The sequence below is a fragment of the Rhinopithecus bieti genome, unplaced genomic scaffold, assembly GCF_001698545.2.
Source record: "Rhinopithecus bieti isolate Rb0 unplaced genomic scaffold, ASM169854v2 scaffold_34313, whole genome shotgun sequence".
Taxonomy (NCBI): Eukaryota; Metazoa; Chordata; class Mammalia; order Primates; family Cercopithecidae; genus Rhinopithecus; species Rhinopithecus bieti.
The window spans coordinates 1,182,197-1,254,285 of record NW_016814509.1 but is presented as its reverse complement, the minus strand read 5'-3'; the positions used below and the strand labels follow the sequence as shown (position 1 = coordinate 1,254,285).

The 72,089-nt window shown below is 39.7% G+C and overlaps 1 long non-coding RNA gene and 1 pseudogene across 1 annotated transcript; both read right to left on the bottom strand.

The window, feature by feature from the left end:
* Positions 1 to 36,196: 36,196 nt before the first annotated feature.
* LOC108514806 (zinc finger protein 131 pseudogene) lies at positions 36,197 to 39,493 on the bottom strand (annotated as a pseudogene).
* A 9,325-nt stretch (positions 39,494 to 48,818) lies between these two features.
* LOC108514815 (uncharacterized) lies at positions 48,819 to 65,625 on the bottom strand. The gene is made up of 3 exons (XR_001881352.1): positions 65,584 to 65,625; positions 63,202 to 63,390; positions 48,819 to 49,401 (listed from the first exon to the last, which is right to left on the bottom strand). It is a non-coding gene; the product is annotated as an uncharacterized LOC108514815 (long non-coding RNA).
* Positions 65,626 to 72,089: the final 6,464 nt, after the last annotated feature.

Here is a 72,089-nt window from a genome sequence, read left to right as displayed (position 1 = left end):
GGTTGTTCAGTTTCCGTGTAATTGTGCGATTTTGAGTGAGTTTCTCAATCCTGAGTTCTAATTTGATTGCACTGTGATCTGAGAGACTGTTACGATTTCCATTCTTTTGCATTTGCTGAGGAGTGTTTTACTTCCAATTATGTGGTTACTTTTGGAATAAATGCGATGTGGTGCTAAGAAGAATGTACATTCTGTTGATTTGAGGTGTAGAGTTCTGTAGATGTCTATTAGGTCCACTTGGTCCAGAGCTGAGTTCAAGTCCTGAATATCCTTGTTAATTTTCTGTCTCATTGCTCTGTTTAATATTGGCAGTGGGGTGTTAAATTATCCCACTATTATTGTGTGGGAGTCTAAGTCTGTTTGTAGGTCTCTAAGAACTTTATGAGTCTGGGTGCTCCTGTATTGGGTGCATATATATTTAGGATAGTTAGCTCTTCCTGTTGAATTGATCCCTTTACCATTATGTAATGCCCTTCTTTGTCTCTTTTGATCTTTGTTGGTTTAAAGTCTGTTTTATCAGAGACCAGGATTGCAACCCCTGCTTTTTGCTTTCCATTTGCTTGGTAAATACTCCTCCATCCCTTTATTTTGAGCCTATGTGCGTCTTTGCACATGAGATGCATCTCCTGAATACAGCACGCTGATGGGTCTTGACTCTATCCAATTTATCACTGTGTCTTTTAATTGGGGTATTTAGCCTTTTTACACTTAAGGTTAATATTGTTGTGTGTGAATTTGATTGTGTCATTATGATGCTAGCTGGCTATTTTGCCTGTTAGTTGATGCAGTTTCTTCATAGTGTCGATGGTCTTTACCATTTGGTATGTTTTTGCAGTTGCTGGTACAGGTTGTTCCTTTCCAGGTTTAGTGCTTCCTTCACGAGCTCTTGGAAGGCAGGCCTGGTGCTGACAAAATCTCTCAGCATTTGCTTGTCTGTAAAGGATTTTATTTCTCCTTCGCTTGTGAAGGTTAATTTGTCTGGATATGAAATTCTGGGTTGAAAATTGTTTTCTTTGGCTGGGCGCGGTGGCTCATGCCTGTAATCCTAGCACTTTGGGAGGCTGAGGCAGGCGGATCACTTGACGTCATGAGTTCGAGACCAACCTGGCCAACATGGCAAAACCCCGTCTCTATAAAAATACAAAAAAAATTAGCTGGGCATGATGGTGTGTGCCTGTAATCCCAGCTACTTGGGAGACTGAGGCATCTCAAAAAAGAAAAAAAAGAAAATAAAATTGTTTTCTTTAAGAATGTTGAATATTGGTTCCCACTCTCTTCTGGCTTGTAGGATTTCTGCAGAGAGATCCGCTGTTAGTCTGATGGGCTTCCCTTTGTGGGTTACCTGACCTTTCTCTCTGGCTGCCCTTAACATTTTTCCCTTCATTTCAACCTTGGTGAATCTGACGATTGCGTGTCTTGGGGTTGCTCTTCTGGAGGAGAATCTTTGTGGTGTCCTCTCTATTTCCTGAATTTGAATGTTGGCCTGTCTTGCTAGGTTGGGGAAGTTCTCCTGGATAATACCCTGAAGAATGTTTTCCAACTTGGTTCCATTCTCCCTGCCACTTGCAGGTACACCAATCAAACATAGATTTGGTCTTTTCACATAGTCTCATATTTCTTCGAGACTTAGTTCGTTCCTTTTTCATTCTTTCTTCTCTAATCTCGTCTTCTCGCTTTATTTCATTAAGTTGATCTTCAATCTCTGATATCTTGATATCAGATATCAGATATCTTCAATCTCTGATATCTTCAATATCTGATATCCTTTCTTCCACTTGATTGATTCGGCTATTGATACTTGTATATGCTTCACAAAGTTCTTGTGCTGTGTTTTTCAGCTCCATCAGGTCATTTATGTTCTCTAAACTGGTTATGCTAGTTAGCAATTCCTCTAACCATTTTTCAAGATTGTTAGCTTCCTTGCATTGAGTTAGAACATGTTCCTTTAGCTCGGAGGAGTTTGTTATTATCCACCCTCTGAAGCCTACTTCTGTTAATTCGTCAAACTCTTTGTCCATCCACTTTGGTTCCCTTGCTGGCGAGGAGTTGTGATCCTTTGGAAGAGAAGAGGCATTCTGGCTTTTGGAATTTTCAGCCTTTTTGCACTGGTTTCTCCCCATCTTCGTGGATTTATCTACCTTTGGTCTTTGACGTTGGTGACCTTCAGATGGGGTTTCTGTGTGGACATCCTTTTTGCTGATGTTGACGCTATTCCTTTCTGTTTGTTAGTTTTCCTTCTAACAGTCAGGCCCCTCTGCTGCAGGTCTGCTGGAGTTTGCTGGAGGTCCACTCCAGACCCTGTTTGCCTGGGTATCACCAGCAGAGGCTGCAGAACAGCAAAGATTGCTGCCTGTTCCTTCCTCTGGAAGCTTCGTCCCAGAGGGGCACCCATCAGATGCCAGCCAGAGCTTTCTTGTATGAGGTGTCTATCGGCCCCTACTGGGAGGAGTCTCCCGGTCAGGAGACATGGGGATCAGACACCCACTTGAGGAGGCAGTCTGACCCTTAGCAGAGCTCAAACTCTGTGCTGGGAGATCCGCTGCTCTCTTCAGAGCCGTCAGGCAGGGATGTTTAAGTCTGCTGAAGCTGTGCCCACCGCTGCCTCTTCCACCGGCTGCTCTGTCCCAGGGAGATGGGGGTTGTATCTGTAAGTCCCTGACTGGGGCTACTGCCTTTTTTTCAGAGATGCCTGCCCAGAGAGGAGGAATCTAGAAAGGCAGTCTGGCCACAGTGGCCTTGCTGAGCTGCAGTGCACTCTGCCCTTTTCAAACTTCCTGTGGCTTTGTTTACACTGTGAGGGTAAAACCACCTACTCAAGCCTCAGCAATGGCGGATGCCCCTCCCCCTACCAAGTTCGAGCATCCCAGGTCAACCTCAGACTGCTGTGCTGGCAGTGAGAATTTCAAGCCAGTGGATCTTAGCTTACTGGGCTCCGTGGGGGTGGGACCCACCAAGCCAGACCTCTTGGCTCCCTGGCTTCAGCACCCCCTTCCAGGGGAGTGAATGGTTCTGTCTTGCTGGCATTCCAGGCGCCACTGGGGTATGAAAAAAAAAAAACAACTCCTGCAGCTAGCTTGGCATCTGCCCAAATGGCCGCCCAGTTTTGTGCTTGAAACCCAGAGCCCTGGTGGTGTAGGCACTGGAGGGAGTCTCCTGTTCTGCGGGTTGTGAAGACCATGGGAAAAGCACAGTATCTTGTCTGCAGTGCACTGTTCCTCATAGCACAGTCCCTCACGGCTTTCCTTGGCTAGGGGAGAGAGTTCCCTGACCCCTTGCACTTCCCAGGTGAGGTGACGCCCCACCCTGCTTCAGCTCGTCCTCAGTGGGCTGCACCTACTGTCTAATTAGTCCCAATAAGATGAGCCGGGTACCTGAGTTGGAAATTCAGAAATCACCCACCTTCTGTGTCAGTCTCACTGGGAGCTGCAAACCAGAGCTGTTCCTATTTGGCCATCTTGCCAGCAATCAGAAAGTAATTTCTTATTTAAACTTCTGTCTATCTGCTCTCTGAACCTGGTAATTCAGTATAATATATGGGCTAAATAGGAGAAGGAAAATGTTAAATGGAAACTTCATCATTATCAGGTGGCTCCAGAGCTCACACAGACACTAAATTTTTTTAATAGCATAAATAAAATGTCACTAAAGAGTTAAAAGAATTTTTGGTTTCAGGCTCAATTTTATTTAGGAAATAATGGCCTTTGTAACCTGGGGCAAAAACATCTGGCATTCTACTAAGACCTTGTCATGATTTCAAGTATCAGGGGAAAACTGTGGTTAGGCTAATGTAGGGCATTGGCTTGTGGCCACAGTTCATGTGCCTTCTGAACAGAGAAAGTGGTGGAGAGGGGCTGAATTGTTCTTCCTCTCCTTCCTTGAGTGTAAGTGGGGTGTGAGGTAAAGGGATGGTATTAAAGAAAAAGTACATATTATTAAAATGTGTGAGAATCTGGACGTTAGACAGCAGGACCTGGGAGAGACCTTGCCAAGCAGCAAGGAGCACTTGCAGAGACCAGAGAAATAAGACAAACTCTGGCAAAACAGAAGGTGGGCCTGAGAACAGCAGAAGGAGGAGGATGCTGGCTCAGGGGGAAATGTCTAAGGATTGGCGAAGCTGCTACCCTTGGATAGGCTGGAGGTGAGGCAGTGTCTTTGAAGAGACCACCTCTTCCTGAGATGGACAGTTGGAAGGCTTGGGCCACAGTGACACTAATGGCCCCAGGTAGAGGTGTCTTCCCCTACCTCAATGCAGGTACTAACTGCACATGCAACATGGAAACTTCCAGTGTTATCAGCCCCAGAAAAAGAGTTGATTTCAGTAGTAAAGTCCACAGGAATCATAGAGACAAGGGCTATCCCCAGCAAATCCTAGACAGCCAAAAAATATGTTACAGGTCCCAGGGAGAAGCCTGCATGCCTAGTGGGCCTCTGTATTTTCACAGATAATAAACTCCTATTTGTAGCTTTTGTCAGTTTCCATGGTGTCAATACTCCCATTGTGGCAGATTTCAAACTATCCATGTGAAGCCACTAAACATGGAGTGGGGAAGAGATGCACAGAATCTACTCTCAAGGCCAGTGTAAGCCAGCAGCAGCAAGCCACTGGTCTGCCCTGCACGTAGAGGTCTTCTTGTTGGTGTCTCTCTATGAAGCAGAGACAGTTTTAGAAAGGCGACTTTGTGTTCCTCCTGTGTACTGATTATACATGCACCACAGAAGCCCAAATCAGAGCTTTAGAAATTTGGATGGTTACACAAAACTTTTTATAAATGTTGCTAAATTATTTGGTTGTTTTATGTTAATAAAACCCTCTGGGCAGGGATTCAAATGTGTCTGAAAATTACTTGTAAAGCTATTAGGAGGATAACAAAATGTCATTTAAATATAATTTTGCTACTAAAACATGTTAATTAAAATATGCTAATATCTTTTATGAGTTGTTCTTGTGGGATATAAACAATATTTTAAAAGCTATTTAACTACATAAATTGTCCCGATGCCATTTCTGAATCAAAAGTTCTAGAAGTCTCTGATAATTATGGTTATTGATTTGGTCGTAGTTGCTGACATCACTAGGGTTAATACAACATTGAAATAGTAAATATTTATTTAAAGACCTTTTAAAAATTGGAGTTCAACATTAAAGCTGCCTATCATAAAAGAGAAATGATGCATGTACCTGTTCCCAAAAAAGTAGAGTTAAGTGAGAGTCAAAGCCTCTAAGTCCTATTTGTCGGTAATCCTTGTTACTCTCTAGTACTCCACCCCTCCCAGTTAGTCTCATTCTTCTCTGCTTGGCTCCATACCCTGGGAGTTAGGCCAGTGTGGGTTGTATCACCCGGGCTCCCTTGCCGTTAGCTCCTGGTTTTGTTTGGCAGGTGGAAGGCAGGAGATTGGAGGGCAGGAGAGGTAAGTCACAATATATCTAACATCCTAGCTTCATGCTTTGGAGTTCTATCTTGGGCAGTAACTGGATCCTTCCATGAAGACAGCTCCCACTGGGCCACCTTCTTTGCCAATGACACTATTTTCTCTCCTTGTCGCTTCCATCCAAGGAATGTTGGTGACTGCACTGTCACCAGTCTCTGGGTCTCTGAGCCTACTTTGTTTGCTTCCTCAATCCTGCCCACACCTCTAAAATCTTCCCTTCGCTAAGGTCTCTTTATTTGAATCATCTCGAGTGAATTCTTTCTACTGGGTCCTTCCCTGATACCTTCATATTATATATTTCATTTGTATTCTTTATTAACCATAATTAAATTCTAAGACAGTAGTTGCTCCATGTGTTTGTATTCTCTACCATCCCCTGTTGGGGAGATACATTTAAAGCTTTATATGGCATGGGTACCAGCCAGTCATATGAGATGCTGGCTTGTGAGTTCTAGTGCATTGTGGGTGACTGTTTGCCCTTTCAGATACAATAAAGCCTAATTCTAAGATATTGGGATTGAAAGAAAAGAAATAAATAACTGATGAGGTCTAAAAATAAAATGCATTAGCTGCTTCTGCAGTCAAGGCATTGGCCTTCAGTCCTTTATTTTTTCTGTTTCCTCTGTTTGAAATGTTTTTTAGTTGAAAATGACTTTCCAACTCCTTTCTTTTTAAGTATGGCAGATTAACAATAGCAGGCCTCAGATTCAGAACAAAAAATCACAGAGCAGTGGTACCAAGCTTGAGTGTGCATCAGGGTCACCTGGAGAACTTGTTAGGACAGGGACTGCTGGGCCCCATCCTCAGTTTCTGACGTAGTTGGTCTGAAGAAGGACGTGAGAATTTGCATCTCTAACCAGTTTGCTGGTGATGCTGAGGCTGCTGGCCCACGGGCCACATTTCAGAACCACTGCAGTGCATAATCTAGATCCTGTGCCATATGGTTGCATGGTGGCCCTTCAGACCATTCTTCTCCATTTTACATTTTATAATGGTGCTTTTTGCTGCTTTTGAGAAAAGAAGAGATTATAAATCAGCTGGGAAACATCTGTTTGCCCTAAATATGAAATACATTTCTCAAGACTTATGATCTCTCATGTCTTATTTTGTATTCAACTGTGAAGAATCCTGGGAAGACAGTTGTGAAAATGTCTTGGATCCTTTCCTCAAATTTCTAGTGGATTTTATTCAATTTCCTAAAGTAATGACTATATGTATTTTCTAAATACATAGCTTCAAATTCTTATAAAAGAGTGAATTAATTTCTAGCTACAAAGACATATTTGAATGATTTAATTTCTTATTGGATATGGCCTGTTTCTATTGTCAGAGAAAGCGGATCAGGCAGTAAATCAAATATGTATTTTAATGTTTATACTTCCTTACCACCCTCAAAATGCAGGAGGAACCAAGGAAAGGCAAAGAAAACAGTGGCTAAGCTCTGTTGCAACATGGATGGATGTAAGTCAAAGCAAGACATCCGTAAATCCGGAGGGTTCTTTTTGTGGGGAAAAGAATTTACCATTCTGATATAATTGGGTTAACTCTACATTGTAGTTATACTTAAACATACAAGGAAATCTTAAGAAAGAAAGCTGAGGCAAATAAATAATTCATAAATTTTAGTTAAAATAATACGTTTTCAATTCTAAGTCAGTTCACAGCCAAAGGAATTAGGAAGGGAAACAAGTTCTTAACTTGACGCAGATTGCTGCCGTCTTGGAAAATGGATCGAGTTGCTAGATCTGGACCCATGACCCAGCCTAGCTGGATCAGGACATGTTTCTTCGTGGTGTTCTAGGCATAATACCTGAGACTAGATGTATTTCAGTTACTTAGAAAATTTTGCTTTAAATTGTCATCTCCTCCTAAACAACTCATGGTGGCTGTTGTCAGGAGGAAATGAAGTCCAAGAGTTGAAGTCTCATATTATTAATATAAGCACAACAGTGGTACACATGACAGCCGGGTATGGGAAGCAGCCTTGGTTTCAGTGGATCTTGGATTACTCCAGAGCAGATAACTAGGATACTGTTAACTGGAAACAGTGTTCTTCCAAATGTTATCATCCATAACTGGAGATAATGAGATTTTATCCTTAGCTAGCAAGAGCCCTTATAAGTTCAGTGCAGTCACTGTGCTCACACTCTGTCAGGACCTATATACCCCATTTTCCTCCTTGATGTAGTTATTAGTTCCCTTTCTGTACATACAAAAACATCTCCTTGCATGTTTAAAATAAAACTCACTCTGGTAGTGTTAACTTTCCATGCAGAGCAGAACATTTATAAATGTGTGTCTGCAGAAACAAACAAACAGCTTCTCACTGTAAATGGAACAAAAAGAGGAAAAATGTTGTGGAAATTTTACTGCTACCCACTGTTCTGTTTATATTCAGGCAAGGCAATTTTATGAAATGCGTAGAGTCAGATTCAGGGTTGAATTTGAATTGACGTGATCTAAATGCTGGCATGGTATCCAAAAGCCAAATCTAATATCATCTAGTTTTGATATCCAGAAATGTTTGCATGATGTTTTTGACACTTAAAGGACATTAGTATTACATTGCTGATGTCAATATTCAGAAAAAGTAGGATTACATAGGCCTTTGGAATCTTCTCACTAAAGGAAGGTATTTTCCAGCTCTTTTAAGTAAATTCTAAATAATATATCTGCAGATCTGAGGACAGTCTGCCTTCTGTTACAGTGTCAGGCTAAGTCTTCTACAATCTTAAAGTCTGTGGGTAAGGAGAAATTCTCTCCATGACACATTTCAGTTGGCAATATCAAGATACAAAGAAGCCATTTTGCCGGGCGCGGGTGGCTCAAGCCTGTAATCCCAGCACTTTGGGAGGCCGAGGCGGGCGGATCACAAGGTCAGGAGAAATCAGACGCTCCTGGCCTAACACGGTGAAACCCACGTCTCTACTAAAAATACAAAAACTAGCCGAGCGCGGTGGCGGGTGCCTGTACGTCCCAGCACTCGGAGGCTGAAGGCGCGGGAGAATGGCGGGAACCCGAGGCGGAGCTTGCAGTGAGCCGAGTCCGCACTGCACTACAGCTGGGCGACCACAGCGAGACTCGTCTCAAAAAAAAAAAAAAAAAAAGAGCCATTTTTGTGTACATGGGCCTGTCTGGTAGAAGACTTCAGCTGCAAGGTTTATTTGAACACAAGATGCTTTTTTTTTTTTTTTTTTTTTTTAACGTCTGTACAGTCATGTACTTGTTTTGTTTTGTCTGAGATGGAATTTTGCTCTTGTCACCTAGGCTGGAGTGCAGTGGGTGCGATCTCAGCTCACTGCAACCTCTGCCTCCCAGGTTCAAGTGATTCTTCTGCCTCAGGCTCCCAGGTAGCTGGGGTTACAGGTGCTGGCCATCATGCCTGGCTAATATTTGTATTTTTAGTAGAGATGGGGTTTCACCATGTTGGCCAGGCTGGTCTTGAGCTTCTGACCTCAGGTGATCCACCTGCCTCGTCTTCCCAAAGTGTTAGGATTACAGGCATGAGCTACCACGCCTGACCATGTATTTCAAGTAGATTGGTACTTGAACTTCAAGTGGATTGGTAGATTCTGGTACCTTCTAGAAAGCATGCTTATTTTATCTGAGTGCCTGATAAGGAACTTATTAAAATGGTACACTACAAGTGCCACATAAGTATTAGAAATTATTTTTATTTATTTCCAGAAACTACTTTGTGCCACTTTAATATGTAGCTATGGCTTTGAGAGATCACTCTTAAGGAGTTATTTAATAATTACCACACAATGTACTCTTAACATAGTTTTAAAAGTGACCCATCTAAGGACTGGGATTAGAGACAGAAATGTGGGGTCTTTTTCATATTTGATGTCCTCAGCATCTTGCACAATGACAAATACTTTTCTGGGATTGGATATATATTTGCTGATCAAAGAGGTGAAAAAATGAGCCAATAAGAACTTTCTGTTTAAGAAGACTGCTTTCTCTCCGAAATAAAATACATCTTTAATTAATCTTGAAAACACCTATTACTTTAAACCGTAATGTGTGGGGAAAGTAGCTGAGTGCTGAGCAAATTAAAGTGGGGGGGCTGCTGAGTGAGGTCGTTCTCTGTGATGGCCTCCCACAGAGCCAGTGGGGCATTGAGTCGTGTAAGTAACTGACACACAGAACAAACTCTATGACAGTTTTTTGAAATCACAAAATAGAGGTGTGTTGTCTAGCTTCAGGGACTTCCTGATTACTACTTAGCACCAAGTGGCTAAGGAGGTCAGGATGAAAAAGGAAATAAGTGGGCCTGTCACATCAGCAAGAATCAGTATGTCAGGGTAGAGGAGACCTGTAGATTGAAGTGTCAACCCTGTCTGTCTGTCTGTCTGTCTGTCTCTGTCTCTGTCTCTCTCTCTCTACCCCACCCCCTGCCCTCTGTCATTCTCTCTCATATCAATATGTGTGTGATGGATATCCCAGAAAAGAGATAGGAGAATAAAATGGTAAATAAATATTTGAAGAAATAGTGACAACATTTTCCCAGATTTGGGAAGCTAAACAAACTCCAGGTAGGATGAACACAAGATATTAACAACTAAACATGCCATAGTCAAACCAAGACAATGAGAAAATCATGAAAACAGCAAGAGAAAAATAACTGTACAAATGTACAGAGGAAGCAATAATGTGATTAGCAGCTGACACCTCATCATGAACAATGGAAATTCGCAGGCAGTGGAATGACATATTCAAAGTGCTAACAGAAGAATGTGGCAAGCAAGGGTTCCAAAAACTATCCTTTAACAATGAAAATAAAATAAAGTGATAAACAGATAAACAGAGCCTGAGAGAATTGATATCTAACATGCTTTACAAGAACAGACAGGAATGCAATTGATATCAAACCTGTTTTACAAGAACAGACTGGAATGCAAATCCACAGGAAGGATTAAAGAACATCGAAAATGGTAAATTTGTGGACAAATGTGTGCATTTTTCTTTTCTTCTCTTATTTAAAAGATATAGATTGTTTAAAGCAATAATTATAACACTTTATTGTTGGTTTTATAACATACATAGATGTAATGGCACATATATATGCCATATCTGTATATGTAATAACTTATATCAATATATAAAATATAAATATATTCAATATAAGTATATAAATAGCATCAAAAAATATGGAGAAGAAAATAGAGCTGTAGTGCAGTAAAGTTTCTGTGTTTTACCAGAATTATGAGCATTAGCATAAAGTAGATTGTGATAAATTAAGATGCCTATTGTAATCCCTAGAGAACCCACTAAGAAGACAATTCAAAAAGTGCTATTAAATATTTTCTTTGTTTGTTTTGATGGTTTATTTGGGGTGTAAGTGGTCATGACTGCTGAGTCGTCAATGTGGAATGGCATGTTTGCCTCATTTAATGTCCTTTGTCTTCCATTTCCCATTGCCTGATATTAAAGTCTCTGCATTCTCTTTTTTTAATTTGCCATGTATGAATCATCCTGTCCTCTTATTTTTCAACTTTATGAGTAACTTTGTTTTAGGTGTGTTCTTTATCAGTGATTTTACTTTCTGATCCAATGTGAATATTGTTTTCTTATAATGGCAAAATTATTTCACATATTTTGGTTATTGACACAATATACTAAATCATTTTTTACCTTATAATTGGGTTTATATTGAATTCCCACTTTGAAAAATGAGGAAATAAGTATAATTCTACACCTCACCTCCCTATCCTTCCTTCACCCCAGGTTTGGCTACCTGATATTATTGTCATATCTTTAAATAATAGACTAATATTTCTCATATTGATCTATGAACTATGTCACTTTTGAACTATGTCAACTCTTTATTATAGAAGATATGGAAATTGGCATATTTACACTCACTACTACCTACCTTTGCTAAGGTAATTAATACATATATATGTATATCTAATAGAGATATATAAAATTCCACACCTGAAAGCCAAGCATACATCTTGTTTTTAAGTGCCCATGATTAGTTTCCAAAATTGATTAGGTACTAAGCTACAAATAAAATACCAATCCAAAGTAAAAAAAAAAATGCAGTATCACAGCTTCTGATCATAATACAATAAAGCTGGAGAGTATCAGATCTAGAAAATCCATAATCCTAATACTAACGTAGATGAACAACAAAGAATAAAAATAAGTTCATGGCAGCACTATTCATAACAGTCAAAAGGTATAAAAAACCCGTATGTCCATTAACTAATGAATGGTTAAACAAAATGTAGTATAATCATAAAGTGGAATATTATTCAGCCATAAAGGGGAATGAAGTATTTATACACACTACAACATGGATTACACTAAATGAAAAAAGCCAGATATATAAGGCTACTTATTGTATGATTTCATTTATATGAAAGGTCCTCAATTAACTAGTTATGACTTTTCCATAAATCTACAATCCATAAATCCATAGAGATGGAAAGTAGATTAGTGGTTGCCAGTGTGTGGGAGAGAGGGATAAATGGGAAGTTACTATTAATGGGTACAGTGTTTCTTTTGGGATGATGAAAATATTTTGGAACTAGATTGTGGTGATGATTGCACAATTTGGTGAACATACTAAAAATCAGCAAATTATACATTTTAAAATTCACAGACTTTGTGAATTATCAGTCAGTATACAAAGTGATATACTTCTTCCATATTCTCTTGGCCCACTCTTGATACAGTTACCCAAAGGTAAATACCAGGAGGCAAGAAGCATTTGGGGACTGTTTTGGAGGCTGGTTACCACATATATCTTTAAAAAATGTATATCCTATTGGCCATCTTTAAAAAATGTATATCCTATTGGCCGGGCACCATGGCTCACACCTGTAATCCCAGCACTTTGGGACGCTGAGGTGGGTGGATCACAAGGTCAGGAGTTCGAGACCAGCCTGGCCAATATGGTAAATCCCCGTCTCTACTAAAAATACAAAAATTAGCCAGGTGTGGTGATGGGAGCCTGTAGTCCCAGCTACTCAGGAGGCTGAGGCAGGAGAATCTCTTGATCCCAGGAGGCGGAGCTTGCAGCGAGCCTAGATCATGCCATGCACTCCAACCTGGGAGACAGCGAGACTCTGTCTCAAAAAAAAAAAAAAAAAAAAGTATGTCCTCTTATACCCTACACTTCTCAAATGTCAAGCAGCTTCAACTGGATGCAGCCACTAACATCTGTATACTTAGCTCCATTCGTTGGACAGTCCAAGGCCACATTTCATAGCTAATTTTCTTTTTTTTTTTTCTTTCCCAAGTCTCATGTTTACATAACTTGTGGTTTTCTTTTGTTGGCTAACCTAGGCATTATATATAATATTATATAATATATATTTATATATAATATATATATAATGATATATACTGATTAAAGTTCGGGATACATGTGGGCAGAAAATGGCCGGTTTGTTACATAGTTATACATGTGCCATGGTGGTTGTGCTGTACCCATCAACCCCGTCGTCTACATTAGGTATTTCTCCTAATGCTATCGCCTCCCCCCTAAAGCCGACCGCCACTCCAAAACAGGCCCCCAGTGTGTGATGTTCCCCTCCCCTGTATCTATGTGTTCTCCATTGTTTCAACTCCCACTTATGAGTGAGAAACATGTGGTGTTTGGTTTCTGTTCCTTGTGTTAATTTGCTGCAAATGATTGGTTTCCTGCCCTTCATCCACATGCCCTGCCAAAGGACATGAATCCATCCTTTTTATGGCTGGGGGCGAGTTTCTATGGTGTATATGTGCCACATTATTTCTTAATCTAGTCTATCATTGATGGCCCAATTTTGGTTTGGTTCGTTTTCCAAGTCTTTCCAATTGTGAAACAGTGCTGCAATAAACATACGTGTGCATGTGTGCTTTATAGCGAGAATGATTTATAAATCCTTTGGGTATATACCCAGTAATGGGAATTTGCAGGGTCAAAATGGTATTTCTGGTTCTAGATCCTTGAGGAATTGCCACACTGTCTTCCACAATGGTTGAATTAATTTACACTTCCACCAACGGTGTAAAAGCATTCCTATTTCTCCACATCCTCTCCAGCATCTGTTGTTTCCTGACTTTTAATGATCGCCATTCTAACTGGTGTGAGATGGTACCTCACTGTGATTTTGATTTGCATTTCTCTAATGACCAGTGATGATGAGCTTTTTTTCGTAAGTTTGTTGGCTGCATAAATGTCTTCTTTTGAGAAGTGTCTGTTCATATCCTTTGCCCACTTTTTGATGGGGTTTTATTTTCTTGTACATTTGTTTAAGTCATTTGTAGCTTCTGGATATTAGCCCTCTGTCAGATGGATAGATTGCAAAATTTTTCTCCCCTTCTGTAGGTTGCCTGTTTACTCTGATGATAGTTTCTTTTGCTTCACAGCTAATTTTCTATCCTAAATGATGTCCTATTTAATCAAGGTCAGTGTGATTGGGAAATTATTTTCTAACACATCATTATTTCTTACTGAACTTTCCACTTGCAAGTAGAAATTTCCATTTCTAAATGTCTCAAATACATTAAACATAGATGTATTATCTCCAATCGTAACAGAAATCCTGTAAGATAGAGGTGCATATTATTGGTGAGGAAAATGAGGCTTGGAAAAGTTATATAATCTTCCTAAGGTTTCCTGGCTAGTAAGCTGCAGAGCAAGGATTCTAAGCCGTATAATAACAACCACCACAATAGTTCACATATACTGAATATTCACTGTGTGACACATTATTCTACACGATATCCACATATTATCTCATTTAATCATCACAACAGCCTGATGAAGTAGGTACCATTAATGTTTTACAAATGAGAAACTGAGGCTTAGAAAGGTTAACTAACATACTGAAGGTCACAAAGGTAGTGAGTGGCAGAGCAGAGACCAGAACCCAGGTCTACTGAGTCTTGTTTGTGCACTTAGCATTGTATCACACTGCCTCCAGAGTAGCATTGAGTGGAACTGAGGGAGGCTTTCAGATTGTTATATGTGTATGAATTTATTAATTTATGCACATATCATATATATATATATTTGAGATGGTGTCTTACTCTGTCACCTAGGCTGGAGTACAGTGTTGCGATCTTGGCTTACTGCAACCTCCACCACCTGGGTTCAAGCAGTTCTCCCATCTCAGCCTCCCGAGTAGCTGGGATTACAGGTGCATGTCACCACGTCTGGCTAGTTTTTGTATTTTTAGTAGAGACGGGGTTTTGCCATGTTGACTAGGCTGGTCTTGAACTCCTGGCCTCAAGTGATACGCCCACATCAGCCTCCCAAAGGGCTGGGATTACAGGCGTGAGCCACTGCGCCTGGCCATATCCCTTATATCTTGCTCCAGAAAGGATTTGACGTGGCCAGAGGGCCTAAATTCTCTTTCCATGAGGATATAAATCAACTTATTCTCGCAGAAATAACTGACTCCAGTGTTCCATACAGGTATTTTGCAGAAAGACTGAATTTTTCTAGATTTTATCCTTATATCCCTCTCTATATGCCCTTGAAGTTTCCGTTTAGTTGTTTCTCCTTTTTAATTTTCGTCGTAGTGGGAGATATTGAACAAAATCTTTGAGATCCAACTCCTCCAAAATTCTGTTTTGGATAAATGAAAGCCTATTTTGGATATTGGATAAATGGAAACCTGATATCAAGAAAGGTTTTCATTTCCCAAAGAGGGCGCTGTGGTTCAAGTTAGTGCATTTGCTAGCATTGAGTTCCTGTTTGGGCTTCCTTCCTTTTGCATCCTCTGAATGAAGAACTGCAGTATAATTTAGGATTTGGAAAGTGTTTGAAGGTCTGCTCATTCATCTTTTGTAGGAACTGGACAACTCCCTCATCAAACACAAATCAAACACAAAAGCCTGATTTTTTTTGGAAGAAAAGGAAACAGCTGAGGTTTCTGCATAATTAGAACAAGAGTAGCAGGCTCTCAAGAAGTGTCCACACAAAAGAATTAGAGACAGAAACAGATTTAATGAAAACTAATCTTCAGGACCACACACTTGCACAGGCCCTTTCCAAGTTCCCAGGAAGAGTTCCAGCAGCGTGTTCAAATGGCCATGTGTTTCTGTAAAATTTGCAAAAGTACAATATTTATTTTATTTTATTTTTATTTATTTACTTATTTATTTCTGAGACAGAGTTTCACTCTTGTTGCCCAGGCATGAGTGCAATGGTGTGATCTCAGCTCACTGCAACCTCTGCCTCCTGGGTTCAAGCAATTTTCCTGCCTCAGCCTCTTGAGTAGCTAGGATTACAGGCATGCACCACCACGCCTGGCTAATTTTGTATTTTGAGTAGAGACAGGGTTTCTCCATGTTGGTCAGGCTCATCTTGAACCCCCGACCTCAGGTGATCTGGCCACCTCGGTCTCCCAAAGTGCTGGGATTACAGGCGTGAGCCACCGCGCCTGGCCCAAAAGTACAATCTTTATTTTAACTACAGTCAGTTAGGGTTGCTATTCCTTCTTCAACTTTTCCTTGGTCACATGCGTCCTCAGGTTGACTGCTACTGGATGGCCTTGGGCATTAATTACTTAGATCTGACTAAGGTGAAATCAGGCTGGGGATACATTTATTTTAGGGTTTACAGAATATGTTTATGTGATTTGCTGTCATTTCCATAGAGTTATGTTACTGCTAGGTGTCCTGGGGCAGAGAGGGCTTCCAAGAGTACTGCTATTACCCAAGGAGCCAATTCCTGCAGCACCATGACATGAAAGCGTGGGCTAATCATCTTGTTGTGATAAGGGTGTGTGTCCAGCACCAGAATTATGTGGTGGTGGTAGAAGAACAAGGTTTGGAATGTATGGAAATAGATGCTAATCCACAGAGAATTCTTGCAGCTGTTAGACATGTAAAATTACAAGCTCAGGATTTGGTTCTCATATATGCCTAGCCAGAATAAAAGGACTCTTTTATGAGGAATATGTTCAATGAGGCAGTATATCCAGCTACAAATATACCATACGTTTTTTATGGGAATCACATGAAAGACTATTTCCAGGGCATGAAACTGTAGCACAACCACAAACAACAGTTTCTGCAGATGAAGTTGCACCTTTCACACATCCCAGTACCAACCATAAAAAAATTACATCAACCATGCTAGAAGAGTAAATTATCTTTCGCTTATCTCTGTGAAAGTGATATTGCAAAATAATTGTCATATAAACAGATGATCAAATCGTATGCAGCCAAAAATATAGGGGAAAATATTACAGAGGATGGTCAAGCAATAAATGAATAAAAACACTGGATTTGTGATGTTTGTGGTATTGTCAGATTCTAAAAATTTTGTTATTTCCTTTGGTTACATTATCATTTTAAATAAATATTCTCATTCATACCTAATTTGTATTTGTAAATTTGTGTTTTCTTAATCCCAATGGGCCTTCAAAATTACAGACATTTCAGACCCCACAAAACCTGAATCTTTTCCTGGTTAGAGATACTTTCTCTGATAACTACAAGCAGAATGGTAGAAGTAAAATATACTTAAAAATTTAGCTTATTTAATAATTGGGAATTTTATTTCTGAATGTCAAGTTTAGTTCCATGAATTTCCTTTTTAATTCAGTTTTAGTGAGATATACTTTGCATACAGTAATATGCGGAGATTTTAAGTATACATTTCAATGACTTTTGACAAATGTGTAAACGTATGAAACTAACATCCAAATAAAGATACAAAACCTTTTCATCATCCTCCCAAATTCCCTTGTCCTACTTTCCAGTAACTCCACCCCCAGCTCCCCAGGCAACTGATATTCTGATTCCTTTTTTTTTTTTTTTTTTTTGAGACGGAGTCTCGCTCTGTTGCCCAGGGTGGAGTGCAGTGGCACAATCTCGGCTCACTGCAACCTCTGCGTCCTGGGTTCAAGCGATTCTTCTGTCTCAGCCTCCTGAGTAGCTGGGACTACTCTGTTTCTCTGGAAAACTCTAATACAATATGTTTTTGTTTTGTTATTCAATTTTATGAGTGTATAGTAGGTGTATATATTTATGAGGTACATGAGATATTTTTATACAGGCATACAATGCATTATAATCACATCGGTAAATGGAATGTCCGTCTTCCCAATGTACAACTTTTTTTGAGATTTGCCCATGCTGTTGTGTAGATCAGTAATCTGTTCCTTTTTGGTGATAAGCACTAAATCACAATTTCTCCATTCACCTGTTAAACATTTGGGTTATTTTCAGGTTTGGCTATTAAGAATAAATCTGCTATAATTATTTTTTATACGGGTCATTTTGTGAAGATTGATTTTCATTTCTCTTGGAGGTATACTTAGAAACGGGATTGCTAGGTCCTATGATAGGTGGGCGTTTACCTTTATAAGGAACTGCCAAAACTTTTTCCAGTGAGGTTGTACCATAAATCACTTCCATCAGTGATTAATGAGAATTGCACTTGTTTCATATGCTCGTCAGTACGCTAAGAGTTGTGAAGTGGTGTCTCATTGTAGCTTTAGTTTACATTTCCCTGTTAATAATAAAGTTGAGTACCTTTTTATATGTTTATTGGCCATTCCTGTATCTTCTTTTATTAAGTGTTCTAAATAATCTACTCATTTTTATTTGGATGGTTTGACTTATTATTGAGTTGTAGTAGTTCCTTATAAACTCTGGATGTAAGTTCTTTATAAAGTTTGGAGATAGCTAACACATTACATTTCTATCTATCTACTCTATCTAGTCTATCTATCTACTTATCTACCTCTATCTATCTAGTCTATCTGCCTATCTATCTCGCCTGCTCTACTACCTACCTACCTGCCTACCTACCTGTCTACCTACCTGTCTACCTATCTATCTACCTATCCATCAATCTATGAATCATCCGTCTATCTGAAGAGAATATTTCCTCCCAGTCTGTGGTCTGTCTGCAGTGTCTGTGTTTTTTTTTTTTTTAATTTTTTTCCTAAAAAATCCAGCCTTTTATTTTGGAATACTTTTGGAGTTCCAAAAGAGTTGCAAAAATAACAGAGAGAGTTCCTGTAAACCCTCCACGTGGCTTCCTCTAAAATTAATATTTTATTTTTTCCACAGATTTGGTGAGTATCTGCTCATCTTATTACTGATTTCTAATTTGATTCTGTTGTGGTCAGAGAGCATATTCTGTACAATTTCAGTCTTTTGAAATTTATTATGATATGCTTTATAATCCAGCACATAATTTATCTTGTTTTCATGCATACATGAACAGAAATGTATTTTTTTTACAGTTGTTAGTTGTAGTATTTAATAAACATAAGTTAGGTCAAGTTGGTTAATAGTATTACTCAAATCTTTTATATCTTAATGGATTTTTGTCTACTTGTTAAATAGAGTGTTGAAATCACTATAACTGTGGAATTGTCTAATTCTTCTTTTAACTCTTGGTTTTGCTACATATTTTGAAGTTCTGTTTCTAGATGCATACACATTTAGAATTGTTATATCTTCTTGATGAAATGACTATTTTTTTCATTAATAAATGTCCCTCTTTATCACTGGTAATACTCCTCGTTTTGTTTTGTTTTGTTGGGACAGAGTTTTGCTCTTGGCACCCAGGCTGGAGTGCAGTGGCGTGATACTGGCTCACTGCAACCTCCTCTTCCTGGGTTCAAGTGATTCTCCTGCCTCAGCCGGCTGAGTAGCTGGAGTTACAGGTGGGTGCCACCATGCCTGGCTACTTTTGTTTTTTTTTTTTTTTTTTTTTTAGTAGAGACAGGGTTTCACCATGTTGGCCAGTCTGGTCTCAAATTCCTGACATTAGGTGATCCACCTGCCTCAGCCTCCCAAAGTTCTGGGATTACAAGTGTGAGGCACCGTGCCTGGCCTTATTCCTGGTTTTGAGTTTATTTTGTCTGATATTAATATAATCACTCTAGCTTTTTTATGATTAGTATTTACATATTTTTGTACCTCTTACTTTCAGTGTATCTGTGTCTTTATATTCAAAGTTCATCTTTGTGAGCAGAATATAGTTGGGTCTTATTTTCTATCCAGTCTGACAATCTTTGCTTTTAGTCAGAAAGCTTCTTATTGACATGGTTGAGTTTCAGCCTATCATCTTACTGTCTTCTTTTGTCTGTCCTAGCTGCTCTTTGTCCCTTTGTTCTTTCTTCCTGCTTTATTTCAGATTAATCAGTTTTTTTAGTATTCTACTTTATCCCTCTTTTTGATTTTTTAGCTACGCCCCTTCTTTTAAGTGGTTACTCTAGGGTTATGGTACAGATACCCAACTCATCATAGTCTCCTGTGAGTTAATATAGTACCTCTTAACCTATAATTCAAGAACATTAGAATGTTATATTTTTTTTCTTTTTTTTTTTTTTGAGATGGAGTCTCGCTGTGTCACCCAGGCCGGAGTCCAGTGGCGTGATCTCGGCTTGCTGCAACCTCCGCCTCCTGGGTTCAAGCAATTCCCCCATCTCAGCCTCCTGAGTAACTAGGACTACAGGTGCGCATGCCACCATGCCTGGCTAATTTTTGTATTTTTAGTAGAGATGAGGTTTCACCATATTGGTCAGGCTGGTCTCGAACTCCTCACTTCAGGTGATCCAACCACCTCAACCTCCCAAAGTCCTAGGATTATAGGCGTGAGCCACCACACCCAGCCATAATGTTATATTTCTAACAACCTCCATCCGGTTTTTTGTGTTTTTTTTGCTATTACTAAGTACAACATATCTGTATATAAACTTTCACATTTCTTGTAAGCCACACAATGTATTGTTATTTTTACTTCAGTCAGTTTTCCTTTAAAGAAGTTAAGAAAACAAGTACATTTTAAACAACATATTTACTATTTTTGGTACTCTTAATTTCTTCCTATAGATCTGTTACTAATTGGTATTGCATTTCCTTTATCCTGAAGTACTTCCTTTTACATTTCTTGTAGTGCAGGTCTACTGGCAACAAATTCTGTCAAATTTTACTTATTTGTAAATATTTTTATTTTTATTTTCTTCTTGAAGGGATATGTTTTCTAAAATTCTAGTTGACTTTTTTTTCTTCAGCATTTTAAAGATTTCCCATTGCTTTTTGGCTTCCATTCTTTTCTTTTCTTTTCTTTCTGTTTTTATTATTTTTTTTTTTTTCCAGCTCTGTCACCCATGCTGGAGTGCAGTGGCACAGTCTTGGCTCACTGCAAACTCCACCTCCCAGGTTTAAGTGATTCTCATGCCTCAGCCTCCTGAGTAGCTGGGATTACAGGCACATGCCATCATGGCCAGCTAAATTTTTTATATTTAGCAGAGACAGGGTTTTGCCATGTTGGCCAGACTAGTCTTGAACTCCTGACCTGAAGTGATTCACCCACCTCAGCCTCCCAAAGTGTTGGCATTACAGATATGAGCCACTGTGCCCAGTCTGCTTCCATTGTTTCTAGTAAGATGTCAGCCATAGTTCTTATTGTTGTATGTACTGTGATATATCCCTCTCTCCCTTACCCCTTCCCCCAGCCGTTTTTGAGATTTTCTCTTTATTTTTGGTTCTCTGCAGTTTGACAATTATGTATGTGCCTCAGCATAGTTTACTTTTTGTTCATCTTGCTTAGGGTTTCCTTAGCTTAGTGGTGCTTCGGGTTTGTTCACCTTCAAATTGGGAAGACGTTGGTCATTATTTTTTAAAGTATTTTTTCTACTCCATTCTCTCTCTACTATTCTTCAGGGACTTCAATTATATATATTAGGTCACTTCAAATTGTCCCACAGATCAGCGATTCTTTATACATTTTTATTTCAGTCTTTCTCTTTTTTTCAGTTGAAACATACAACTTTTTTGATGATACACAAATGAAACTTTTGGTGGATAAATTGAAGTCAAAACAAATAACACAAGAGTAAATCATTTATAATAGACAGGTTCACTGTCAATTCACAGAGGAACCAGTAAAAAATATTTCAATCCAAGCGGCATGATTAAAATCACAAATGTGTTTTCAGCACAAGAGGACTATTTATTTGATATTCATAAGATGGTTCAGCTTGAAGCAGGTGACTGTCACAGATAACATCACTCTGGGTGATACATTATTCAAAACTAGCAGCTGAAAGGATCTCTTTATTATATGAGTAAGTGGAAAAGCAGTAACTTTCAATTTTTAGTGCCTCCAGCTGCAAAACCAAGAAATTTCTTGAAATCTTTTGAGAGCACGTAACCAATTAGAATTTGTTCACTAGTTTTATAACTTTCACTTTCACCAAGAGGTCATGGTGATTTGCTAAGGGTCTAATTTTCTTAACACACACTCCCAATGTAATGCATATGCTTAAAAAGGGAACCTTTGTTGAATTGTCTATAGTTGAACACTTCTGCTCTGAGATTGTGATAGATGATGTCAAATATAGTAAGGGCATCAATAAAAATGTCTGATTCCACATAAGAATTGTAGAGAGAATTAAATATGAGACACTTGGGTACTGAGAAGTTTTTTCTTTTTTTTTTTAGCGTATCTGATTTTCAGCAAAATTCAAAATTATTTTCAAAATCTCAACCTTGATTCTTAGCCACCAACACCTAAAGGGTGCACCCCTGCCACTTAAGCACATAGACTATATCCATGGCTGTTACATCTTCTACTTGGCATGCTTGGTGTGACGTCATCCTGGATCACATTCTCCAGAAACACCTTCAATCCCCACCGCCCCCCCCAGATCTCCTCATAGATGAGGCCAGAAATGTTCTTGACACCACCACACCAAGCAAGATGCCAGGTAGGAGGCTTGCAGATAGATGCCTTGCAGGCTGTCATGTGTAGGACCTTGTAGTGACATTTAGTTCCTTCCTTACCCAGTCCTTTTCCACCTTTGCCTCAGCCAGACATGACAAAACAGATGCTTTGTCTTTTTGTGGTTCAGTTTGCAAAAATTTTATGACCTGTGTTCAAATTTCACTGATGTTTTTTTTTCTGTGGTGCCTAATACGATGTTAAGGGTACACAATGAATTTTTCATTTCATGTATCATATTTCCCATGTCTTCACCTATTCCTTCTTTCTTTCCTTGTAAATTCCTAACTGTATTTATAGTGGTTGTTTTAAAGTCATAAGTCTGCTAATTTCTCTGTCTAGGTCATCTTGTGGGTCTCCTATTGATGATTTCTTTCTCTTATGTATCACTTTTTTTTCGCATGTTCCCATGTCTCAACTGTAAGGCAAAAATTGTGTATAAATGATAGTGGATACTGCTGAATAATATTTTGTGTTTTGTTTTCATAGAACTTTCAAATCCTTCCTTCCATTCAGGTTTATGGGATGATGGGTTGTTTGTCCAGTGCCAACTAGGATGTGAAGACTGGAATTGGGCTACAGTATTAACTAAGTTAAGTTTTCCTGTGCTTTTAAACGGAGTAAAATAAATCTTACTTTTTTTTTTAAAGCCCAACCCCAACTTCCTGCATTGTTGCCACTAAGTGGTTCATCCCTTTGATACGGTCAGAATTTGACCGGAAGGAGATTAGTTGCCACATCAGTTGGCTTAGATGACCTTTGGATTCAACTACAACTAGACTTTAGAATCAGAACACTCAAGACTGCACAAACTTTCTCTAGTTTCCAGCCTCATCTCCACTGATACTTCAGGATACCCCTTTGTCACTTTTGCAGCACATTCTTAGAGTGGAGAGGGAATTGTTGGACTAGATAATTTATGTTTGCATTGGAGCTCTTCCAAATTCCAATTCATCTTGCCAGCCCACAGTATTATTAAGTATTCAATGGATTTTTTTACATTATATGAAAATTTTCTCTATAGCTAGGCCACTCCTCTACTCACCTATGCCCAGAGTAGACATTGGCCCCTATATAAAAAAATGTCCACAGCTCTTTACTCATATGTAAAGGGCTTGCTGTACTCTGCTGTTTAGTTTATTATGCTCATTTGTATCTACTTCTCGATGGCTTTGGGGATAAGTGTGAGGTTTTTGTTTGTTTGTTTGTTTTGTCTGTTTTTTTTTTTTTTTTTTTTCTTGTTACTCTGGAAGCAGTAGTTTCCACCTTTTATTCTATTGTTATTAGGTGGGATGTTCTATAAATGTCTACTAGGTCCAGATGGTTTGTACTGCTGTTCAAGTCATCTTCTCCTTTTGTAAAAAATTTTCTGCCTAGTTGTCCTATCCATTATTGAAAGTGGGGCACTGAGGTTTCCATATATTATTGTTGAATGATCTGTCTCACCCTTCAATCCGATTTTCCTCTTTTAACTCATGTTATATGCCACCTACTGCCTCCTTTGTTTCTGATTAGTCAGGTATTAATCTTATTGGGGTTCTTTGGTAAGTAATCAGTTATTTTTTTCTTGTCACTTTCAAATGGTTCTCTTTATCTTCAGATCTCAGTATTTGTGGTTTTCTTCAGTAAATACATAAATTAATTATCTTTTATTTTAAATTCTGCTGTGGGGGAAAATAAAGGATTAATTTACTCTTTTATTTTCACCTATAGCATAATTGGCAAATAAAAATTATACGTGTTTGCAGTATACAATTTGATGTTTGTACAAATAAAAACGTATTGTGAAATGATTACCTCCAGTTTGCATTGAGGATGGATGCCTCCAGTTTTGTTCTTGCTCAAGATTGCTTTGACTGTTCAGGGTGTTTTTTGGTTTCATGTGAATATTAGGATTTTTTTTCTGTTTCTTTAAAAAATGCTGTAAAACTTTGATAGCATTGAATCTGTAGATTGTTTTAGATGGTATAGACATTGTAACATTATTATTTCTTCCAATTCATGAATATCTTTTCATTTATTTGTGTCTTCACAAATTGCTTTCATCAATGTTTTACTCAGTGGTTTACATCAATGTTTATAGTGTTTAATGTACCAATCTTTCACATCCTTGGTTAAATTCATTCCGAAGTATTTTATTTTGATCTATTGTAAATGGGGATTGTTTTCTGAATTTCTTTTTTGGATAGTTTGTTTCTATGCAGAAATGATACTTATTTTTGTATATTTAGTTTGTATTCTACAACTTTGCTAAATTCATTTATTAATTCTGTTTTTTGGTGGAGTTTTTAGGGTTTTCTACATATAACATCATGTCATCTGCAAAGAGACAATTTTAATTCTTCCTTTTCAATTTGGATGCCTTTTCTTTTTCTTACCTGATTGCTGTGGCTGGGACCTCCAGTACTGTGTTAAATAGAAGTGGCAAGAATGAGCATCCTTGTCCTATTTTTTATTTTAGAGGAGAAGTTTTCACCAGTGAATATGATATTAACAATGGGCTTGTCTTATGTGGCCTTTATTGTGTTGAGGTATAGTCCTTCTATACCTAATTTGTTGAGAATTTTTATTATTAAAGGGTATTGAATTTTGTCAAAGGCTTTTTTTCTGCATCTATTGAGATGATCATATGATCTTTGCCTTTCATTCTGTTAATGTGGTGTATCACATTTATTGATTTGCCTATGTTGAACCATCCTTGCATTCCAGGGATAAAACACACTTGATCATGGTGTATAATCTTTTTAATGTGCTGTTGGATTCTATTCGCTAGTATTTTGTTGAGGATTTTTGCATTTATGTTCATTAGGGATGTTGGTCTGCAGTTTTCTCTTCTGTTAGTGTCCTTGTATGACTTTGGTATCAGGGTAATACTGGCCTTGTTTCCATTTTTGAGAAGAGTTTTAAAAGGATTGGTTAATTTTTTTTTTAAATGTTTGGTAGAATTCAGTCATGAAGCCATCAGGTCCTAGGCTTTTTTTTTTTTTTTTTTTGTGATGTGAGACATTTCATTGGTTATTCAGTATCTTTATTCATCATTTGTCTTTTCAGATTTTTTCTTCATGATTCATGGTTGATAGGTTATATATTCATAGTAGTTTATTTTTTTCTAGGTTATCTAATTCTTTGACATTTAATTGTTTATAGTCATCTCTTATGATTCTTTGTTTTTCTGTGGTATCAATTGTAATGTCTTCTCTTTTGTTTGTAACTTTGAATTTTTCTTTTTTCTTGGTTAATTTAGCTAAAGTTTATCAATTTTGTATATTGTTTTTTCAAAAACTATTTCTTTGATTTTTTTGTCATTTTCTAGTGTCTATTTCATTTATTTCTCCTTTGAGTTTTATTATTTCTTTCCTTCTGCTAACTGTGGGCTTAGTTTGCTCTTCTTTTTCTAGTTCTTTGCACTGTAAAGTTAGGTTATTTGACGTGTTTTTAATTCATGTAGGTGCTATCACTATAAACTCTCTTCTTAAAACCGCTTTTGTTACATCCCCTACATTATAGTATGTTGTATTTTCATTTTAATTTGTTTCAAGATTTTAAAAATTTCCTTTTTGATATATTATTTGACCCATTGTTCAGGAGTGTGTTATTTAATTTCCACATATTTGTAGAATTTCATTTTTCTTTCATTATTGGTTTCTAGCTTCACATCATTGTGATTGGAAAAGATGCTTGATATGATTTCAGTCTTCCTAAATTTGTGAAGACTTGTTTTGTGGCCTACAATATTATCTATCCTGGAGTATGTTCCTTGTGAGCTTGAAAAGAATATGTATTCTGCTGCCATTGAATAGATATTCTGTATATGTCTATCATGCCCATTTGGTTTATACTTGTTATTCAAGTATACTGTTTCATTATTGGTTTTTTGTCTGTTCAATCTATCCATTGTTGAAAGTGGGATATTGAAGTACCCTATTATTGTATTGCTATCTATTTCTCCCTGTAATTCTGTTTATATTTATTTTATATATTTAAGTGTTCCAATGTTGAGTGCAAATATATTTATAATTATTATATCCTTTTGATTAATGTTTCTGTTTATCATTATGTAGTGACTTTGTCTTGCATGACAATTTTTGACTTAAAATCTATCTTCTCTGTTACTAGGTATAGCCACCACTGCCACTCTTACTTGGTTACCACTTTACATGGAATATGTTTTTCCATTCCTTTACTTTCAATCTGTATGTATCCTTAAAGCTAAAGTGAGTCTCTTGTAGGCAGCATATTGTTGGGTCTCTTTTGCTTTTGTTTTTAAATCCAGGAAGCCATTATATTTTTTATTGGAGTCCATTTATATTTAAAGTAATCATTGATAGATAAGGACTTACTATTGCTATTTTGTTATTTGCTATTTTGTAGTTCCTTCATTCCTTTATTTCTCTCTTACTATCTTCCTTAATAATTTGATAATTTTTTGTAGTGGCACAGGATATCATTTAATTACTTTGTCTTTGTCTTTTGTGTATCTACTGCAGGTGTTTTCCCTGTGGTTCCTTTGAGGCTTATATAAGGTATTTTATAGTTGTATCAGTGTATTTTAATCTGATAATGACTTAAGTTCAACCATATTCAAGAACTCCACACTTTAAAATTTCCTTCCCCCCATTTTATGTTACTGATGTCACAATTTACATCTTTTATATATTGTGTATTCATTATGTATTCATTAATATTTTATTGAAACTATAGTTATTTGTAATACTTTTGTTTCTAAATGTGTATACTAGAGTTAAAAGTGACTTACATACCACCATTACAGTATTAGAGTATTCTGAATTTGACTATATTCTTACTTTTACAGTGAGTTTTATACTTTTGTATGTTCTCACATTGTTATTTTAGCATCCTTTCATCTCAACTTGAAGAGCTACATTTAGTATTTCTTACACTGCAGGTCTAGGTTGATGAACAACCCCAGCTTTTGTTTGTCTGGCAAAGTCTTAATCTCTCCTTCATTTGTGAAGGACAGCTTTGCTGGGTGTAGTCTTTTTGGTTGAAGGGGTGTTTTTCCCCCCGCTTTAGCACTTTGAGTATATTATCCCACTCTCTTTTGACCTGCAAGGCTTCTGTTGAGAAGTCTGCTGTTAATCTTAGGGTGGCTCCTTTGTATGTGATGAGTTGTTTTTCTCTTGCTTTCCACGTTTTCTTTGTTTTTCACTTGGCAATTTAACTATAATTTGTCTTGGTGAAGATCTCTTTATATTTAATCTATTTGAGGTTCTTTGAGCTTCACGGATCTTGATGTTCATATACCTCTCCAGATTTGGGAGTTTTCTGTCATTATTTCTTTAAAGTTTTTTTATTTTAAATTATTATGTATACACACTAGTTGTGCATATTTATGGGGTACATGTGATATTTTGATACAAGCATACAATGTAGAATGATTAAGTCAGAATAATTAGGGTATCCATTACCTCAAGCATTTATCATTTCTTTAAGGAACATTCCAATTCTACTCTTTTAGTTATTTTGAAACGTACAGTAAATTATTGTTAACTATTGTCACCCTACTGTGCTATCAAACACTAGATCTTATTCCTTCTATTTAACTGTAGTTTTATACCCATAAAATGATTTATAAACCATTCCCTGCTTATCCCCATCTTTCCCACTACCCTTCCCAACCTCCATTGGATACCCTAATTATTCTGATTGTAGAGCTCCATTTCTTTAGGGTCATTACTGATGCTTAATTTTGTCCCTTTGGTGGTGGTTTGTTTCCCTGATTATTTGTGATTCTTGTGGCCTGAGTTAGTGTTTGCACATTTGAAGAAGTAGCATCTCTTTGAATCTTTACAGACTGGCTTCAGCAGGTAAAGCACTTTAACATTCAGCCCGCCGAGAGATTCTGGGCAGGTCATATAGTGGGGTCTGTATGTGGGCTTGCTGCTGGAGCCCTTAGGAGAGCTTTCACAATGCCTGGGCCAGTGGGTGGGTGAGCCTGGTACCTCAGTCCACTGAGGCACACCTAAGTATTAGATCTGCATGGGCAGGCCTGGTGCCTGAGTTTGCAGGAGGAGGTCTGGGTCCAGGGTCTATGTGTGCAGGCCTGGATCCTGGGTCTGCAAGGGCAGGCCTGTTGCCTATGTGGAGGCTGGCTTGAGACCTGGTTCCACTGGGGCCCAGCCTGGCATTGAGGTAGGCCTTGAGCCTGAGACTGTGGGTGTCAGCAGGTACAGAGTGGGTCTGAAGCCTGGGTCCAGTGAGGTTGATCTGGAGTGTGGGGTCATGGGGGTTGGTCTGGCACTAGGGAAAGTGCTCACCTGTAGTGCAGGGTCCTGGCCTCCAGCCTAGCAGGAGGGTAGGCCTGGAGCTGGGGCCATAGGGACTGGTCTGCCACCAGGGGTCACTGGGATGGTCCTGGTGCTAGGGTCTACAGCAAATATGGGTGCTCATTTCACTGTTTTTCCTCCACATAGAGGGAATCTCTTTCTATACTGCACTGCCTGTGCTTGGGGAAGGGTGTCATGGGTAATGTAAAACTGTCCTGCCCTGTTCAGTGTATGTTTTAGATCTGTGCTCCACCCAGGTACTCTAATCCCTCATCTGAATTCCTGACTGTTGTGAAGTTATTTTTATGCATGGATAGTTGTTACAAATTGATGTTTCTGTGAGGAAACAAGTGTAGGAACCCCTGTCCCTCCATCTTGTTGCTGTCAATCTAGGTCTCCAACATTTGTGTTTATTTTACTTCAAGTTTACTGAGCTTCTTGGATGTATTCATTAATGTTTTTCACCAAACTTGGGACATTTTCAGCCATTATTTCTCCTCCTTTCTCTCTCTCCTCTCCTTCTCATTATGCATATGTTGATGTGATTAATGATGTCTCACATTTCTGTGAGGCTCTGTTTATTTTTCTTCATTCTTTTTTCTCTCTGTTCTTCAGTCTACATAATCTCTATAAATATAACTACAAAATTGTTGACTCTTTCTTGCCTGCTGAGAGCTAATGTGTCCTCACACTCCAGAGAGAGAGCAAGCAAGCTCTTTAGTGTCTCTTCTCATAAGGGCGCTAATTCGATCATGAAAGGTCCACCCTCGTGACCTCATCTAAACCTAATTACTTCTCAAAGGTTCCATCTGTAAATACCATCACACTGGGGGTTAAGGCTTCAACATATGAATCTTGGGGGGACATAGACATTCAATACATAATAGCAAGTTTCAGTGGATTTCAGAAGCCCCTGAGGCAGAAAAGCAAAAGCACCTGGTTATTTGTCCACTTGACCTGTGTCTTATGTTGGACTGAAATATAGGTCTCCTAATTTTAGTGTAGTTTTGTATATTTTTCCCTGTATATCCCTCACTTTCTGATAAAGGTATTTGCAGTGTTATTTGTGTCATATATATTCATAACTGATATGTGATCTTTATGAATTATGGTTCTTGGCATTATCAAATATTTTGTCTCACTTTTTGTTCAAATTCAACATTTTCTGGTATCGTTAGCACAGTCTCTGTTTTCTTACTATTTTGTTTGTCTGCCCTACACTTTTACACCTCTTGACTTTTACTGGCCATTCTGAGTCACTTTGATTTAGGTATATATCCTAACTGCAGCAGAGAGTTGGGTTTTGCTTTGTGGGTCAACCTGCAGGTCTTTTCCTTTTAATACATGAGTTTCTGTTTACATGTATTGAAATGAGTGACATGTTTGGTTCAATCGCTATTTTAATGTTGTATTTACTGTGTTTCGTTTTACTTAATATGTCTCTTTCTCTATGTAGTCTGTTTTCATTGCTCTTTAAACATTTTGTTTTGATGTTTAGAAACATTTGAACATGTGTTCTTGCAGTTACCTTCCAGTCCTCACATGTCATTCTCCCTGTGTGCATGTCTGTGTCCAAGTTTCCCCAAAGGACATTAGTCGTATTGGATTAGGGACCACTCTAGCCCAGTATGGTCTCATGTTAACTAACTATATCTGCATGACCTTGTTTCCAAGTAAGGTCACATCCTGAGATGCTGGGGGTTGGGACTTCAGCATATGAATGTTGGGGGGACACCATTCAACACATAACTACCTCCATCTTTGTATCCATTATGGTTGCCTCAAACCCTGTCTTTTGATTCTTTAAGCTTCTAAGTCTGTGGGTCTCTACCCAAGATTTAGTAAACTCTTCAGGGAGAACTGGGCTGCCTGTCCTCAGGCTAAAAACTATTAACATGGAAAGTTTACATAGTGCTCTTCTTATCTTCTGCCAAGTGCCAATCCTCTCTCCCTTTCTGCTTCCTTTTGGTTGTTCTCCAGGGCCATCAAGTAGTTCCTTTTTATATTTGGAGTGGAATTACGGTCGTTATTTGCAAGAGAATTGGCCCAGAGCAGTTCTTCCACTATTACTGCAAGACTCTTATTTTATTTCTTCCTGGGGTTTTGTTTGTTTGCTGTTTTTTTTTTTCTCTTTTGTCTGTTCTTGTTCTGAGTTTTTGAATGTATGATTCTAGGTGTTTCTTGCAGATCTGCAAATGGTGAAAAATGTTATATTCAGGTTGGTAATGTGCATCAGTTTCTTTCTGCTTCATTTTGTGAAAGGGAATTTTTGTCATTTGAAGTGTTTGATTTTTATTTTACATTCCCTTTGTACAGAGACTTCATTTGGATGTTCTCTGCCCTTTGCCATTCGTCTGGAAATGTCCCATCTTTTTCTGGCACCAGCAATATCAGGCAAGGGTAAAGATTTTACTTGGCTGACTATATTTCACAGTTCAAGGGCACCCTCTGCTGTTGACTGAAGAGAACTGCAGTTTCATTAATATTACAGTTTTGGTGGAGTAGTTTTGCTTTTTAATTTTGTTCTAGTGGCACTTTTAATTTTCCAAAATATATTTATCCTTCTCAGATGTGAATCATGTTTTTTGTTTCTTGATCTCTGCGGTTTTTTCAAGTGTGTGTATTCATTTTGTGAAAAGTCAGTGAGCTGTACACTTTATATGTACATATGATATTTCAATAAAAAGCTACAAATAAACTTAAGTTAATAATTATCTAACACCTAATGAATGAAACACGGAATTATATTTGACAAAATAGAATTCCACTCTCCAACTTTGTTATGCCCTGCCTGTTATTTTTGTCCATTTGTTACTCTAAAAGTTATATTTTGTACACATGCCTAACAGGTATGTTTTGTAAGTACACTTAAAGGTATCTTAAAATTACTTGTTTTTGAATCATTTGATACTTACCACCAGTCTTTTCAAAGTGTTTTTATCATTCATGAATTCTTTATGGTGATTCTTCTTACAGGTAGCTGAAGTGCAACATCATAATTTTTACTGGAAAATAGCCACAATGAAGGAACACCATAATTTCACCATGAAAACCAGCACAACCTTACACAGATAACAAACATTTCCCCTCCAAACTTGTTAGAACTGTATTTGGGCTGACCAAATTAACCAGAATTAATTCTGTTCATGAGGGAGCGGGAAGTAACTTGATAAAATGCTCTGAGTTTATATATCATTATCAAATAAATAGTATAATTTTAGAGGAAAAAAACTTGTTAGGCAATGTTCTGTTATTTTCCGACATCACATATTGGGACAGAGTGTAAGGCCAACCTGGTTTTTACAAATTCCATGGTCTAATTTTGTTGTTGTTAGTGTATAAAAATAGCATTGACCTAAAATTTTTTAAATTTATTTAATTAATTAATTTATTTATTTTGAGACGGAGTCTCACTCTGTCGCCCAGGCTGGAGTACAGTGGCGCAGTCTCGGCTGACTGCAATCTCTGCTTCCTGGATTCAAGTGATTATCCTGCCTCAGTCCCCCAAGTAGCTGGACCACAACACCTGGCTAAAGTGCTGGGATTACAGGCGTGAGCCACCGCACTCAGCTGAGTTTTTTTTTTTTTTTTTTTTTTTTTTTTTTTAATGAATGTATTCTGATTTTTTTTTTCTTTTTTCTTTTTTTTTTTTGAGACAGAGTCTGCACTCACTCAGCCTGGAGTACAGTGATGCCATCTCGGCTCACTGCAAGTTCCGCCTCCTGGGTTCACATCATTCTCCTGCCTCAGCCCCCTGAGTAGCTGGGACTACAGGTGCCTGCCACCATGCCCGGCTAAATTTTGTATTTTAGTAGAGATGGGGTTTCACCTTGTTAACCAGGATGGTCTCAATCTCCTGACCTTGTGATCTGCCTGCCTCGGCCTCCCAAAGTGCTGGGATTACAGGCGTGAGACACCGTGCCCGGCTCCTGGTTTTTTTTTTTACTCTTCTCTTGACATACTTCTCACACACTGCATTCTGTTGCATAAGAATTACATGGTTTTGAATTACAGATAAAGATGGACATTGTCTGTGTGGTAAATACGTGGTAGTTTCTGGGTGACTTTTTGTATGCTTCGTATGAAAAATGATCGTACGTAAAACTATCTCTTTTGGAAGGAACATAATCTGGACCATTCAGATACACTGAAATTCAGCTGTTTTCTACACCATCTGTGTGGGTGTAGCTAAAATATGAGATTTTAAGCTTAAAGACAACTTCTGCATGTTATTTGGAAATATTTTTTACTTCATTTCTCAACCACCCCAAAACTTAATGGGCAAATTTAAAATATGCATTTAATGCCTTAGTATTTTAGAGTGTAGCCTTCAACAAAGTCCTGTGAGCCTCACTTTAAAAAATATTATTGACTTTTTAATATAAATCTTGTGTCCCATATCCTCGCTAATTCATTACTTCTAATAGTCCATCTGGCGATTCTTTTTAATTTTCTGCTTATATAATTGTATCATTTTTGAATTATGAAACATATTTCCTAAATTCCATCTGCTGTGTGTGCCCGGCTAACACACATCACCTCTGATCACAAGTTACTGGCCAGACTGATTACATGGCCCTACCCAGCCACAAAGAGCCATGAGAAATAATCATATCGATGCCCAGAAGATAACCAGCTCTAATGGCTATCACACATTTTACACTTAAAAACAAATTTTGCTTTTGAGAAAGGGTCTCGCTCTGTCACCCAGACTGGAGTGCAGTGGTGTGATCTTGGTTCACTGCGGCCTGGACCTCCTAGGTTCAAGCAATTCTTGTGTCTCAGCCTCCCAAGTAGTTGGGACTACAGGCGCATGCCACCACACCCAGCTAATTTTTGTATTTTCTGTAGAGACAGAGTTTTGCCATGGTGGCCAGGCTGGTCTTGATCTCCTGGGCTCAAGTGATCCACCCACCTTGGCTTCCCAAAGTGTTGGGATTCCAGGCGTGAACCACTGCTCTGGGCCCTTCTTCACACTTCTTATATCATTCTGTTTAAACAATGTTTTTCTACTTTGAGAGATAATAAATTCTATGTAACCATCATCCAGGTTAATAAATAAAATAATTCCAAGATATTAGAAGCCTCTCCTTTATGTGCCCTTCCCTCTCTCAAGGAGCTCACCACCATCCTAACTTTGGGGTTAATGAGAGCAATGCTTTTAGTTACAGTTTTACCACCAAAGCATGTATTTTTGTTTAGTTTGAGCTATTTTGAACTTATATAAGTGGCAGTATTTTAATTTGTTTCTTTCAATAAATGCAGTGTTTATAAGGTTTATCTATATTGATGAATGTAGCTATTTTTTAATGTATCTATTTTGCCAGCTGCCTGTAATCCCAGCTACTCAGGAGGCTGAGGCAGGACGGTTGCTTGAGCCCAGGAGTTCAAGACCAGCCTAGGCAATATAGTGAGACCCACTCAATCAAGTAATCAGTCAGTTATTTTTGATAAATAATACATGTATCAATTTTAATGTTAAGGTATATTTGTATTGTTTTCAGTTTTAGGTTTTTGGAAACAATGCTTCTGTAAATATTCTAGTACCTGTCTCATGGGAGTGAAGTTGCTGAATTGTAAGACGCATGCATGTTCGTCTATGCTAGATCATGTGAAATTGTTTTCAGAAGTGATTTAAAATGTGCTCCCAACACTATGAGTTCCAGCTGCTCCATATATTTACCAATGCTTGGTATTGTTGTATTTATTTATTTATTTATTTATTTATTTATTTATTTGAGACGGAGTCTTGCTCTGTCGCCCAGGCTGGAGTACAGTGGTGCGATCTCAGCTCACTGCAAGCTCCGCCTCCCGGGTTCACACCATTCTCCTGCCTCAGCCTCCAGAGTAGCTGGGACTACAGGTGCCTGCCACCACGCCCGGCTAGTTTTTTGTATTTTTTAGTAGAAACGGGGTTTCACCGTGTTAGCCAGATGGTCTCGATCTCCTGACTTCGTGATCTGCCCTCCTAGGCCTCCCAAAATGCTGGGATTACAGGCTTGAGCCACCGCGCCCGGCCGGTTGTACTTTTTAATTTTTGCCAATGTGGTGGGTGTACGATAGTCTCATTTTGTTTTTGCTTTGATAACTAATGAAGTTGACCACCTTTACATATGTTTTTTGTTTATTTCTTTAGTTAGGGTATTCAGTTTATACTTACTGCCCCAGCAGAATTATTAAAATGGTCCCCGTTCATTCTCTAACACGTCTTGGTTTGGACAATACGTTGTATGGCACCCTAACCTTAGTGGGGTCCCTCCACTAACATGGAAATTTCCTTCTTGCTCATTAGTGTTTAGGATGATGTGGTCTGGCATCTCTGAGGAAAGAAAAAAAAAATGGGATAGATACAGAGGATTGAGTAAAAACCAGATGAGAGGGAAACCAAACTCATTAACTGGGATTACTCAGTCTGACTCAGGATGACCATTTCCAAAATAATGTGATGGAGCCTTCAAATGGGTACAAAGCAGATGGGTTTGAGCAACATAATCCAGCAGTAAAAGTGAAAGAATTTGTTTACCGATTTCTCAGAAATGACTCAAGGCACGATCATGATTTGAAAGCTGGTCACAGTGTCTACTGCAACCACTCACTCCCCTTTCAGTCTGTAACAAATCTCTTAAAAACTGACATGTGAAACCAATTGTATGTTTCTTACCTTGAGATCATTTTGTGAAGTTTCTTACTCTATTTTTAAAAATGTGTTTGTTAGATTTTATTTTCTAAGTAATACTGATTAAAATATTTATACATCTACTTTTAAGTCCACAGTTTAGCACTTTTATTTGTATGGCTTTAAAAGTTATAGCACAGGGTCTTTAAGAATTTGGGGAAAAGATTCCATTCAAAACAAAGCCTGATAATTATAGACATGTTTTTCTCTGTACTTTATTTTAAATACATTAATTTTAAATAATGCTCATCTTTTTTTCCATCTGGTGGTAAAATACTAGTGCAACTTTCATCAGAATAAAGTTTACCACAGATGTCAATGAATTTTCCCAATTGAAAATTGCCCTTCAGCTGCCACTAAACAAAATTTCTCAACCTAAGTGAAAAGAACTGTTGGTTGTCATTATAAGCAAAAATACAAAGTATCATAGCATTGTCTACATTGCTCCTTACAGTACAAACTTTGAAAGAACCAGAGATGCTTTATAGGAGTTTAGTCGGTTTTGAAAAGGTACATGGGTATGTGTGTGTATGTGTGTTTTAATATTCTAGAAATTTCCCCACCACAACTCTTCCTGTTGCAGAGACGCTTTGGTGACTACCGGGCTAGACAAGAACATTTATTCAGACTAAAGAAAGCCAGAAGCCAAAATTCAGCCATACAGTAACAATGTACTTTTCATCATGCAGCCTTGTATTTCCTATATATTCGATTTTCTACCATACATTAGAATACATAAACTTTTATTCTAATAATTTAAGTTTGATTTCACAATATGGAAAAAATTTGAGGAAGAACATGACCTGGGAAAGAGAATAGGGAGAACTTTTACCACAATGAATATAGTTACATTCGTACCCCTCTATGTGATAAGAATATAACCCATTTAAGTTATGGAAAAGATCCCTTCAGTTATGGAAAAGATCCCTCTGCTGTGGCATTAAGTTGGGGGAGGGGAATCGATCTGTTTCAACCGAAACAGAAACAACAGGAAATAGCTTAACTTTGGTCCACTTGTCTGTTAGCTTAAGGACAGTCATACTGCCCATAATCAGTTAAAAAACCCAATAAGTATATTTAAAAATATATTCATTTGTAATTTCATTCTAAAACCGGCATAACTGTTCTATCCTCATTCTCTGCCTTTTCAGCTTCAGAATGTGCTGTGGGCATGGTCTCTAATCCTCAGCATCTTCGTGATCTTCCCTGGCAGCCTCATCAGCATCTGCTTGGCGAGGCTCTGTCTCCTCTTGGGTCGTGATTTCTGGGGTCATGTGGACCAAGCCTGCTTCTGGAAGTTCGCTTTGTACTTCCACTGGCATCTGATTTACCCATTCCACATGCAGCTCCTCTCCGTGTACTCCAGTACCCTCTTCAGGCTGAATTCAGCCCAGTGAATTCAACCCGCTTGGGCCTGCTCTGGAAGCTCACTTGTGTGTGTCGGGCACCTGGCTGTCCTGGCATGGATTTGGGTGGATGTGTTCCGCGGTCACTTGTGCTGAACCCACCTGGACCTGAAACAGTAGGAGCACATGCACCTTCCCAGCTTGTTCTGTAATATCATTGATGTCACAGGTTCAGCTTGTACACATGTTTCTACTGAAAGAACTTCTTCCATTACTAGATGCTCTGAAATATTGTATCACTGAGATGCCCCCTTAATTTATTTCCTTGCATAAACCACAAGTCGCATAAAGTATAATGGTTGGGTTTATCTCTAGTATGTATTACCAAGTGATGTTTGAACTGGTCCCAGCTGTTAAACACGCCGTTGCAGACCTGGCATTCATAGAGCTTCTTTCTTTATTTTTTTGCCCCTACTCGTTTGGCATGCAGTGAGGTGACATTTGAGGGGCTGTTTCTAGCAAATGTTCATGACAATTTGGATATTCAAAAGGTTTTTCACCTGTATGTTTTCAAAGATGTTCTTTAAAATGTCCGAAATGGTCAAACTGTTTCTCACAGTACTGACATACGTGAACTTTTCCCCCAGTTCTTTGCTTCTTACTGCCTCCACGTTCTTCAAGGTGGGTCACAATTCAAGTGCTGTTTCCATGCGCTCTCCTGAAGATACCTTTTACTGCATATTTCACAGTTGAAACTCTCAGTGAAGTGTGATTTCACGTGTTCCTGTTTGCTTGTGGGGTCAGATGCACAGCTGACGTCTTCTTTAATCTGCCCTTTTCTGTCACCTTGGTGGTACTGAAACAGGAAAAGCTCCCTTATCCCCCTCACAGGGTGTGTGATGGGGGCGTGGCTAGCTTCTTCGGTACCTGCGGCGCAAACACCTAGCGGGGCAGGTTGTGGTCGTGGGCTCCAACCCCACGGCAGTGTCTCGGAGTAAATGTTTCCAGCTCCTGAAGCCCCAGTGGGCGTGTGTTACAGGTGCTCTTTTAATTTTGCTGTCTGTAGGCGGCTTGTGTCAATCAGCTCAATTAGACCCTCTGCCTTATCACAAGGACAGAAGGCTTTCTGTAGCCCAAGGTTCTTGCCCTAGTGTACGGATCACATGTGGGCTTGGAGTATGAGTGCAAGGTTTTATTGAATGGTGGAAGTAGATCTCAGCCCATGGATGGGGAGCCAAAAGGGGGATAGAGTGGGAAGGTGGTTTTTCCCTTAGAGTCAGGCCGCTCAGCGGTCACACTGTTCTCCTACCGCCCCTGCCAAATTCCCCAGGGCGTCCGCGTTCTGCCGGTTGGGTTGATGGCCTGCCAGCTCTGCGGGTGCCTGTTCCTGTGCTCTTCCGCTCCCCTGCTCCGCTCCATGTCCAGCCGCCTGCGTGCACTTCTGCCGCTGTGTTCCTCTCCACATCTCATTGCTTGTGTCTGTGCCTGCTAGGGTCTGGGGGTTTTTATAGGCCCAGGATGAGGGTGTGGCAGTCCAGGGTAGTCTTGGAAAAGGCAACATAATGGCTCTTCATAATGGCCAGAAACAGAACGTAGTGGCATTGTAACCCCTATCAGAGATAATCATGAAAGAAAATGGAGTAGGAAAATACTCCCATGGGGTAGGACTTGAAGCATTATGGCCCGTTGTCTTATTGTCTACTGTTTGTTGAAGGTGAGATCATCTGGCATAAGACTCCTTGCTGATTTATGAACAATACATGAGGAGAGGATTCATACTGATTTATAGGTAGAGCCTAATGGTTTGGTCACATAACCAGGGACTCACAAGCCATCAGATTAGAGGACAGGTGACAATGAGATTTAGGAAACAGATTTTGAAAATTTCTCTCTTTTTTTTTTTTTTTTGAGATGGAGTCTCTGTCACCCAGGCTGGAGTGCAGTGGCGCGATCTCGGCTCACTGCAAGCTCCTCCTCCCGGGTTCATGCCATTCTCCTGCCTCAGCCTCCAGAGTAGCTGGGACTACAGGCGCCCGCCACCACGCCTGGCTAATTTTTTTTGTAATTTTAGTAGAGATGGGGTTTCACGGTGTTAGCCAGGATGGTCTCGATCTCCTGACCTCGTGATCCACCCACCTCGGCCTCCCAAAGTGCTGGGATTACAGGCGTGAGTCACCGCGCCTGGCCTAAATTTTGTATTTTTTAGTAGAGACGGGGTCTCACCATGTTGGCCAGGCCAGTCCTGAACTCCTGACCTCAGGTGATCTGCCCGCCTCGGCCTCCCAAAGTGCTGGGATTACAGGTGTGGGCCTCTGCACCCAGCCTGAAGTTTTCTTTGTTTCTGACTTCAAGGGCTTTGATGGCTTCTAGCATTTGTAGACGTTCTGCTGCTTTCCATACATCACTGGCTGCTGCTCCTCCTTGTATCATTAATTTTGCTGTACATGTGAACTCAATTAAATGGCAAAAGGCCGTTTTACTAACACCTTCTATCTCCACCAAAGGTTCTTGGGTAAACTCCAGAAAGAATTTGTAGAAGGCGGCGGGGCCAGGTGGCTCATGCCTATAATCCCTTTGGAAAGGATTACAGTAATCCCTGTAAACACTTTGGGAGGCCGAGGTGGGCAGATCACCTGAGGTCAGGAGTTCGAGACCAGCCTTGCCAACTTGGCAAAACCCTGTCTCCACTAAAAATACAAAAATTAGTCGGGTGTGGTGGTGGGTGCCTGTAGTCCCAGCTACGTGGGAGGCTGAGGCAGGAGAATCACTTGAACCTGGGAGGCAGAGGTTGCAGTGAACCAGGATTGGGTCACTGCACTCCAGCCTGGGCGACAAAGTGTGACTCCATCTCAAAATAATAATAATAATAATAATTTGTGGAACTTACTGCAAGCAGCCAAAACAGCCTTGTGAGCCTTCAGATGGTGTCCGTCTACAATCAGGTTGATGTCAGTAAAGCAGTCCTGCCCTCATGTTCATTCAGTTGGTCGAGGATCATGTTTTGACATTCACGGAACTCCTGTAGGCATTCCATCGTCTCTTCAGCCTCCATGGCTGCTGGCTTGCTCTGCCTTATGCTCTGCCCTCGTTCCTCTCTGTCCCTCAGAGCCTCTGGTTTTGTGCTTTCTCCTTCCAGGGCATGATGTGCCCCACAGCTTTCCCTATCCCTAACCCATGGCTCTCCCTCCATTTCCCCCACAAAAGCCGAGTGCTCCCTCTGCTCGGGCCCCGCTGGTGCACGTGCGCTCAGTTGGACACACAGGTGGCTGTGGCCTCTTACTCTATTTTGAAGACTCGGCTGTAATTGTGCTATTAAACGTCTTCCATATCATACTCAAAAGCAATGCTTCATTTCCCCCCAAAAGAAGAAATCAAGTAAGTAAAAGCATGTTATAATTTATATAGAAGGGTACTTTGCATTTGTTAAAATGCTTTATAGTGGTTCTAATCTTTTTCCTTAAAGAAACCCAGAGAAAGCCTTTCTTTCTCAGCTGTATAGATGGAAGAGGTGAGGGGAGGGGATACAGCGGTGTTGCCCAGAGCTTCTGAGTCCGTGGCTGAGCCCAAATTTCCCGAGGCAAATATGACAAATGTTATTTTATTCCTATTTATAAAGCTCCCTTACAGCTGGAGGGATTTTCTTCTAAATCTACTAAAAATTGAAGTACCTAAAAACAACAGCCCCACATTTGGAAACGGACCAACGGTGGGAAGTTTTATCTTTTGTTTCTCAGATTATAACTGATGACCAGACTGAGGTCTCCTAAAGACCCTAAAAAAAAAAGGAGTTGTCTTCATTCTCACGGGCTCCACCCAACCTTTAGATTGCTAATAATTCAGATGTGGAGCATTCCGTAGCAAGAGGATCGTGTGCTCATTTATTTGTGGCACTCCTTCCCCAAACTACGCTGGGAGACACATCAATCAGTGTGTTTCAGTCAGTGTGTTACAAAGACCTGATGCTGTGCTGTTCAGTATGGCAGCCACCAGCCACAGGTGGCCATTTAAATTCTAATTAAAATTAAGTAAAGCGGATAAAGCCAGTTGCTCAGTGGCACTAGCAATGTTTTGAGTGCTCAGTAGTGACATATGCCTGGAGGCTATCATACTGGGTAGTACAGATATAAAATATTTCCATCACTCCAGAAAGTTCTGTTGGACAATACTGCCTCTTGGTGTGTTATGGTGAGTAAGACTTCCCAAATGGTTTTGGTGTCTTTTGTCATGCGGGCTGCTGGGCTGCCGCATATCCTTTTTTTTTCCTGTTTTTAAGAGACAGAGTTTGGCCCTGTCACCCAGGCTGGAGTGCAGTGGTGCAGTCATAGCTCACTGCAGTCTTAAGTTCTGGAGCTTAAGTGATCTTCCCACCTCATCCTCCCAAGTAGCTGGGACTACGGGTGGGTACCACCATGCCTAATTTTAAAAATTTTTTGTAGAGATGGGATCTCATTTTATTGCCAAGGCTGGTCTTGAACTCCTGGGCTCAAGTGATTTTCCTGCTTCAGCTTCCCAAAGTGCTGGGATTATAGACGTGCACCACTGCGCCTGGCCCCGCCTCATATCTCTCACTGTTTCAAAGCCCAGCCCCTCGTTGGCACCATCCCAGGCATGTGAGTCTTCCCCAGGGCCACCCTGCCCTTTATTTTTCTCTAAATTCCCTCACTTTCATGGGAAGCCTCTTCAAAATTAGAAATTGGCAGGTATGTGTCGTTCTGTTAGCTGTGTGAAGCTCTTGATCCCTCAGGTCCCACAGCTGTCTTCTGTCAGTGAGGCTCACATGTCTGTGTCCCTGGTCACAGGTGCGAGTGGGGCACATTCCTCATCCTCCCTGCCCCTGCTTGCCCTGCCCTCCAGGAACTCCACATGCATGGGCGTTCCCCAGGCTCGCCCGTTGCTCTCTTCTGTTTGTCACATCTCTGTTTCTCCTCCTGGCCAAACCCTCCACATCTTCAGCTAACTGTTTGCTGGATTAGAAGCTGTTTATGTACTTAGCAGAAGGAAAACTTGCCATTTCTGAAGGAAGAAATGAGGCAGCAAATGTGTAGGGGAGAACAAGATTAGGCAGGACCAAAAGACAAAGGCAGGATGCTCGCAACAAAGCTGAAAATTATAACCCTGATTGTTCATTCTCGTGGAATTCACTGGCTGCCAGCACACTATGGGTGTAACCATAAGGCCTGTGGATGATCTCTCTGCCTTGTCCCCAGCTCTCATCTGGTAACATCCTCTCGCAGTGCTCCAGGTCATCGTTAAGACATGAGAGAGAACAGCATGCCAATGAATTAATTTGCGTGGATGCAAGTATTTGATCAGTTCTTCCATCCACAAATCTGGAAATAAGTAAATGTATTTTACATTTGAAAAGTATGAGAAATATGATTGGAAATATTTATTTGTCATACTTTTAAAATGTATTAAAATATTTTAAAATATTTTAAATAAAACAAGCAAGAGCACAGAATTAAGTAAATGAAACATCAGTCCTTAGTCAACGTGTTGAGGTTCTCCAGAGAAACAGAATCAGACATACATAATACATAATTATATGTATATATATTTATACACACATATATGTATACATGTGTATATGGATACACCTATATGTATACATGCATGTACGCAGATAGGTATGTGTATAAATATATATACATACATGTGTGTGTGTATATATAGGAATATATACATATATAGAGAGAGATTTATTTTAAGGAACTGGCTCTTGATTGGGGGGTTGGTAGTTTGGGGCTGGCTAACAGGCTAGAAATTCTGGGAGGAGCTGATATCGTAGTCGAGTCTGAAGGCAGAATTCCGTCGTCTTCAGGGACCTCAGTCATTTTAAGACCTTTAACCGACTGGATGAGACTCATCTACATTACAAAGGGAAATCTGTTCTACTCAGAGTCTACTGATTTAAATATTTAAATATTAATCACACCTAAAATATATCTTCGTAGCAACATCGAGACTGGTGTTTAACCAAACAACTGAGCATCAGAGCCTAGCTAAGTTGACAAGTCAAATTAACCCTCACTGTCACCAAACATCTAATTAACAAGATGGATGAGTGGATTCGTTTGCTCAGGCTGCCATAACAAAGTACCACAGGCTCGGTGGCTTCAAGCACAGAGATTCGGAGATGAAGGTGTGGCCAGGGCTGGCGTATTCTGAGGCTCTCTCCTTGGCTTGTAGACGGCTGTCTTCTCTGTGTGTTTTCAGTTGGTCTTCCCTCTGTGCGTGTCTGTGTCCTGATCTCTTTTTAGAGGATGCTGATCGTGTTGGATAAGGGCTCACCCTCATGATCTCACTTTAATTTACTTCCTACTTAAAGACTCCATCTCCAAGTACGCTCACATTCCGAGATACTGAGGTTTAAAATGTCAATGTTTGAAATGTTGGTGGTGAGGGACACAATTTAGCTTATGACAGTGGGAAAACAGACAATTCCAAGGTGGCAGTGGGTATGCATTGTGCTGAGAAGTGCCGAGTTCATTGCAATCACTTGCAAGTTATGTTGATCTGAAAGCTGAAGATCAGTTTGCGTTGATAAATGGATAACTTTCCCTGTGTGCCTTAAAACTGTCTTCACATTTAAAGGATGAGTATATGTGCTCAACTATTAGGCTGAAAAAAAAGTTGTACTATTAAGTAGACAAACAATTTGCCACCTTGAAATGCAGGGATAGGTATGACTCCACATGGTGTCACCGTAGATAGATATCAGCATCCTCCTTCTCCAAAAATAATAAAGCGAAGTTGCTGGATGGGGCTGTTGGCTACTCTCTTTGGTGTAGAGGTTCACTACCTGTTGTTTTTAAATGTATATTTTATTATTATTATTTTTTGCCACAGGGTTTTGCTTTGTCACCCAGGCTGGAGTGTAGTGGTGCTATCATGGCTCACTGCAGCCTCCAACTCCTGGGCTGAAGGGATCCTCCCGCCTCAGCCTCTGAGTAGCTAGGGCTACAGGTACATGCCACCACACCAAGCCATCTTATTTTGTGGGGGAAGGGGGCTGAGGAGAGCACTTTTTGGAGGTGGGTGGGAACATTCTTTCTGGCTTTTAAAATTTTTTCTTTGTGGAGACAGGTCTTACTATGTTGCCTAACCTGGTCTCAAACTCCTGGCCTCATGCAGTCCTCCTGCCTCAGCCTCCAAAAGTGCTGGGATTATAGGCATGAACCACCACAGCAGGGCTTGCTACCTGTTTATTTATTTTAGATTCGGGGGTGCATGGGCAGGCTTGTTACAAGGGTATCTTGTGTGATGCTGAGGTTTTGGCTTCTGTAGATCCGGCCAACCAGACAGTGAACATAGTACCCAACAGGAAGTTTTTTCAGCCCTTGCCCCCCTCCCTCCCTCCCTCCTTTTGGAGTCCCCAGTGTCTGTCGTTCCCATCTTTATGTCCATGTGTACCCAGGGTTTAGCTGCCACTTATAAGTGAGAACGTGCTATATTGTGTTTTCTGTTTCTGTGTTAATTTGCTTAGCTACCTGCTTTTAATACTTAGACTGATTAGTCCTCTTCTAGATGAATTGTAAGATCATTGATTTGTTTTCTGATTAGAAAAAGTAATACTCTGGCTCGTTGCAGAATTTTGAAAATGTATAAAAGTATGAAGAAATAAAATATCAGAGCAATTTCACTATATATTTGAAAATCACTTGGTCCATTAGTGTCTTTCTAATCTCTTTTCTAGGCATACATATACTTTTCAATAAAATTGAGATTACACTAAATATACAGTGTAATATTCTGCTTTCACATATAACATTTCCCTGTTGATTATTTTTGAAAATATGTAAATGGTTGTATGATGCATTTATCCATATCCACGAAGGTATCCATTCATTTCACACTTTCTTTTAGCACCTTCAGTGTGCTCTTCCTTGTGCTAAGTCCTGGGAATGCACTGATGAAATAGACGAGGATCCTGCTTTCACAGAGCTTTCCCCACTTTCTGGATGTATGTATTTATTTAACCATGTCTTTATTCTGCTCAGAGAGACTGACTTAGCCAAGAGGAAGGCATTTTTGTCCTTTCCCTCTTCCTGCTGCATGCCTGGAATAGGAAATGACGGCTCGTACTTCTGCAGCCATCTTGGACCACAAAGTAACACTGAGGATGGAAGCCAAATACTGAATATGGGACATATAGGAATCTGGTCCCTGTACAAACCATGGAGAGAGTTCATGGGCCCCAGATTATCCACAGCAGGACTTCTGTGAAACAAAAACTTCTAACTTGTTTAAATCACTGTTGATATGGGTTTTTCTGTTAAATGCAGCAAACTCATTTCCTAATTGATACAATGCTATTTGTACAGAAGCTTCAAATTTCTTTTTTTTTTTTTTTTTTTTTGAGACTAAGTCTCTCTCTGTTGCCCAGGTTGGAGTGCAGTGGCATGATCTTGGCTCATTGCAACCTCCACCTCCTGGGTTCAAGTGATTCTCCTGCCTCAGCCTCCCAAGTAGCTGGGATTACAGGCACCCACCACCACACCCTAATTTTGTATTTTCTAATTTTGTATTTTAGTAGAGACAGGGTTTCACCATGTTGGCCAGGTTAGTCTCGAACTCCTGACCTCAAGTGATCCACCCACCTTGACCTCCCAAAGTGTTGGGATTACAGGCATGAGCCACCGCGCCTGGCCAGAAGCTCCAGATTTCTGTCATCAAATATATCACATTTTATCAACCCTGAGACACATCTTTTCTTACAATGCAGTCTCTCTGGAATCAGTATCATTTAATATGTCATAGTTAAATTACTTTTTTTATTGAGGTAAAATTTATATAACATAAAATTCATCATTTTAGCCATTTAAAATCATACAATTCATGACTTTTGGTACATTCACAATATTGTGTAACTACCATCACTGCCTAATTCCAGAACAGGAAATTCTGTACCAGTTAAGTGGTCACTCCCCATCCCCTGTCCTCCCAGCCTCTGACAACCATTAATCTGCTTTTTGGCTGTCTCGATTTGCCTATTCTGGACATTTCATATAAATTAATTAATACAACATGTGGTCTTTTGTTACTGGCTTCTTTCACTTGGAATAAGGTTTTCAAAGTCCACCCATGTTGTAGCATCAGTCAGTCAGTCCTTCATTCCTTTAATGGCTGAATAATATTCTGCTGTACATTATTCAGCCCTAACGACGGTTGTATAATGCATTCGAACATTACACCACATTTCATTTATTCATTCAATTGATGCACATTCAGATTGCTTTCACATTGTGGCTGTAAAGAATAATGCTGTTTGAATATTCATGTACAGACAGTCCCTGACATATGATGGCTTAACTTACGATTTTTCAACTTTATAGTGGTGCAAAAATGATGTGTATTCAGTAGAAACCATACTTCAAATACCCATATGACCATTCTGCTTTTTACTTTCAGTACAATAGTCAATAAATTACATGAGATATTCAATACTTTATTATAAAATAGGCTTTGTCTTAGACCAGGGGTGTCCAATCTTTCGGCTTCCCTGGGCCACATTGGAAGAAGAAGAATTGTCTTGGGCCACATATAAATTACACTAACACTAATGATAGCTGATGAGCTAAAAATAAATCACCAAAAAGTCTCATAATGTTTTAACAAAGTTGACAAGTTTGTGTTGAGCTGCATTCAAAGCTGTTCCTGGGCTTTAGCAGCCCACAGGCCATGGGTTGGACAAGCTTGTGTTAGACGATTTTGCCCAACAGTAGACTAATATAAGTGTTCTGAGCATGTTTAAGTTACATTAGGTTATGCTATGATGTTTGGTAGGTTAGGTGTATTAAATGCATTTTCAACTTGTGATATTTTCAACTTACAGTGGGTTTATCATCAGGATGTAACCCCATCATAAGTCAAGGGGCACATGTACAGAGTTTTTTTGACTATGCATGTTTTTCCTTTTTTTTTTTCAAGATGGAGTCTCACTCTGTCACCCAGGCTGGAGTGCAGTGGCTGGATCTCAGCTCACAGCAAGCTCTGCCTCCCGGGTTTATGCCATTCTCCTGCCTCAGCCTCCCAAGTAACTGGGATTACAGGCGCCCGCCACCTCGCCCGGCTAGTTTTTTTTTTTTTTTTTTTTTTTTTTGTATTTTTTAGTAGAGATGGGGTTTCACCGCGTTAGCCAGGATGGTCTCGATCTCCTGACCTCGTGATCTGCCCGTCTCAGCCTCCCAAAGTGCTGGGATTACAGGCTTGAGCCACTGCGCCTGGCCATGTTTCTCTTAAGTTACACTAAGGAGTGAAATTTCTGGGTCATATGGTTGCTTTATGTTTAACATTTTGAGGACCCGTCAAAGTATTTTCCAGAGTGGCTGTACTATGTACATTTCCAACAGTAATGTACCAGGGTTCCAATATTTCCACATCCTCAGTGCTTATTGTGTTTTCATCCTTCCCAACCTAGTAGGTGTGAACCACGTTTTCTTTATGCATTCCCCAGCACTTGATGGACATTTGGGTTGTTCCCACCTTTTTACTATTATAAACAATGCTACAAATAATACTGTGAACAACTGTGTACAACACAGGTGTGTGTTCAAACATTGTGTTTGAACATATGTTCTTCAATCTCTTGGGTATATAACTAAGAATGGAATGGCTGGGTCATATGGTAATTCTGTGTTTAATTTTTGAGGAACTGCAAAACTCGTTTTTACAGTGGCTGCATCATTTTATATCTCTGCCAGCAGTGGGATTCCTGCAAACTCTCATCAACAGGCAATGAAAAGTGATAAGCACATTTTCTTTGACTCTCATTTCATTTTGCCTCTTTTATTTGGAAATTTAAATAATAGAAATCGACAAAGAGGAGAGTAGGCATGTTTATATTTATCACCCAGAAATGAACAACATTAATGCTTTGTTTAGGCTTCAGATATTTTTAAGTAAATAGAACATAACAGATTAAAAAACCTAAGCCCCCTTTTCGCCATTACCCCACCTATTATGTGGCCCCCTCTCCAGAGATAATCATTATCACAACTTGGTATCCATCCTTCTAGACTATATCTTATTAGTATTACAAATATTACAAATACATTACATGTCTCAATATGTTCTTTAAACTTTAAGTATGTGCTATCGTACTGTTTTCATCCTGCAACTTGCCTTTTTTCTAAGAAGAACTTTCTTGAGATATATAACTGGCACACAATAAACTGCACATATTTAATGCATAGTCGGATGAGTTTGGACATATGCCTACAATAAACTGCACATATTTAATGCATAGTCAGATGAGTTTGGACATACGCTTACATCCATGAAGCCATCACCACAGTCAAGTTAACAGACATAACTGTAAGCTCCAAAGTTTCCTTGTGTCCCTTTATTTTGGGATATGTGCATGGATGGTGAAAACATTTAACACAAACTGTCATCTTTAATAAATTTTAAAGTGTATACTATAGCACTGTTGACTGTGTATTAATACGATGCTAAATAGATCTCTTCAACTAATTCATTTTGCATCACTGAAATTTTATATCAATTAACTCTCCATTTTCCTTTCCCCTGAAACATTCCTTTTAAAATAAATAGTTTTTTTTTTTTTTTTTTTTGAAGTCTATCCAGTGATGTGCTAGTAGATGTTTAACAATCAGCTCCTGTGGAGAGGGGATGATTTGTGGCTTTTGCTAATTTCCATGTTGTAAATACTCCTAACATAGCTTATACCAAGCTATACATGCAACATCAACCAGCTCACAAAACTGAAATGTTAGCATTTAGTTCTCATGAGCTAGCTTCAGTGTGCCACTAAATCCATCCCTATTGATGTTGAGATCTGAGTTTTTATTTTTTATATCCTTAAGACTGTATCACAGTGTTTTTATCCATCACCCTATTGATGGACGTGTAGACTATGTCTAGGCCTTCACTGTTACAAAATGGTGCTACAGTAAACATTCTTCTGCATAGCCCTTGTGTGCAGAAGGTATGTTTATTAGATGTGGAAACACTGTTCTCTGAAGTAGTTGCCCAGTTCACCCACTTCACAAGCAGTATGTGAGAGATCCTATTTCCCCACAACCTTGCAATACTTCATCTTGTCAGACTTGCTTTTGCCCATCTAAAGGTTATAATTCCATTTATTTATTTATTATAATTCCATTTATTTATTTATTTTTTATTTTATTTTATTTTATTTTTTGAGACAATCTCTCACTCTGTCGCCCAGGCTGGAGTGCAGTTACGCGATCTCGGCTCACTGCAGGCTCCACCTCACAGATTCATGCCATTCTCCTGCCTCAGCCTCCTGAGACTACAGGCCACCCGCCACCATGCCCAGTTACTTTTTTGTATTTTTAGTAGAGACAGGGTTTCACCGTGTTAGCCAGGATGGTCTCCATCTCTTCAGCCTCCCAAAGTGCTGGGATTACAGGCATGAGCCACTAAGCCTGGCCAATTCCATTGACTTTTTAACATAGTTGTCCCTCACTGTGAGATCCAGTAACTATTCATAATTACCTATACGTTTATAATTTCATTTTCCCCCATTTAATTCCAGTATTCATCTGTCTCTAGTTGATTGTAATGAATACAAGAGGCTGTTGTGGAGTATCAATGCCAGACCCCAGATAAGGACAACATGGTTACATAGCTTCTCTCTGAATTTAAGAGAAATGTATAGCTTTAATTTAGGAATTTAGAAATAGAAGCTAAGGTGTGTGTAAGACTATATTGGTTATTACAGCCTTTACCTGCAAGCAACAAAGAACCACAGTAACCGTGACTTAAACAAGTGTGCTGGGTGTTTATTTCAAGCAATAAGAAGTCAGAAGCTAGTAAAGGAGGCAGTGGTGCCATCCTGGACCCAGGCTCCTGCCATCCTTCTCTGCTACCCTTAGCTGTAGGCTGTAATTCTCATGCTCCTCATCTCAGGGTTGCAAGATGGCTGCCGCAGCTTTAGGCTTCACATCAGCACTCAAGGCGGAAGGAGCAGTGCTTGAGTAGAAACACAACAGTGTTCACGTAAATACCTAGAAACCTTTTGTCAGCATCACTAACCAGACCTGTGTCACGGGCCACCCGATGTATTAGGCAAGTATTTAATGGGATATATTTTCTCTCATCCTCTGAACAAAATTGTATTCTGTTAGGATGGGAAACGGGAAGATGGGAATTATCTGCCACAAGAGTTATTTGGAATGTGGTTTCTCATAGTAGCATCAAATTGAGTGAATACTGGGAAATTATTCAGAGATATATACCATCCAAACCAAGAACAACCACCACAGAACACACAGTCGCCACATTCCATTGCTTTATAGGCTGCTGTTTTGTTATTTTACACTATCTATTAGATATCTAAATTTCACTTCTCTTTGTTCCTTTTTGCCAATTCAAAAAGAATTTAAAATGTTAGAATGGACAAATACTAATGAGGCACATGTTATCTAATGATGAGTTTTCAGGCATTCCTTGTGCCATGAACATGAAGAAAACAGAATCATTATAGGCTCTAGGGTGCAGTAGAGATGCACATGGGACTAAAACAACTTGCATTTGTCATTTACTGTTTTGTTTGTAGGACAAGTCTCTTTTAATGTCTCATATTATTGACATAACTCATGAATGCTTTTTTCCAGAGTTGATGACACTTAACAATATGTGCAGGCAGGACCGAAAAAAGGTGTGGTGCCTTCCAGCCCACAAATCAAAGGTGAGTCACGAGAATGCTGTCCATTAAACAGGAAGGAGGAGAATTGGATATGGAAGTAGGACATGCATTAGATTCCACAGCAATTAGGCTTTTCTATAAAAGAAGCAGCTGCTTTTGGAACTTGAAAGTAGAATAAAAGAGGAGCATTTAAAGGAGTTCTTGAAGAAGGCACACCAAGGTACTTGACTAATTGTAGTTAGCTAACGAATACCACCTGTAATAAAACCTGAATTGTGGAAGGGAATCATTGATCAACTTCCTAGGAATACCCTGTCACTGTACTGTACCTGCAGTGGACACAGCATTCGGACACAAAGACAGTGGGTGTGCAGGTGTGTGTCTGTGTCATTTGGTTATATTCATTTACTGCAGTTTCCATTTTATACATTATTCTAGTATAGGTCAGAGAAGCAAAGAGTCATCTACTATCAGGGGCTTGTTTTACATTTTACATGCCTAGTGGAAGGATTTCCCTTCTAACTTTGCTAGATTCTAAGCCTGAAATGAGAGGAAAAAAACACTTGAACTATCGTTTAAGTTCCATATCCAAGTCTGATCTATTCCACAGGAGTTTTTAAAAAGAAGACAATGTAACTCTATATCCTGAAGCAGCATGGCAGCAAATCAAGGAACAAAACTTAAATCTACTGTCCCTCTTTTTCCCACTGCTCTCTACCTTGTAGGGTAACAGAGAAACTTTGATGGGATGTTCAACTTCAGTAATTTTGACTCCATTTATTAGGAAATAATATTTTCCTTACAATATATAACTGAAGTATTTTCTCCATTGTGATTTTCCTTATGTCTGAGAACACAGAGATCCTTGGAAGTCAGGCAGAGATGAGTTCAAATCCTGACCCTGTCACTTAGTAGTTGTGCAACTCTGACTGCATTACTCAGCCTTGGCAAATCTCCATATCTTAACCTGAAAAATGGGGATAATACTTTATGTGTTTTGCAGAGTTTGTTGTGAACATTGAGTGAGATTAGGTAAAGTGCCTAGCACCATGCCTGGAATTACTGAGTGCTTAAATGTAAACTGCAGATTAGTAGGATTTGATCTGTGACTTAACTTCATATACTTATTTAGGAAAGCATATATTTTGTCACATAAGGCAAGTACTTGATTATTAACAAGAATGGTCTTCCTCAACATTGTGGAAACAGTGCACACCTCAACAACTGTGCACTGCCTTTACGTTTGTGTACATGTACTTATGGAAGGGAGCTAGACACTTTCACCTTCATCAAGTTGCTGTGCCAGTGAAATGATAGTTAGAATTTCATACCTGACACATGGGGGGCTTAGCAGATGTTAGCTCCCTTCCACTGTGTCCCCTACTTTCTGAATCACTCTGTGCCTCCATAAGTGTATCTTTTCTCTTAGAAGGGCCATCGAGAGGTGGGTGCAGAGGAATGATTCTGGGGCCAGGGATCTTCCTCCAGGGCCCTTGAAGTCAGACTCTTTACTTGTTTTGGATGATCACTAAGCTATTTGGATTAACACAGCTAAGAGATACAATGGCTCTCTCCATTTCACAGATTAACAGGACCAGAAAATCAGTATGAAGAAAGCATTTACTGAGTGTCATCACCAAGATGGCAAAATAGAAGGCAACCTGCTCATATCCCCCAACTACAATATGGGTACAAGAATTTTTGTACACATCTACAGTCAAAAGTCCATCAGTGGGAGCCTCAGGATTCAGGTAGGAGTTTGTGAAACCCTGAGAGGGCCCAAGACCTAGGAGGGTTGTTTTGAAAGTACAGACCAACACCCAGGTCAGCTGATCTGGTGAGCTTGCTTCCAGGTTCATGCCTGGAAATGGCCAAGAAACTTTCTGCATGGATAGGATCATTCCCCAACTACAGAAGGAGGGGCAAGAACTGAGACTGGGTCCTCTTGGGATCTGCTGTTGGCTACAGCCCTCTTTGGCCTTGAGCTTGCAACCAAAACTATCTGCCAAGGAGTCTAGAAGGAATTGTGCATACTAGTGCCTTGGCAGAAAGACTCATTTGCCCACTGACATCAGTCTCAGCAGTGAACCTGGAAGTGGCCCTGTGGCTCTGCTCCAGCCTTTCTCAGCTGATGTCTCAGTTCAGAGGTGCTCATGTAAGGACCCAGAAGGAGACTTGCCCATATCCCACAACCCAAAAGTCTGACTGTCCCCAACACATTTGCCAACCTCTATCTCATAGCACATCCTAAGTAGACTCAGTCTCAGCTGCACCCTGCCCTCTGCAGCAACCAGGGAACTATCCTATTTGTGCTGAGACCTGCTGGGAGATGTGTACTTGTCTGGCCCAACAAGACGGGCTCTTTAGCTTCCATCCTTTAGCAGATCCCAAGGAGACCCAGACTCAGCTCCAGCCCGTCCTACTGTAGACAAGAAACTATCTTATTTGTGAGACACTTGCTGGGTGATATAAACTCCTCTGAGCTGAGACTGGGCTCTCCAGTCTCTCAAAGCAGATTCCACGGGGCCCAGTCTCAGCTGTAGCCCCTACTGCTGCAGTCTAGGAACTACCCAACTCATACCAGCTGGGTGATACATGTTCATCTGAGACAATGAGATAGGCCCACCAGCTGCTTCTCACAGCAGTTTCTGAAGTGGTCCAGTCTCAACTCCATCTCCTCTTGCTGCAGTTGAGAATTGCAGAGACACACTTGTCTGGGCCACAAGGACAGTTTTCTGGACTCAGGTCCCTCAGTCCAGTATCTGCCTGGGGTCTTCCCTAAGTCCATCTGGGCTGGAAAGCCATGTCAACCTCAGAGTCCTCATGAAACTCATGGCTAGCCTGGGCTTGGAGTGTCCTCTAGTGCTGAGATGGCTGCAGTGATCACAGGCTCAGGGAACACAACAGTCAGTCAGGTTAGAATCCAGAAGACCCTCTGAAGGACAGGCACAAACAAAGCCAGAATGCAAAGACTAAAATACCTAATTTCTAAATATGCAGACATTGTTGTACTTCTACAAGCATCAGAAACATTCAGGGAAATATGACCTAACAAATGAGTTAAACAAGATGCCAGAGACCAATGCTACAGTGATAGAGATGTGTGGTCTCTCAAATAATTCAAAATAGCTGCTTTAAGGAGACTCAATGAAATTCCAGAAAACAGAAAATCAATTCAGAAATGTATCAGAAAAATTTAATAGAGACATTGAAAATTTTAAAACCAAACAAAAAATCCTGGAGCTGAAAATACAATGAATGAAATGAAAAATGCAATATAGAGCATCAATAGCAGAATTAATCAGTGAGAGATTATTTTAATATACTCAGAGAAGAAAAAAGAAAAAGGAATACAAAGAATGAACAAAGCTTACAGTATCTATGAGACAACATCAAAAAATAAAATATTCACTATTGGAATTAAAGAGGGAACTTAGAAAGACAAAGGGGTAGAAAGCTTATTCAAAGTAATAACAGAAAGCTTTCCAACCCTGGAGAAATATACAAATACCCAAGCTAGAAGAGCAAAGATCACCAATCAGATTCAACCCAAATAAGAATATCCCAAGACATATTACATTGAACTTGCAAAAATGAAAGACAAAGAGAGGATTCTAAAAGCAGCAAGAGAAAAGAGGCAAATAACATGTAAGGGAGATCCAGTACTCCTGGCATCAGACTTCTCAGCAGAAACTTTTCAGGCCAAGAGGGAGACGATAATATTGAGAGTGTTGTAGGAAAAAAATCACCAACCAAGAATACTGTATCAAGAAAAGTTCTTCAGAAATGGAGAGACAAAGACTGTCCCAGACAGACTATTATATTTACAGCAACCAGAACTGTCCCACAAAAAATGCTAAAGGAAATTCTTCAAACTGAAAGAAAAAGACTCTAATGTAATTATTATAGTAATATTGTAATTGTGATCATTAAATCACTTATATCTTTGGTCAGAAGACTAAAAGCCAAAACTATTAAAATAATAATGAAAATAACTTGTTAAGAGACAGGCAATAAAAAAGAGTAATTGGTGACATCAAAAATTGTAAATGTGGAGGAAGAAGGGAGTTAATCTGTTTGGGTTTTTTGTTTTTGTCTTTGCTTTTTGATGATCAAAATTAAGTTGGTATCAGTTTTAAATACCTGTTATAACTGTAGAATGTGTTTTGTAAGCTTAATGGTAACTACAAAGCTAAAACCTATAACAGATAGACTAAAAATAAAAAGTAACAAATTAAAACATACTACTAGAGAAAAATCACTTAACCACAAAGAAAGACAAAGAAAGGAAGAGAGGAGTTACATACAACTAGTAAACAAGTAACAAAATGGCAGCAGTGAGGCCTTATCTATCAATAGTAACACTGAATGTAAATGGACTAAATTCTCCAATTAAAAAAACAGAGTAGCTGCATGGATTAAAAAACAAGACCCAACAATATGCTGTCTACAAGAAACTCACTTCAGGCCAGGCATGGTGGCTCAAGCCTGTAATCCCAGCACTTTGGGAGGCCGAGACGGGCAGATCACGAGGTCAGGAGATCGAGACCATCCTGGCTAACATGGTGAAACCCCGTCTCTACTAAAAAAAAAAAAAAAAAAAAAGTACCCGGGCGAGGTGGCGGGCGCCTGTAGTCCCAGCTACTCGGGAGGCTGAGGCAGGAGAATAGCATGACCCCGGGAGGAGGAGCTTGCAGTGAGCCAAGATCGCGCCACTGCACTCCAGCCTGGGCAACAGAGCCAGACTCCGTCTCAAAAAAAAAAAAAAAAAAAAAAAAGAAACTCACTTCACCTGTAAAGACACACATAGACTGAAAGTGAAGGGATAGAAAGATGATATCCCATGCAATGGAAACCATAAAAGAACAGGAGTAACTATATAAGCTAAAATAGACTTTAAAAACTGTGAAAAGAGATAAATAAGGTTATTATATAATGATTGAGGTCAATTCAGCTAGAGGATATAACAAGAGTAAATATATATGCACCCAACACCAGAACACCCAAATATGCAAAGCAAATATTAATAGAGCTAAAAGGAGAGATAAACTGTAGTGCACCAGTAAGAGGGGATTTCAACATCCTACTTTTGACAATGGAAAGATCATCTAGGCAGAAAATTAACAAAGAAACATCAGAGTGAAACTGTACACCAAATGGACCTAACAGATATTTACAGAATATTTCACCCAACTTCTACAGAATACACATTCTTCATCAGCACATGGAACATTCTCCAGGACAGACTATATGTTGGACCATGAAACAAGTCTCAACAAATACAAAAAAGTGGAAATTATATCAAGTATCTTTTCTGACCACAATAAATAAAATGAAGAATGTTAAAAACTGTACAAATACATGGAAATTAAACAGCATGCTTCCAGACAACCAATTGGTCAGTGAAGAAACTAAGAAGGAAATTTAGAAATTTCTTGAAAAAAATAAAAATGGAAACAAAACATACAAGAATCTATAGGATACAGAAAAAGTAGTACTAACATGAAATTTTATAGCAGTAAACATCCATATTTTTAAAAAGAGACTCAAAATAAACAACCTAACTATGCACATCAAGCAACTAGAAAAGCAAGAACAAACCAAACCCAAATTTAGTAAAAGGAAAGAAATAATAAAGATCAGAGCAGAAATAAATGAAATGAGACTAAAAAAAATTTAAAAGATCAACAAAACAAAAGTTGGTTTCTTGAAAAGATAAACAAAATTGATAAACCTTTAGCTAGACTAAGATAAAAATAAAGAAGACCCAAGCAAATAAAATCAGAGACAAAAAAGGAAACATTACAACTAATACCACAGAAATACAAAGAATCGTTAGACGATCATGAACAACTATACACAAACGGAAATGTCTAGAAGAAATGGATAAACTCCTGAACACATACTCTACCATGATTGAACCATGAAGAAATAGAAAACCTAAACAGACCAATAACAAGTCATGAGATCAAAGCTACAATAAAAAGTCTCCCCTCAAAACTTGGGACCTGCCAGATTCACTTCTGAATTCTAGCAAACACTTAAGGAAGACCTAATACCAATTCTACTCAAATTATTTCAAATAAGTGAAGAGGAGAGAAACTCATTCTACCAGGCCAGCATTATCCTGATACCAAAACCAGACAAACACACTACCAAAAACAAAAAAGAAAAGAAAAATCCAACTGTGGGCCAATATCCCTGATGAACATACATGTAAAATCCTCCACAAAATACTAGCAAACAGAATTCAAAAACATTAAAAAGATCTTTCACCATGATCAAGTGGATTCATCCCAGGGATGCAAGGATGGTTCAACATATGCAAATCAATAAACATGATACATCACATCAACAGAATGAAGGACAAAAACCATGTGATTATTTCAATGAATGTTGAAAAAACATTCAGTTAAATTCAATGTCCCTTCTTGAAAAAAAGTCCTCAACAAACTTGGTATAAAAAGAACATACCTCAGGCCAGGCACAGTGGCTCAGGCCTGTAATCCCAGCATTTTGGGAGGGTGAGACAGGTGGATCACTTGAAGTCAGGAGTTCAAGACCACCCTGGCCAATGTGGTGAAACCCTGTGATATGGTTTGGCTGTGTAACCCACCCAAATCTCAACTTGAATTGTATCTCCCAGAATTCCCACATGTTGTGAGAGAGACCCAGTAAGAGGTAACTGTGTCATAGGGGCTGTCTTTCCTGTCCTATTCTGATGATAGTAAGTCTTGTGAGATCTGATGGGTTTATTAGGGGTTTCCGCTTTTGCTTCCTTCTTATTTTTCTCTTGCCACCACCATGTAAGAAGTGCCTTTCACCTCCTGCCATGATTCTGAGGCCTCCCCAGCCATGTGGAACTGTAAGTGCAGTTAAACCTCTGTTTGTTCCCAGTTTTGGGTATGTCTTTGTTAGCAGCATGAAAATGAAATAATACAGTAAATTGGTACCAGTAGAGCAGGGCGTTGCTGAAAAGATACCTGAAAATGTGGAAGCGACTTTGGAACTGGGTAACAGGCAGAGGTTAGAACAGTTTGGAGAACTCAGAATAAGACAGGAAAATGTGGAAAAGTTTGGAGCCTCCTAGAAGCTTTGACAAAAATGCTGATAGTGATATGAACAATAAGGTGCAGGCAAAGGTGGTCTCAGATGGAGGTGAGGAATTTTTTGGGAACTGGAGCAAAGGTGACTCTTGTTATGTTTTAGCAAAGAGACATTTTGCCCCTGGTCCTAGAGATTTGTGGAAATTTTGAACTTGAGAGAGATGATTTAGGGTATCTGTTGGAAGAAATTTCTAAGCAGCAAAGCATTCAAAAATGTGACTTGGGTGCTGTTAAAAAGCATTCCATCTTAAAAGGGAAACAGAGCATAAAAGATCAGAAAATTTGCAGCCTGATGATGTAGTAGAAAAGAAAAAACAATTTTTTGAGGAGAAATTCAAGCTGGCTGCAGAAATTTGGATAAATAGCAAGGAGCCTCATATTAATCCCCAAGACCAGGGGTAAAGTGTCTCTCCAGGCCATGTCAGAGACCTTCACAGCAGCCGTTCCCATCACAGGCCTGGAGGCCCAGGAGGAAAAAGTGGTTTTGTGGGCCAGACCCAGAGGGGTACCCATGCTGGTGCCCTGTGTCCCAGCCACTCCAGCCATGGCTGAAAGGGGCCAACAAAGAGCACAGGCTGTGGCTTCAGAGGGTTGAAACCCCAAGCCTTGGTAGCTTCTGCATGGTGTTGAGCTTGTGGGTACACAGAATGGAGGTTTGGGAACCTTGGCCTAGATTTCAGAAGATGAATGGAAATGGCTGGATGCCCAGGCAAAAGTTTGCTGCAGGGGTGGGGCCCTCATGGGGAACCTTTGCTAGGATGGTGTGGAAGGGAAATGTGGGGTCAGAGCCCCCACATAGAATCCCTACTAGGGCACTGCCTACTGGAGCTATGAGAAGAGGGCCACTGTACTCCAGATCTCAGAATAGTAGATCCACCAACAGCTTGCACCATGCACCTGGAAAAGCTGCAGACACTCAATGTCAGCCCATGAAAGCAGCCAGGAGGGAGGTTGTACCCTGCAAATCCACAGGGGTGGAGCTGCCCAAGACCATGGAAACCCACCTGTTACATCAGCGTGACCTGGATGTGAGACCTGGAGTTAAAGGAGATCATTTTGAAGCTTTAAAATCTGACTGCCCCACTGCATTTTGGACTTGCATGGGACCTGTAATCCATTGTTTTGGCCAGTTTCTCCCAATTGGAATGGCTGTATTTACCCAATACCTGCACTACATTGTATCTAGGAAGTAACTAGCTTGTTTTTGATTTTACAGGCTCACAGGCAGGAGGGACTAGCCTTGTTTTAGATGAGACTTTGGACTGTGGACTTTTGGGTTAATGCTGAAATGAGTTAAGACTTTGGGGGACTGTTGGGAAGGCATGATTGGTTTTGAAATGTGAGGACATGAGATTTGGAGGAGCCAGAGGCAGAATGATGTGGTTTGGCTGTGTCCTCACCCAAATCTCAACTTGAATTGTATCTCCCAGAATTCTCATGTGTTGTGGGAGGGACCCAGCGGGAGGTAACTGAATCATGGGGCCTGGTCTTTCCCATGCTATTCTTATGATAGTGAATAAGTCTCATGAGATCTGATGGGTTTATCAGGGGTTTCTGTTTTTGCTTCTTCCCCAGTTTTCTCTTGCCGCTGCCATGTAAGAAGTGCCTTTTGCCTACTGCCACGATTCTGAGGCCTCCCCAGCCACGTGGAACTGTAAGTCCAATTAAATCTCTTTTTGTTGCCAGTTTTGGGTATGTGTTTATCAGCAGTGTGAAAATGAACTAATACAGTAAAAGAGAACCCTAATACAACCTGTCTCTACTAAAACAACACAAAAAAAGAGCGAGGGATGGTGGTGCACATCTGTAGTCCCAGACACCTGGGTGGCTGAGGCAGGAGAATTGCTTGAACTTGGGAGGTGGAGGTTGCAGTGAGCCGAGACCACACCACTGCACTCCCAGCCTGGGTAGCAGAGCAAGACTCCATGTTAAAAAATAAAAGAGAGACAGAAAAAGAAGAAAAAGAGAGAGAGAGAGGGGGAGAGAGAGAGAGAGAGAGAAAGAAAGGGAAAGAGAGAGAGAGGAAGGAAAGGAAGGAAAGGAAATACCTCAGTGTGATAAGGGCTGCCGCATATGAGAATCCTACAGCTAATATTAAATGGGAAAAGGTGGAAAGCCTTTGCACTAAGAACTAGAATAAGACAAGGATGCCCACTTTCACTGCTTTTATTCAACACAGTACTAGCCAAAGCAATTAGTCAAGAGAAGGAAATAAAGGGCATGCAGATTGGAGAGGAAGAAGTTGAATTACCCTTGTTTTCAAACAACTTGATCTTATATTTAGAAAAACCTAAAGAGTCCACCAAAAAAACCTATTAGAGGTGACAGATTCACCAAAGTTGTAGGATATAAAATCAACATACAAAAATCAGTAAAATTTCTGTATACCAGCTGCCAACAATCTGCAAAAGAAACCAATAAAGTAATCTTACAACATCTACAAATAAAATGCCTAGGAATAAATTTAGGAGGTAGAAGACTTCGACAAGGAAAACTACAAAACATCCATTAAAGAAATTGAGGAGGATAAAAAGAAAGGGAAAGACATCCCATGCTCACTTTTCAGAAGAATTAATGTTGTTAAAATGACAATACTACCCAAAGCAATATACAGATTTGATGCAATTCCTATAAAAATACCAATGACAATTCTTCACAGAAATAGAAAAAAAATCCTAAAATTTATATGAAACCACAAAAGACACCAAATATCCAAAGCAATCCTGAGCAAAAAGAACAAAGCTGGAGGCATCACATTACCTGACAGGTCAGACACAGTGGCTCACTCCTGTATTCCCAGCACTTTGGGGAGGCCTAGGTGGGTAGATTGCTTCAAGCCAGGAGTTTGAGACCAGTCTGGCAAACATGGCAAAACCCTGTCTCTATTAAAAATACAAAAACTAGCTGGGCGTGGTGGTGGGCCCCTGTAATCCCAGCTACTCGGGAGGCTGAGGCAGGAGAATCACTTGAACCCAGGAGGCGGAGGTTGCAGTGAGTTGAGATTGCATCACTGCACTCCAGCCTGGGCATCAGAGAGTGACTCTGTCTCAAAAAACAAACAGACAAACAAACAAACAAATTGTACTACAGAGCTATAGTGGCCAAAAAAGCATAGTGCTGGTATAAAAACAGACACATGTAGACCAATGAAACAGAATGAAGAACTCAGAAATAAGTCTGTGTACTTAAAGCCAACTCATTTTCAACAAAGGAACCAAGAACACATATTGGGGGGAAAAGTCTCCTTAATAAATGGTGCTGGGAAAACTGTGTATCTGTATGCAGAAAAATAAAATGAGATCCCCATCTTTCATCATATACAAGTATCAACCAAAAATGAATTCAAGACTTCAATGTAAGACCTAAAACTATGAATCTGCTAGAAGAAAACACTGAAGAAATGCTACAGGACATTGATTTGGGCAAATATTTTTGGGGGTAGGACCTCAAAAGCATAGGGAGTCAAAGCAAAAATAGAAAAATCGAAAACTGAGATTACATCAAGCTAAGAAGCTTCTAGACAGCAAAGGAAGCAACAAAGTGTAGACACAGCCTTCAGAATGGAAGAACATATCTGCAAACTATTCATCTAACAATGAATTAACAAATAGAATATGTAAGAAACGTAAACAATTCAATAGCAAAATAACAAATAATCTGATTTTTTTAATGTTCAAAAGACCTAGGTAAACATTTCTCGAAAGAATACATACAGATGGCCACAGGTAGATTAGAAATGCTCAACATCACTAATCATCAGAGAAATGCAAATCAAAACCACAATGAGTTATCAACTCACTTCAGTTAGAATATCTATTATCAAAAAGAGAAAAAAATAACAAATGCTGGCAAGGATGCAGAGAAACAGGAACCCTATTATAATGTTGGTGGGAATGTAAGGTACAATAACCACTATGAAAACAGTATGGAGATTTCTCAAAAAACTGAAAACTACCATATGATCCAGCAGTCTCACTGCTGGGTATATATCCAAAAGAAGTCAATATATCGAAGAGGTATCTGTACTCCAATGTTTACTGTAGAATTCTTCACAATAGCCAAGATTATGGAATCAACCTGTGTCCGTCAATAGATGAATGGATAAAGAAAATGTGGTATATATTCACAATGAAATATTATTTCCCCACAAACATAATGAAATCCTGTCATTTGTAGCAACATGGACGGAACTACATGTTATTGGGCACCAGTGTCACATATTTTCATTTATGTGTGTGAGTCTAAAAAGTGGATCTCCTGGAAGTGGACAGTAGAATGGTGTTTATCAGAGGAGAGGCAGGAAGCAGGGGCAGGAGGAATGAAGAGAAGTTGGTTAATGGGTACAAAAATAAAATTAGAAGGAAGAAGTTCTAGTATTCAACAGTACAGTAAGAAAATTATAGTTAATAATTTATTGTATCAAAATAGCTAGAAGAACTGTAATGTTCCCAACACAAAAAGATAAGTGTTTAAGATGACAGATATCCCAATTAACCTGATTTGATCATTACACATTGTATATATATGTCAGAATATCACACATACCCCACAAATATGTACAACTGTGATACATCAATTAAAAATACAAAAAAAGGAGGGGGCAGGCATGGTGGCTCATGCCTGTAATCCCAGCACTTTGGAAGGCCAAGGCAGGAGGATTGCTTGAGCCCAGGAGTTGAGACCAGCCTGGGCAACATAGTAAGACTCCATCTCTCCAAATGTTTAAAAAATAATTCTCCGGGTGTGGTGGTACACACTTGTAGTCCCAACTACTTGGGAGACTGAGGTGGGAGGATCATTTGAGGCTGGGAGGTCAAGGCTACAGTGAGCTGTGATTGTACTGCTGCACTCCAATTTGGGCACCAGAACAAGGCTCTGTCTCTAAAAAAATCACACAAAAAAGAGAAGACATAACTTACTGCCAAAGTGAGAAAGACACTGGGATAAGTTCAGATTGAGACCTATAGTTCCTAGTTCAGGCAACACTTGAAGACAGAAGGGGCCTATCATAACATGGAGTTGGGAGTTGTATGGTTTTTTCCTCTGGCTAACCTAAGCATTGGCTTAGAGGTTTTCAGAGTAGGGGAAGACAGAGAATACTTCTCTGAAAGACTCCCTTCATTTTCCTCCTACAGAGAGGGTTTCCTTTAGGTTCACATTTGTTATGTCGTTGGCTCTGACCATGGTGCTGAATCCTCTGAACTTGAAAACTGAACTCCTACAAAGGTAATAGATTCAAACTCCTAGTTGTGAGATGTGCTAGAAGTGATAAGGGGAAGTGCAGCACCCCTCCTCTCTTCTGTACTTCTACCAACCTTATCTGCTCCCTTGAACTCCTTTTGAGGTATAAAATATAGGGGAAATTTCTGGCTAAAATGTATAGATTCGGATGCTCCCGGTTCCTGAAAGCCATCTACATATGAGTAGTTCTTTGAATTGTCAGAAAACCTGGCCCCAAAGTAAACTCAAGGCAGGCCTAGCACAATATTTTTCCCATTTATGGGGAATGATAAGAGGTATGTCATTGTTCCTAAGATAACCACAAGGGCTTCTGCTCAGTGTGGGTGTTCCTGACTTCCCTGGAGTCAGCAGCAGTGGGCTGCTTCGTTGCTGACATTCAGCAAATGTGTGTTTATATAAAGCTCTGTCATAGGTTAATCCTCCAGAATCCCACAATCTGCAGGGAATAGTACTTTCCATGCCAATTTGATTCAACACAGAGAGTACCTATATTATACTAGGCATATGCTGGCAATATGGACCCTGAATCAAGAAGTTTATAGTCTACTTGGTGAGAAAAATATGCATATGAGTGATGCAAAGCAGAATGCACTGTGTGTGTTACCAGAGATCCCATGTATTAGACTGATAGTGACAGGACAGTGGTCTATTCTGATCTGGAACCTGACCAGAGACAGTCCTCGGAGTACTGAGCTATGAACTCGTCCTTCCCCTCACCTTCCATTTCAAGCTAGGGGTGGACATATCTGAGTTGGTGGAGTCTGGTCAACTACAAACCTGTTTTTAGAGTTGAATTCTGTGCTATGAGACTCTGGTCATCAATCATGGAACTCCTGCTTTCTGGGAGCTTGTGTGGATTGTTTATTCTTCCAAGGACTGCTAACCAGTGAGAAGATAAGACAGGCTGGGGCAGAAAGTGTTTAATCTGCTCCCCAGACACACACTGCAGCTCCATCCCACCAGCATCTGCAAACACAAGGCAGAGAGATTAGTGTGTGGACGTGGCACAAACAAAGGGATGCACGGGGATTGGTTTAGGAGGGAGACACCACAGGATGAGCCTTTCCTCTAGGGGACCTGGGAGAGGGTCAAGCAACAGGAGCAGAGGGTCTTGCCTCTCATTCAACATCAAGAGTCCTGCATCCCTCCTGGGATCCCTGTCTCAGAGCTTAAGGACTTCAGAGAGACGGTGTGGTATGTGAGCTAGACATCAACTTTGTCTAGAACAGCGGGGGTTTTTAGTAGCATGGAAGGGTGGCACTTGTGATCAGTTTAGCTGCTTAAGCCCATATCCTGAGCTGAGAAAAGCCTGAGGAGCAGAGTTCTGGGCACAGTACAGGAAACCTCCCCCCACCTCTCACTGCCTAGAGAGTACTTGGAGCAGGGTAGGTGCTCAATAAATTTTTACTGAACTGAATTCTTGCTGAGCTACTAAAGGAGAGGCGAACAGTTGCTTCTAAGGGCTGATACTATGCTCCAGAAAGCAGAGGAGTGTGTCATGTGTCTGGTCTTTTGGACTCACAGTAGACCTCACATTCTACAGCACTGAGGGGCTCCTGCTGCTGGCACAGAGACATGAGCTCAGGAGCAGCTCTCCCAGGGTCCCAGAACGCAGCCCATCTTCACCAGCCATAGCACCTTCAGATAAAAAAGGCCAACGCATATGTCCACAATCCTCTTTTTCTCTGTCACTTTCACTTCCCAGACATTTCAACAAGGTACTGCTATTGACCTTTGCTTCTATATAGGGAAAATAGGGCTAGTGGTGGTTTTTTTTTTTTTTTTTTTATTTTTTTTTATTTTTTTTATGCCCATCAGGACCCTTTCCAAGGCCATTTCAAAGTCATTCACAGCTACGGTGCCCACAAGAATCTCTTATCTGTTGACTCTTTTCCTTTGGAACTCAGTTCACATTTACATTTGTGCCAGCATCTTTCCCATCCAACTTTCTAATTTTTTGCTTTTTGACATAGAAAGCCGGCAAATGAGCTGGATTAGAACAGGAGTCCATGTACAATCCACACTTTATGCCTTTGTCCTTGTTCTCCTGCCTGCCCTTGACCTTCCTCTCTGGCCTGTTCAGTCACAGGAAGGAAGGGAGAGGCAGCTGTCTGCAAGAGTAAAACTGCCTCTTACAAAAGCATACCCGACGGCTGTCCTTTTTTCGGAGACCAGTTCTGACAGCTAAGAAGGCTGGCACCCAGCTGGCATCCTCTGGTACCTTTGTCCTGTCACCTCCTGCCAAACCAAGCCTCTGGCACAGTATTGGTTACCAACTTCTGCCAGGCCTGCACCATCTTCTGCCCAACCCACAGTGGGTGGCATCCAGCATGTTCGGGGTTGATACAGATTGGTTCAGGGCCATAATTCTGTGGACTTTTTTTTTTCATAGATGCAGAATTTGTAGGTGATAGAAGCACCACTATCTTTCTATCCTCCTCCTCTTTGACTTCCTCCTGTGACTTTTGGTGAACAAGGTCCTCATCCACCTACAGACCCCTTTCATCTCCAGGAGGAAGGGCTGTGTGCCTCCTGCCCCTCGTCTCTGCTGTGGCTGTAGGAAGTGCTAATCCCGAGACAGCAAGTCTGCACAGTTTGGCCCAAAGCTTCCTGGCCGCACCCACATACCAGGGCAGTGCCAGCTTGCTCCCTTCTAAGGCAGCATCTATTGTTTCCATACAGTGGGCAGGGTTGGCCATTCAGCGCATGGCCACCTGAGTGAAAAAAGCCTTTTCAAAACAGGGTGGCTTCAAAACAGTTGGCTACACTTTGTTCTTTGGCCCCTAAAGAGGAGAAAGAGTAAATGAGCGGGTTGGAGCTTCGCTAGAAGCAGACTATGGGAATTTAAAATCAACGCCAAAAATTCTTCCATCAGCTTATTAACAAAACACAATTTCTGTGGGGTTCCAAGCTCCATTCTTGGAAAAAGATCAAAGCCCACTGCAATGGGTGGCCATTATACCCAGATGGAATGGAGGAGAGAAAACCCTAGAGCTTCTTCCAGTCCTCACTGACCGAGGAAAGCTGTTCTTCCTTCTGATGCCTCTGTTTTAACAGCTGTAGAATGGAGGTAAATACTAAAAACATAAAAAACTAGCTGGACATGGTGGTGCACGCCTGTAGTCCCACCCACTTGGGAGACTGTGCTGGGAGGATCACCTGAGCCTGGGAAGTCGAGGCGGCAGTGAGCTGTGATCGCACCACTGCACTCCAGCTTGGGCAACGGGAGTGAGGCGAGACCCTGTCAAAAAAAAAAAAAGGCATATTAAATGAAAAAGACCTCTATTATGGCACAAACTCAGGAAATTTAAAGGACACAAAGGACAAACAGAATCTCCTCAAAACTTCCAGAGCAAAAGGGCCAGAAATCAGCATTGTATCAGACCTCTTCACAGCACTGGGGGCTAGAAAACCAAAGTCTGAGCCAGTCAGGAATTCCATAACCAGTGAAATGATCAATGAAATATGGGAAAATTAAAAACCTAAAAAAAATGACCTTTGTCAGAAAACTGAAGGATGTGTACACACACATACACACACACACAGTGACTGTGTGCAGGGTCTGAAAATGCCGAGGGGAATGTTACAGTTCTGTAAGGTTTAGGAATTCATTGTTAAGTACATTGTGAATTAAATTTTAAATGATGAAATTTTTCATTTCAGAGTTTATAAAAAGTTTTAAAAGGAAATCTAAAACTATGTAGTTATGATATCAACAGTATCTATATAATTATCAAAACCAATTCTTGAGTTAACAGAAAACTATGTTATAACTAGATTATGAAGGCGAATGGAGTAATATGTGTACAGGTGGTAGTGGAATTAAAGCTAAATTCTCATTTCCCATAGTAGAAAAATTCAAAAAATTCAAAAAATAAAGTCAAAATGAAGACATAGAGGTATGAGCATTTTAAAATGTAAGTAACAGATGGAATCATTTATCAGAAGAAACAGATAAATGATTTGAAAGCAGCTGCCTGTGGGAGAACAGAGTAGGACAGAGAACAGCTGTTTGCTCTGGGACTCAGTGCCCTCTTACTTGTTAGTCTATGGATATATATTACATTGACAGAAATCAAAGTTTAAAGAACGAGACAACTCAAATGGCAGTTGAACCTGTGAGTGGAATAACAAAATGTTGTCTATTCAAATAATGGAATGTTATTCAGTCATAAAAAGGAATGAAGTACTGATACACACTACAACATGGATGAACCTTGAAAACATCATGCTAAGTGAAAGAAGCCAGTCAGAAGAGGCTGGTACCTTCTATCATGTATCATCCCTATTGTATGTATGTATCATGTATCATACCTATTGTATGATTCCATTTACATGCAATGTCCAGACTATGTTAGTCTATAGAAAGCAGATTTTGCCAGGAGCTGGGAGGAGGAATAAATGACGAATGTCTGCTTAATGGGTACAGGTTTCTTTTTGGGGTGATGAAAATGTTGTAGAGTTAGAGAGTGGTGATGGTCACACAACACTGTGAACGTACTAAGGCCGCTGAATTGTATTCTTTAAGATGGTTAAAATGGTAAAAATGGTAAATTTTATGTTATGTGAAATTTTACCTCAATACTAAAGGAAAGAACACTGCATAGTGGATTTTGTATGGCTAGTACAGATTCCATTGTAGTTTCAGTTAAGTAAGAGTCGTTTACAAAGTCTCTGCGCTATACATTCTACTTTAGTTAACACGGAAGAGTGAATAAATGTATGCCTTTGATGATGTATTATTTCCATAGTATCTGAGGAGCTGTCATCATTCTGAATAGCAAAGATTTTAGGCACAACAGACATAAATGAATTATAAAGTAACCTCAAAATAGAATATCTTATCATTTACAATACAGAAATAATTCGTGCTGCTGTTCTTTAGTAAACATCTTCCTTTCTTGTCATCTGACACTTTCGAAAATGGAGAAGAGAAAACTTAAATTCAGAGTTCTGGGTAGTAATGTCTTGTGAATGAGCTTACACTATGTTTGGCTTCACTTTTTTCCAATTAGATTTCATTTCTCTCTCCTTTGGCACCCCCTCATTCTGCACGTATTTTATTGTCTTTTTTTTTTTTTTTTTTTTAATTCGTCAACTGTTGAAACAGGTGAGTTGGCTACAAAGAAGAGCTTAGTCACTCAGAGTCAACTAAGCAGCAAACCCTGGCCATCAAGACTTGAACTCTTGTGAATCAGCTTCAAATTTGTTCTTGTTTTTTTTTTTTTCTTCTTATTTGTTTGGGTTTTTTGTTAGGTCACCAAGAAGAGTTTTAAAACCCTGTCTCACTAAATGGCTTTTTTAGATCTATACAAAGCTAGTTTTTTCTCATAAGTATCTGTTATTTTCTCATAATGATATTTCTCGTTTTTATATTTAAAAAATTCAGGCCGGGTGCAATGGCTCATGCCTGGAATCCCAGCACTTTGGGAGGCCGAGGTGGGCAGATCATGAGGTGAAGAGATCAAGACCATCCTGGCCAACATGGTGAAACCCCATCTCCACTAAAAATACAAAAATTAGCCGGGCGAGGTGGCGTACATCTGTAGTCCCAGCTACTCGGGAGGCCGAGGCAGGAGAATCGCTTGAACCCAGGAGGTGGAGGTTGCAGTAAGCTGAGATTGCGCCACTGCACTCCAACCTGGCGACAGAGCGAGACTCCGTCTCAGAAAAAGAAAAAAAAAAATTCAACAGGATAGATGTAATAAGTAGGAGGGACTTTTTTCTCTAGGCAGTACCACTTATTCTTTTCCTGAGAATGTTAGTTTTATATGGATTGTCATTAAGCATCACTTGGAAAAGCTACAAATAATGCAGCTAAATGTTTAAGCAATTAGGAAATAGAAATTTTTTAATACAGAGTTTTGTACTGCAAAGTGTTTAAAAGTATTAAAAGACTGTATTACACAACTTTGTTGTAAAATTCTAGTAATATAAATTGATACTAAAGAAAACAAATCCAGAAAGATCAAGTGACTTGGTTCACACAGCACAGGAATTAAGAAGGAAATTAGTATTCTTTGTTGAATATTTCCCATTTGAATAGTTACAGGAAAATTAAGTATTTGCATATTATATACAAATTAATGTGTATTGACATCATAGTGGAAAATGACGATTTGTAAATCTGGAGCAATATTTGATATACTTACTAATAAGTTAAAATTAAAAGTTTCAGTGTATTAAAATATTGTTACTTTTTAGTAAGGTATATTTGATTTTAAAAGCATTTTGACTGGTTAGGGTCTTACCATTTTTTTGTTTGTCCCACTTTCCCCCAGTAATTTCACATAATAGCAGTTTTTGAGTTAAATTACCGTAACTATTATGTTTCCAGTTATAAACAAGACCACCTAACTAAAGACTTTGCTAATGTTCCTTTATTGTCTGTAGAGGGAGCTCCCACATTTAAGAAATCTATGTGTATATTTCTTCTGTCTTTCCATACACACAGAGAGGTGTACCTGGAATATGATATCTATTAGGCTATTAAAAATATGATACCAATCCTGAAATAGAAAATGGACATTAATGGAAAAACTAGAGAGATATGAATACAGAGTGAAATTTAGTTAACAGTAATGTACCAATGTTGATTTCTTAGTATTAAGAAATAGCCTTGGCGGCTGGGTGCGATGGCTAACGCCTGTAATCCCAGCACTTTGGGAGGCCGACGTGGGTGGATCACCTGATGTCAGGAGTTCAAAACTAGCCTGGCCAACATGGTGAAACCCTGTCTCTACTAAAAATACAAAAATTAGCCAGGCATAGTGACACACGCCTGTAGTCCCAGCTACTCGGGAGGCTGAGGCAGGAGAATTGCTTAAACCTGGAAGGCAGAGGCTGCAGTGAGCCAAGATCGCACCACTGCACTCCAGCCTGAGTGACAGTGAGACTCCATCTCAAAAAAAAAAAGAAAAAAAAGCCTAGGCAACATGGACCCTGTCTCTATTTTATATATCTATATCTATATCTATATCTATATAAATATATATTAAAAAATGTGTATTTAAATATATATTTATATTAAACAGAATATATTAGCGATATATTAAATATATATGTTTAAACATATATGTATACATAAATATATTCAAACATTTATATATATTTATATATTTTAATTAGCCATGTGTGGTGGTACATGCTGTGAACCCAGCTACTTGGGAAGCTGAGGTACTAGGATCCCTTGAACCAGGAGTTCAAGGCTGCAGTTAGCTATGATCACCACTACACTCCAGCCTGGGTGACAGAGTGAGACGCTGTCTCAGAAANAAAAAGAAAAAAAAGCCTAGGCAACATGGACCCTGTCTCTATTTTATATATCTATATCTATATCTATATCTATATAAATATATATTAAAAAATGTGTATTTAAATATATATTTATATTAAACAGAATATATTAGCGATATATTAAATATATATGTTTAAACATATATGTATACATAAATATATTCAAACATTTATATATATTTATATATTTTAATTAGCCATGTGTGGTGGTACATGCTGTGAACCCAGCTACTTGGGAAGCTGAGGTACTAGGATCCCTTGAACCAGGAGTTCAAGGCTGCAGTTAGCTATGATCACCACTACACTCCAGCCTGGGTGACAGAGTGAGACGCTGTCTCAGAAAACCCAAAACCATCGTTTTATAACATATGAACAACAGAGGAAACTAGGAGAGAAATATAAAGGAACTCTCTATGCTGTCTTTGCCTTTTTTCTGTAAATCTAAAATTATCCCCCCTAAAAAAGGTTATCTAAAAAGTTAGAAAATTAGATACTAAAGGCAGAATGTTTGAGGCTAGATAAGGATACTGTGAACTGTATTAGCTATCTATTGCTGCATAACTAACCCCAAAAGTTAGTGGCATAAAACAATAAACATTTATTATGCCATAGTTTCTGCAGGTCAGGATCCTGGGCATGGCTTAACTGGGTCCTCTGGCTCAGGGTCACTAACTCATAGGCTGCCATCAAGGTTTTGGCTGGCACAGCGGTCACCTGCAAGCTCGTTGAGAGAGGACCCACCAAGGCCACTCAGGTGACTCTCAGCAGGCCTCAGGTCCTGGCGAGGTACTGGCTGAAGACATCACTTCCTTGTGGAATGTAGGCCTCTCCACTGGGCAGTTCCCAACACGGTAGCTGGCTTTCCAGAGTACGTGCACGAGAGAGGTAAGAGGAGAGAGGAGAGGAGAGGAGAGAAGAGAGGGAGGAGAGGGAGAGAGAGAAAGAGCACGTCGTGAGGGAGCAAGCCTGAGAAAGAAGACAACAGAATCACAGTCTATTTGTAACCTAGTCTCAGAAGTGACATCCTATCACTTTTGACATATTCCATCCATTAGAAGCAAGTTACTAGGTCTAGTCCACACTCCAGGGGAAGGAATGGCACAGGGCATGAATGCCAGTAGGTGGGGATCAAGGGGACCACAATAAAGCAAGTGAACACACTCATTTATGCCATCTCCCACACTGAAAAGAGCAGTGCTGATTTAAGAGCACAGGAGTCACAGAGATCCAGGTTTGTGCTCCTGCTTGGAAATGTCAGTTAGATGATCTTGGATTATTTAATTCTTTTGTTTCTTCATGGCAAAATGAGAGTGATGATAATAACACTGACCTCAAAGGGCTGTTTTGAAAGTCAGACTAAATGAGCTAATTCATGCAAAATACTTACCAAGTATCTAGCACAAAATAAGAGCTCAATGATGATGATAAGCTGCTATTATCATCACCGCCACCGCCACCGCCACCTGATTTGTAATTCAAACCCTCATGTTGACTGGCCGTGGCATTGCAGGCAAGTTACTTGACTTTTCTGTGCATCTATTTCCTCATGCATAAGCTGGGGAAACACTATCCCTGCTTCAGAGCTATTGGGAAGGGAGGGTGGTGATCACATGCTTGGCCCTTGGTCACTGTAAATGATTACTTTTAAAGGGGTTCAGTCTGCTTAGCATAAATTGACTGCCCTTTTTGGTTAAGGCACATCTGTTTTTCTGTCTTTGTTTGCTCTCCTATGAAATGAGGACAACAATCCTTAATTATTATGCTTTTCATTGCTCTCTAGCCTATTAAACAATTCCTATTTATGGATTTAGAAGAAAAAAACCACATGGGTAATCCATAATGGAAGATACATCAAAATCATATTTATGGTCTTAGAAATGTTCTTTGAAGCAGGATTATTTTCTTCAATTTTATTTTGGTCATCATTGGAAGTAGTTTTTATTCCTCATGCACATGGCAAATGAAAATGGAGAGAAACTATGAAAAGTGGAGGCTGCAGCCTAGAAGGAAGATTTGCCACAGACACCTACATCAAGGATAGCTCGTGTGGTATGTAAGAACGGAGTATACACAGCATGTCTTGTTCTTGTCTGTCATCTCTCCTAGGAGCAAGGATTTTCCAGCCTCGCAGAGAAGCCTAGTAGGTAATCAGTCATCAGAGTATAACACGCAAAGTGCCATCGGGCTCTGACGGGGCAGAGAAGAAAGCCCTTGCCAGGGATCTAAGCCTTGATGCAGAAGGCAGAGGAAGGCTTCCTAGACAAGTTCACACCTGAGCCAGGGGCTGCAGGCTGGAGGTCCCCAGCTGACAGTCCCTAGGGGCTGGAGGTCCCTAGCTGACAAGGAGGAAGAGGAGAGGGGAGATGTGG